The sequence below is a fragment of the Cupressus sempervirens genome, chromosome 3 (assembly GCF_028749045.1).
Source record: "Cupressus sempervirens isolate cs-2001-9-10 chromosome 3, ASM2874904v1, whole genome shotgun sequence".
NCBI classification, from domain to species: domain Eukaryota; kingdom Viridiplantae; phylum Streptophyta; class Pinopsida; order Cupressales; family Cupressaceae; genus Cupressus; species Cupressus sempervirens.
Window position 1 is genome coordinate 616,889,253 of NC_143120.1, and position 60,948 is coordinate 616,950,200.

Genomic DNA, 60,948 nt, shown 5'->3' on the forward strand with positions numbered 1-60,948 from the left:
CCTATATGTCTTCCTAGATTTACCCTTGATTTTTTTGTCCTAGCATAAGTAGCTTGATAATTAGTTGCTGTAATAAACAAATTTTTAGCTAAAGATGCTTGTGATATCATTTTCCCACTTAAACTAGACAAGTTGACATGTAGAAGCATGGAAGATGCTATGTGTATAAGTTCTGATTTGGTTAAATTTAGTTTTGGCTCCTATCAAGCTAGGTCATATTTTGACAACAAAAGAATTATCCATAGCTTATTTGACACTCATGCAAGGACTATACATTTCCCCACTGTGGAGGATTTTTGGGAAGATTGTACAGATGAGTTAGAGGTGAAAAGGAGGGAGTTATCTAGGTTCACCATTACACAAATTCATCTTTTTCAATTGAATTTGGGTATAGATATCATAGACATAGAGGAAGACAAAACAAACATCCCAGCTTCCCAAGAAATTGAACCAATAAATTTTGCTATAGACTGGAATTCTAAAGAAGAAGATAATATTCTTGAAAGAACAAGAAATGTGATTGAAAAGAACAAGTCTTGGTTGAGAATGAAAAGGGATATATGTGCTAATGATCAAGTTGACCTTGTTTCTAATGTTGGTCTTACAATTCTAGGTAGTAAAATGTCCTAAAGGATCTTTGGGAAGAAGATCCATAATCCCCCTCTTGTACAGAAAGCTCATTCTAGCAAGAAAACTAAAATGTTAGTATACTAAGGCTTCACCAAGTGATTCAGGTAGATGGAAAATTGGATAAAGACCTAGGTGATGAGCTCATTGATAACAACTAGAGAGTTTAAATGACTGTGGGATCATCTTCTCTGAGAATGCAGGTTGTAGAAACTCTGGAAAAGGGTACTGGTTCATAGTAGGATGCTACCACTCCTAATTGGCTTGTGGCTTCAATGAACAGGAAGAGGAGTTTGGTTCTAGTTTCTTTCCCAATTGATGACATCATGAGAAAATATACCAACGAGGCTTCCAAGGCTAAAAGGACTAAAAGCACAACCAGGATAACCCTTGATAGTGCAACAGGGAGAAGTATAGCTGAGGTAGCCACCTAAAACCAAAAAGGGGGAGTTGATAAATTGAATCTGAGCAATTTTCAAATTACACACACATATTTGGGGGTGATGAATCGTAAAATGAAAGAAAACTGGGTAGAGATGTTTACAAAGAAAATTGTGCTACAATCATAGAAAGATGGGATTGAAAACAAAAATTGAAGGCTAAGAAAAATGCAATGGCTGAGTATATAAATTCATTGAAAAGTTAGAGTTCAGTCCCCATTAATCAATCACAACTAGCCTTTGATTCTAGTGCTCCTAAAAATCAACAATTGTTAGAAGATTTAAAGAAAGGGAAAATGATGACATCTACAATGTTCAGTTGGATCAACCTGGTAACAAGTCAAGTCGCTAAACTCATGGAAAATTTCCATGAAATTGTTTCTCTGGCTAGAATCACACTTAATAAAATCTCATGTTCAGTCCAAGACTTGAAAAAAATAAGTCAAAAAACTCTCAACCATGGTGACCCAATTAGTGGAAGTGGAAGATTTTGGACCAAAAAAGTTCCTCAAGGAGAACCCGTTGCAACATGTGGATGTAGGTCTGATTTAAATCCTGAGGAAGAATATAGCCTAGAGGGTATCCAATTACACTTTTGCAATCTCAACAATGCAATTATGTGAAAAAGAATACAAAACATTACTTGATCATGTAAGAATGGACTTTCAATCCATCAACTTGGCCTTTCCCAACCCTCTTAAAGAGGGAGGATTTGATGTGGAGATCATGGTCAAACAACACAAAGAACACATGAAGTCTGTAAAAGACAAAATTGATCTAACATCACTCGACTTCTCCAACATGGCCAAAAGAAAAGTGATGTCAGGAATGTGTACTCTATGACTCCCCAGTTACCTAGATACCATGAACAAGATGGAACTGGACAAGGATATCTGGAAGAATTGTCTGCTGAGCATCAAGAACCCAAACACAACTGCCATGACCGAATTCATGAATGCATTCAAAATGTGGAAGCTGGCACATGGACAAGCTAATGCTAAAGATGAGGAGGAAGAGGAAACACTTGACCAATCGGTGGATGATTAGTTTTTTCTATTAAATTTCTTTCATAACTTTTAGTTTACGGTTCATAAAAGTTAAACTCTGTGTTTGTGCACCCTTTATGTTGGTTTTCATAACTACTTTTAACTATCTGAGAATCAAGTTTTTAGGTAGATTCTCAGGTAGCTCTCTATTTAAGTTTAAAACTCAGTAGTGTTAATGGTTTGAAAATTTTGATGGTTATCATACTATGACCACTTTATCTAAATTTTATAGCTATGCAAGTTTTTTAGGTTTTCCAGTATCGTATTTGAACAATAGTGTTCTTTTGAAAGGAAATGTTTGAATGTTTGAAGATGTTATGCTTTGAATTTTCTCATTATTTGTTAGTATTGAATAAATATTGGATTTTTGAATTTCCTTTGATGCTAGATAATCCTTTTCATGTTAAAAGAATATTAATTTTTGAATTTCTTTCTATAAGTGATTGATAGAGAAATTGTGTTCTCTCCTTTGTATGTATTCAAGTTTATTTTATTGTCGTTTATCAGATTATCCCCCTATCTAAGAATAGAAGGGAAGACTTAATACGTTTAGTTTAAAAGTAATTCTCATTTGAAAGGTAGTTTTAATAAAAGATCTAATAAGGAAGTTGAACCTTACCAAAATTTAGAGAGGAATTGAAGAAGTTAAAATTCCTGAACTATTGGAAAATTGCATTTGTCTTGTAGACTTGGGCATAGAAGTTTTATTCATTTCTTTTTATTTAAAGACAAATCTAATCACCAATAGAATCTTTAAGTTTATATTTTACCTTTCCAATCTAAGAATTCAAATATTTGAATTTATTAATTTTACCTTTCAGATTTACTTGAAGTTTCTCTTTCTAAGATTTTCCTTCCTCAACTACCATATCCAACTAAAGTCTTGTGACTTTGAGTTCATATTTGAGTGCCTGATTTTATTTCTTGATTTTTGCAACCAAATCTTATTCACTATCTAATTTAGGTTCCTTAAGCTGATCAATTAACACTTTTCTTTTAATATTTGAAATGTCAATATGATCCTTGAGCTTCTTAATGTAATCTTGTGCATCTCCAAGGTTAATCTTTAATCTTTCTTTTACTTCATTATCAATGTCCAAATCTTCAAGAGTTATTTCAAAGCTTCCTTTCAAATCATCTAAATCCATTAGGACCTTCCACAAGTTATAAAAATTCTTTGTAGTTACTAAGCTTTGATACCAATTAATAGAAATAGGCAATTCTAGGATAGAGAGGGGTGAATCAATATTGCAATAGTTTTAATCCAACTATATATTTCAAAACTTATCCATATGCATCCAAAAATAAATAAACTGAAAAGTAAAGCATGAATTTTTTTTATAACACCATGATATGTTTTGAAGGAAACCCTAGCAAAGGGAAAACCCCAGTGGGGATGGTACCCATAGAAATATTTTGATACAAAAATTCTCTCTTAGGAGTTTAGACCCTATTAAGAGTCATAATGTACATAGTATATTAATCATTGTGAGAGGACTAGACCTTTTTAGAGGTCTCAATTCTTTTGGGAGTTGTATTACAATGGGAGCTCATTACTCTACAATTATATTAGATATATAAAATAAGTAATAGATATAATACCAAAATGATTGTACTTACATCTACAATATCTGATAAGTTATTTTAATATCTCACATCTGATTTTGTCTTGACAACAAAAGTTCACATCTAGCCATCAAAAAAGCGTCATAGAATTATCCATAAAATTTTCATATCATAAACATATCAATATAATACTCCACATGTGTAAATTGTCTTCTTTATATATCCTTTCAATTATATTATCCAGTTGGCCTTAATGATGAAACATATAACACTTCTCTAGAACCAACTATCAAAAATTTCTAATTGAGGGTTAGCATCAAGGATGTTTTCCCTACATTTCCAAGTAATTGAATTGACGAGGAAATTTGATTGCTTAGGAAAAAAAAATTTGATCTCTTTCTCTTATCTCGTACTCTATGATACAAGTTGTCCTTCTAAGTCTTCAACCAAAATATGTGCTAATCGACATATCAACTAACTTGAGCATATTAACAACATATAAAAACTTGATTCTACTATTATGCAAAATTGTATCGATGAATAATACATATCCTAAAAAAAAATTTTGTCAAAAAAATATGATTGCAGACAATTTTCGTGAACTGTACATAGGAAATTTCCACACTAAACCAAAACCAAAAATGAATATAAGTCCAAGTGACTTGACCATCAGATTGTATTTCCATTAATAAAAATATTAATGCATTCATATTTGGTTACTTGAAAATTGTCCTTTCACCAAGTGGAATCACCTATTTGCTGGAATAATCCAAGGCCAAGTGATTGGTAAAGAAGTATTGACAACATCGAAGGGAAGACATTACCAATCTAGTGTATCATCTAGCAGCACATCACCAGCTGTAAGAGCCATATGTCCATGGACAGTAATGAAGATGCATATATCAACCTAAATTCATGAAAATGAAGAAAGACTCATGGAAGATGTGCTTGTTAGAAATAGGGATTACTTGGGGGGGGGGGTGAATCAATAATCTACAAACTTTACTCGTCAACTAAATATTATTTCTTACTTTAAACCATACATTAAAAAGTAATAAAGTAATATTGAACAGTAATAGTAACCATGCACAAAGATAACTCATAACACCATATTTTGTTAACTAGGGAATCCTTGGCCAAGGGAAAATCATGGTGGAGATGATACCCACTAGATAATATATTGATATATAAGTTCCTTGTTAGAGGATGGACCCTATTAAGAGTCAATGAGAAAATTCAGTATAAGGAGTCCCTATTAGGAGACTTTGAATCCTTGTTAGGAGATTCCAACCCTATTAGGAGTTGTACATAGTATAGTAGATGCAAGATGAGCACACTGCCCAAACATGCACTTCCAATTACAAGAAGAGCTCACTGCCCAAAAAAGTAATCATACTTTTGAAATATAGGTACTATAACTTCTTTCTCGATTAATCTCTAATCTTTAGCTTGATCTCAAATCACAAAATGGTTTTCACAAAATTTTGCATATATCATTTTTACAAAACTTGCATACAATTGCTCAACATGATAGCACATATAATCACACTTCTCATTGCAAGATGTCCTTTGCATAAATACCATTGCCTTTACAAAAATTGCTGCTAGGTTGGTTAAGACCATAATACACTTTTTCAACTTAGAGTAAACATTTAGGATGTCAGCCCTAATTGGACAAGTAATTATTTTGTAAACAAAATAATCCTTTCCTTCAATTCCACTGTCTTGTTTTACTAAAACACAAATATCTCTTTTGTGTACAGTCTATACTGACTTTTGAGGTTATACAAATCATCACCAACATATATACTATCTCCATCTAACTTTGCTAGTCATAATATGACATCAGCAACAAGTTATAAAAAACCAATATATTGCTATATACCAAATTCCATACTTAGACAATTTCCTGATTATCCAAAGTTAAGTATCTTTATTTTTGAGGTTTCCTGTAAGCATGTACATCATGTGTTGCCATAAATGAAAAAAATCACATATCCTCATTAGCCAATTATCAACAATCTCCCCCTTTGGCATTGATGACAACAAAATAGGGAAAATTGGCTAAGTAACAAAAACTACATTTATTATTTATGTTAAGTTTTTACATATGTTCCCCCTTACAATATACTTTACACTTTTATCTTCTCTTTACCTGACTTATAAATTTCACTTTGTATCTCTCCCCCTTTGACATCAATGAAAAAGGTCAAAATGTCAAAATATGTCCAAAAACTGTCCATCTACTGTAAAAAATGTTGTCCTTCTACCTTAAGCTGGTAGAATCTTCATACAATCATCAAAATTTGCCTTAATATTTTCCATACCTTTAGTCCATGTCTCCTTGGCTGATTCAAAAGAGGTGAGAATTACACATAAAGCATATGATGCAATCTCAACTATATTAGGTCTGAGTACAAAAAGTTAGATATGTGTCCTTGGCCTTGTAACATTCCTCCAATTGTTTCTCAACAAAAGGTATTTTCAAAGCAATAGACTCTCTGAACTCTAATATCCTCTCCAAAATATATTCCTTCTAAAGTTCCAATTTCCTAATATCATTGTGAATTTTGGCCACTTGTCCTTCAAAATCATCAACTTTACAAGATGAATGCCATAACTAGCTAGATAGAGCCTCTAGCTCACTCATCTTTCCTCCTATCTAACTGTCAATGTCCTTAGTTTATATGATAGAGTACACTTAATGTATAATATCTTACCATCCTGTTGACACTTCCAAAGTTCCTTGATACAAGTATCAAGACTTACCAAATCATTCTTAGTATTTTGGCAAACGTTGCTAAACAAGTTAGCATCATGTGAAATCTATGCCTTTGTTTCTGCAACACTTAACAAATTGGTAAATTCTTCATCAAATGAATTTAGCACTGCCTATGCCCTTTGTTCTAGATTTGCTTATGTGTGCTACACTACTAGAGTATTGTATAGTCTATCAGTTTGTAGGCTCTTCATTGTTCTATTCTTCTAAATAAACTTTGATAAGGATGGGATCAAATCAGTTTGATCATCATCATCAGTTGCTAAGTTGGAAAGTGAAAACTGTGGAGTAGGTGAATTAGAAGGTTTAGTGTCATCCTCCCTTTGCTTCTTGGCCGCCTCTTTTACTCTTCTCTCTTCTTGTTCTTTCTTTTCTTTTTCTTTTCTTTCATTTTCTCTCTTCTCTTCCTCTTCCAAGTTCTTCCTCTTGTCTTCCTCTATTTTCTTTCTTGTTTCTTCTTCTACTATTATTTTCTTTTCCTCCTCTTCCTTTCTTTTTCTTCTATTGTTGGTGCCTTCTTCTCAATAAGTCTATCATAGACTTTCTGGTTTACTATGCCCTTAATATCGTGCAATTTCAGATTATTTTCTATAATGTATCTCACAGTAGAGATATCAATTTGATCTTTTTCAAAATTGTTAGACAAGTCATAATTTTTTTTCATCTGAACAAAGTTTCCATTAATAGCAATAGCTAAGTTAATCTTTTCTATCTTCAGCTTCTAGGGTTGCCAAGCTTTTCCTACTAATTTCTTTGTTACTTTCTCTTCTTGTTTGACTTCTTCTTCTTCTTCATCACTAGATTTGAAAATTGTCAACAATGTCTTTTTCCTCTTGCCTAGTCCAGTGGCTTGTTGCTTGACCCTTTTTGACTTTGTGGTCACCACTTCCACTAATCTCTTATATTTTCTCATAGATTCACTAGGTTGCACATTTGACACTATTGCATAGAGAATGCTCTATTTCGAAGTTGTCTTTGCAACAGATACTGACAAAGATTGTATATTTAGTATGCCTTGTTTCATGGTTTTCTTGACTGCCTCAGACTCACTCTCAATCATAAAAAACTTTGATAAAGCTTTCTTCATAATTGACTCTATCTTCTTGTGAGATTCCTTTTCCAAGGATGCCTAATGAGCTTACTAGGTAATCTCATCATATGTTCCAAATCTGTATTCTACTTTGTCCTTCTCAGATTTCAACAATAAATCAATATAACCAACTTCTATATCATCATTCAATTCATAACCCAAGGGATCAAGAAATGTTTTCTGAGGTTCTACTACTTGAATATAAGTATAATTTGTATCAACCAAAATACAAATGTCTTCTTTAAATCTATCTACAATTGCAGGTGCAATTCTGAATCTCTGTCTCATTTCATTCTAAAATGTCTTCATTATTAGGTTTCCACTATCCAATATCTTGTCTTCAAGACGTCTTCTGCATACTTTCATGGTATTCTTCATTGTACATCTATCACTACTCATTATCTCTGTGACTAATAAATCTGAAAATATTTTAAGCACATGAAAGAATATGTGATTAATTAGTGATTGAAATCTAAACACACTATTCTTAGTCCTCTTGATCTTTTCTAGGTTCTCAAGTAATTATATTCTTAGAATTTTACTGAGATTAACTTGTTCCTTCTCTACACATATCGTATATGCTGCATAGATGAATCTAATTGATAATTCATCAATCTTTGAGCTTGCATATACATAGTAGGCAATGATTCTACTCAAAAATCTTACATCATCTTTCTTAATGGTGTTGATCACCATGGTATTTCCATTATACACTACTTTGGTATAACTCTCAATTTTCTTCTTGACCATTTTCTCACCTATAGGTACACTGCCTTGTTTACTAAGACTAGTTACCTCATAATGAGATCGACAAAAATATCAATTACACTATCTTGCATCCATAGTTTCCCATTATGTATCCTACTTAATATGATCTATGTCCAATTCATAGTAGAAATGATAATTGAACAGGTTTAGTTACTTTAAATGTTCAAATCTAGGCTTCACAGTCATGTCGTGATTGAAAACTAATTCCATATCCTTGTTCATGTATTCACTCCCAATAGATTCAAATTTACTATTAAGATAACTTCCTACATCTTTCAGATATACTACATTGTTTGGAGTAATGGATAATGTTGAGTTAGGGTTTTCTTTAGTAGGTTTCATAGAAACAACCTTGAACTTAGGTCTATCCCCATTCTCAATATTGTGCACTACTGACATATCCATGATTCTATCAAATATAAACTTTTACTGAATAAATTTGAGGGAAAATGATAGAATACCTCTTTCTAAAAATAGGATTTCCCTCAAAATCACCTCGACAAGTTGCTTCTGAGTGCTCTTTGCTTCAGATGTATCCACAATGAAGTGAAAATCAATTATGTACTCCCTTTATTCTATCAACTTGAACTTGCATTAATTTTGTACTTTACAAACATGAAAAAGTTGTTAATTACATTCTGTAATCAAATAATTGTTGGAATATTCAAATAGGAAGAATGCTTTTGAGAGGAAGGGGGGGGGTGAATTAGAAGTACTATATTTTAACCATTAAAACTTTTTAACTGAAAGTAGATCAAACAATTATGAGAAACACATAAGCATCACCACATAACACTTGAGATTTTGGTAACCCAGAAACCCTCCAGAAATAAGAAGGTAAAACTGGGGTGGGGGTGATACCCACAAAATTACTGTAGTAATAATATTTAACCAATTTTGATGGCCTACCCTGTTAAAGGCCTGCCCTCTTAAAGGCTTTACATTGTATCAATAGTGACCTGGTTAAAGGATTTACAAACACTTTACATGAAGTGTCACCTTGTTAAAGGATTTAATCACCTATTTAAAGGATCTACAAAATAGCTGTTAAGCTAACCTATCACCATAGGGTTTTCATTCTAATACAATTGCTAGAGAGTATTAGATACAATAAACCTGATAGCTTACAATCCTTCATTTTCTGAATACAGGCACTTGATCTGCTTTCTCTAATCTTGATCCTCTGAGATTTGATACTCTTTACTCTGAAATAGTGTTCGTTCCACACCCTTGTACATCCACTTCTCTTTCTAACGAGAGTTCATCTTCCTTATAAAGACATTTGAAGACTTAGGGTTAGGTATGGATCTACGATCCATATTGAATCTTTGCTTCCCGCTCATTCCTTGCACTTTTCTTATTGGTCGCATGCCTTCTCCATTTTTTCTTATTGGCTGCATGTAGATTGCATAGGAAATACAAAATATTCGATCTTATCATTTAATCCTTCGAGATTCATCATATGTTGGCCATGAAAATGATTTACATATGAATCAATGAAGTTACAAACTCATATGTACATTCTGTGTTACTCGGCACTTGCTGATTCCAGATGCTCGGCACTAATATCAAACTGGCTTACTCGACTCCTATTGCATTTCTGTATTTCTTGGCATCATTTGTGACTTGGCACTTAAATATCACTCAACACTTGTATCATGCTCGGCACCTAAAGTCATTCAGCACTTGAACTTCACTCGGCACCTAAAGTCCTTCCTGACTCGGCTCATGTTGTGGCTCGGCATATATGGTGCACTCGGCTCCAATATAGAAAGTGGTTAAGTGTATTGGCACTCAAGTGTCAAAAACCATTATGAGGTTAACAATAATTACTCAAGATCATCTATCCGATCTTCATATGCCACCGAGGTTTACTATAGCTTCCTTTCATCATGAAAATACTCCTCAAGACTTTGCTTCATGAAATTCTCTGCAAAAACATAGTATTCATCTTCTCTCATGAAATTAACTTGTTCTATAATACCAATAACTCTTAATTCCTTCATAACTTGTTTAGATAAGCTCCAAATTATGATGTGAGATTAGGTACCATCTAAATTTAACTCAATACATCTTTTCCCATCTTCTCTTCCTCTAATTCAATCTCTGAATGAGGTTCTCAAATTTTGGTGTTGTAAACAAGCTTAATTCAACTTAATTGAGTCAAACTCAATAACTAACTTCGATCTACCTATCTCATCATTATCTAGCTTTTCTTTTGAGATATATAATCATTTTACAAATGCCTCATTGAGCTCTTCTCAAGTTCACCGACTAAATTTCTTTGTTCCTCATTGTCTTTGTTTGTTTCAAAGTTCCTTTCATAGTTTCTTCTATCATTCTTTCCACTATTTCTTATGTTTCCATAGTTTCTTCCATTGTTCCTTCTATCCTTGAAGTTTCTGTCCATTCTACAATACTTTTCTATATGTCCGAAGTTGTTGAATAACTAATATACTTGTGCTCTGCTTCTAGGATTCTGTTAATCATCAGGTGAATGAAAATTTTGAGCAATGTATCCTAAGTTGTTACACCTATAACACACGATCTGTCTTCTATCTTCATAAGGTCTTCCTTCTCTCAACTTCCTTTCATTAGATCCGCTTTTATCTATAGGGCTAGTATTTCTAGACATTCTACTATTCCTTCTATCATTATCATACTTAGGTTTCCTACAATCAATTGATTTATGACCCATACCATGAAAATTATGACAATAAAAGTCCTTAACATGATTAAATGACTTATTTGTACAATCTCTTTTCATATTGCCTATTTCATTACATGAAAAACACTTACCTCTAAATTCATACCTAGTTTCCTTAGGAGATTCCACTTGCTTTGGTTCATCCAAAATTTCAATTTCCTTGTCTTGTCCAACTTCTTCAGGTTTATCAGAAGATTGACTAGATTCAATCTTATCATTAGATTTTTCTTTTTCTTTTGGATCTGATCTAATCTTAGGTTTCTTTATAGACATGTTAATTAGATAAGCAAAACCAGTCTTATCATAACTAGGTCTCTATATTGACATTGAATCATCAAGATTTTCTCTGCTAGAATAAAGCTTCTCAAGCTACTGCTTGCACTAAGTTAATTCACCTTTCACAATAGTATTGTACTTATGAAGTTCTTCATGATATTCTTTCAATATTTCAAATTTAGATGTTTTATTTGCCAAACTTTCTCTAAGATCTGCATTCTTAGTCTTCAAATCAAATTCAACTTTTCTAGGATCATTTCTTAAAGTCAACTTTAGATTCATAATCTTTAATTCATTCTTCAAAATCTTGTACTCTATCTTTAGCTTTGAATAATCATCATCACTAGTTCCAGATTTAGTAGATTTAGGCTTGGATTTGAGATGTTCAATCTTTTCCTTTAATTGTCCAATGTATGCTTCAGACTCTTCATATCTTCCTTCAGCTTATCTCTTTCTTCAGTAAGGAGATCAATTTTTTTAAAGAGCCTCTTCAAGGATTTTCATCAATTGTTCCATATCCATAGGGATTTTACTCAAGCTATTAAGCCTCTTCAAAGTAATTGTGCTCTGCTACCAATTGTTAGAAATATGGATTACTGGGGGGTTGGGGGGTGAATCAGTAATCTACAAACTTTAGTCACAAATTGGATATTATTTCTTACTTTAAACCATACATAAAAAATAATAAATTAATGCTAAATAGTAATAGTAACCATGCATAAAGATAACTCATAACACCATATTTTGTTAACTAGGGAAACCCTAGCCAAGGGAAAACCTTGGTGAGGATGATACCCACTAGATAATATACTGATATAAAGTTCCTTGTTAGAGGATGGACCCTGTTAGGAGTGAATGAAAAAATTTAGTATAAGGAGTCCCTATTAGGAGAATCCAACCCTTTTAGGAGTTGTACTATAGTAGATCTATACAAGATGAGTGCACTGCCCAAACATGCACTTCCACTTACAAGAAGAGCTTAGTTCGCAAACAAGTAATCAAACTTCTGAAATATAGGTATTGTAACTTCTTTCTCGATTGATCTTTGATCTTTAGCTCAATCTCAAATCACAAAATAGCTTTCACAAAACTTCACATATATCACTTTTACAAAACTTTGCATATTATTGCTCAACATGATAACACATATAGTCACACTTCTCATCGCAAGATGTCCTTTGCATAAATGCCATGCCTTTACAAAAATTTTTGCTAGGTTGGCTAAGACCATAATACACTTTTCCAAGTTAGAGTAAACATCTAGGGTGTTGACCCTAATTGGACAAGTAATTATTTTGTAAACAAAACAAAACTTTCCTTCAATTTTGTCATCTTGTTTTGCTAAAACATGAATATCTCTTTTCTATACAATCTGTACTAACTTCTAAGGTTATACACATCATCACCAATATGTATACTATCTCCATCTAACTTCACTAGTTATAAAATGACATCAACATGAGAAACAAAAGAAGCAATAAAAATAGACATTAGCACAAGGGAAAACTCTAATGTTACTACAGACCAAGGGCTTCCAAAAAGAAATCCACATTTTCCACTACATAATGGTCACAAACCATAATAATGGAGGTCTTGACACAAGAAAGAGGATGAGATTTCCCCTTGGGAGGTGTTGGTGTCCAAATTAGCAGATTAGGTTTCCTATGGAATGATGATCCAATTATGGGAATTCCTAATAGCAATTTTCTAACTAACATGTCCCACTCTAAATGAATGTGAACCTTTGTCTTTTGGCTATGTAGAACCAAGGTTGGTAGGCCTATACCTCACACGCTAGAGGCTTTTTAGAGTGGATAACTTGGGGGACTTGATTTTCTTAAGGGATTTTAAAAGTTGATAAATATTTGTGGTTGTAATATATAAATATATAACATTAGATTTTTTGACCTTTGTTACTTGGATGTATGTCCATTTTGCAATCAACATGAAGACTCAAATCAATAATCAATAGACCGGTGCCTTAACCCATGTATTCTTTATCATTTTTCTATCAATCATTCACAATGTTTAAAGTAACCCTCAGAGACAAGCAATATATCCCTTTGAGATAAATTATTATCACCTTAATGATGTATGAACTATTAAATGCTTAAGTAAATTTTAATATTTAGTCTTATTAAATTTAACTCTATTAAAGAGCCCAACAATACAACAATGCAGATTGACCAATCAATACAATATTACTATTCTCCAAACACTAAAATCGCTTATTGCATTTAATCAATTGGACAGTCAATTAAAGAAAACTTAAAATTTGATTTGAGGAAACAAAATCAATAAGACATAAATGATATCACCAAAAGATCAATTCAGCACATGAATCCTTGTATTGAATGTGAAATGCTTTCACTTCAAATACATGTGTTGTTGGTGTATACAATAACACAATCCAAAGTGAACAATAGGAAAAGCTTTCTATAAAATGTGTATGAAAATATGTATTGCAATAACTATGATATGAATTTATGATGATCTTGGTATCCTTTATAGAAATAACTATGATATGAATTTATGATGATCTTGGTATCCTTTATAGAAATTCAAAGGATTCATACAAGCTTTCAATCATCATTATGCTTCCTAACAAAACTCTAAATGCAACTGAACACCTATTATTACAATACAAAGCTTTTAATAAAATATTTAATCTGGAATATGTTTCTATTGAAAAGTTGCATCCCTTTGAAAGAGTAATTAAGTCTTCAATGCCTCTTCGATCTCCCTTTTGATTCTCTTGACAAGTGCTTTAATAATCTCGATGAATAAACCTTGCATGCACAAAATAATTTAACAAGAGACTTTAATAAAGTAAATAAATTAGAGTCTTATATTTGATTTAGGTTTTCTAAAAGCTCTCTCCCGTAGATAAGAACTTTATCCGAATATCATATTAAAAACATTTAACCTTCAAATATTTCTATGGAGAATATTCTTGTAATATTGACTTTCTAATTTTAGGGTAAAAGTACATAAGTTTGAAAATGAAAATATTACCCTAAATTGAATTTCAAAGTACTGTATTTAATATCAATTGGGACATCATCTATATTCCATATGCATTTCATTCTTCAAAAAGTTAAGGTAGAAGTAAATAAAATACCCACCCTTTTACAAAGAGATGTAAATATATTACATTAATAAAACAACTCTTTATTCAACATATACTTTATAAAGATTTATCTTTATAAAGTAAAAGCATATGAAAGGGCAATCCTAAAATTATAAAACTCACCTCAAAAAATATTTTTAATAATCATCATAAAATAAACAAAAACAAAAACATCTTCTTATAATTTCATGATAAAAATATTTTCACTCTTAGGGTAAGTTTAATTTTCTCCAAAAAACAAATATTACCCTATAAAGGAATTTCACTATCTCAAATAACGCATAAGAAATATTAATTGTCCATTTTATTTACAAAAAAAATTGTAATTATAACTTTAATTTGTAACAACCATTCTCAAGGAATATAATAGAACAATTGGTTAGGGTAGAATGCATAGTTAGGATAGGAAAGAGGATAGGGTTGAGAGGTTGAGTGTTCAACTCCCTCTCCCCATCCTTTTTTGTAAAAAAGAAAAATTATTTTCAAAAGGGAACATTTAATCAATCAAATATGTATCTAAATAATATTTGACATTTTCAAAAGAATGGACATTTTCCCCTTTAAATGAAATTTGCCCTAATAAAAGCTTTCATATGCATGATAAGACAAAACATTAATTTTTAATTTTTAATTTTTTTAATTTTAAAATATAAGAATATAATTTCTAATGAAATAATCAAGCTTTCTAGCATAAAAAAGTACTTCCCTTTCAAATTTGACACCTGCAAATTCAAGTGTCAACAGTGATTGTAATTAGGGATGTGTGTCCATGCCTAGGCATATCGAGAATCCAACATTCTCTGGAGATAGAAGAGCACATAAAAAAGCATAAAAATAGATTTAAAACATGTAAAATACTAATCTATTTAAGAAAACTTAAAAACATAATATAAGGAGAAAAAAATACTTCCCTAAATAAAATTATTTACCTTCCTCATATTTCCTTGGTCTTGCAAAGAACAAAATCTTGGACCCCACTCTACTTCTCATCGACATAGCAACCATTACCAAGAAAGATAGAAACATGTTATAGTGATCCCCAGTGATGTAACTATCCTTTTGCTATAACACATATCAAAATGCAAAAGCTTATCACTCATTGGTATGTCTCCATTTCTCCAATTGTGATCAATCCATCACTATAGCATATAGTGTTCCCCTTTTAAGATTTATTTTATCTTATCACTACAAAATATAGTGATCACCTCCTCCATTTCTCATCACTATATATTTATTTCCTAATTACGATCTACTATTGTGTTAGGTTCAAGGTTTCCAAATGATGAACATTACATCTGGGTTGCAAAAAAGATTCAAAAATCACATAGTACCCAATGATGCTAGAGCATTCATTGTGTTTCAATCATTGCCTCCATCCTAATTAGAGATTTTTTTTTGACCTTCATACACACACTTGAAAGCTCAGAACCAAGAGATATAATCTAAATGTTGTAAATATAGGACCTCATTTGATGCTATATATGTTCATTTTGTGGGAAATGATAATGTACTGGTGTTTTTTTCTATTACAACATGAAGCATGCCACCTTGAGTAATGATGAAAGACATTTATTGTATAATCCCATCATGAAAAAATGCGTAGTGATTGTGAATGAAAGAGTTGCATGTTATCGTACACTAGTACATTTGAGACCATTTTTCGACCATTATTGGTCAAAATTTTGACCCAATTTTTTACCAAACTTCGACCAAATTCGACCAACCCATTGGTCAGAATTTTTTTGGTCAAAACTTTGACTAACCTTCTAGTTGGTCAAAATTTTGACCAATACGTTGGTCGAAAAACCCCCATAGCCATGGTGCAAGTTCCGCCAGGAATTGGTCAAAATTTCGACCAATGAAGGTAGAAAATTTTGACCAATAAAGGTAGAAATTTCGACCAATGAAGAGAAACATTTCGACCAATAAAGGTAGAAATTTTGACCAATGAAGAGAAACATTTCGACCAATAAAGGTAGAAATTTTGACCAATGAAGGTCAAAACTTTCAACCAATAAAGGTAGAAAATTTAAACCAATGAAGGTCAAAAAATTTGACCAATGAAGGTAGAAATTTTGACTAATGAAGGTCACAAATTTTGACCAATGAAGGTAGAAATTTTTACCAACAGGTAGCTGTAAATTTTTTTTTAGGCATTCTATAAAACAGTCACATGCCTTGCGTATGATATGACATTTTGCATGCATCCTGCACTCTCCTTTCCAGCTGATGATGGATTACGGAGAGTGATCTGAAACCATGATGCTAAAAAACACACACAATCAAATCCAAAACGAACTTGCATTATAAATGGATTGTGGAAATTTGATATTGTTAATTTTGCATGCATGTCTACCAGGACAAATATATGTTTAAGTTGTGATTGTCCTGGTAGACATGCATGCAATTTTACCAATATCAGATTTCCACAATCCATTTGTAGTGCAAGTTCATTTTGGATTTGATTGTGTTTTTTTTAGCATCATGGTTTCAAATCACTCTACATAATCCATCATTAGCCGGATGAGAGAGAGTGCAGGATGCATGCAAAATGTCATATCATACGCAAGGCATGTGAACTGTTTTATAGAATGCCTGAAAAACACTGACAGTAACTAATATGAAAAATATATAATTAGTTATATGATTGAGACAAATCATGTACCAGTGAGTTGGTCAAAATTTTGACCAGAAAATTTTTTACCAATGGGTTGGTCAAATTGGGTCAAAAATTTGATCAATGAAGGTCGAAAAATGAACCCAAATGCACTGGTGCAAGTATGCTCACCAAGTTGACTCTTTGAGTTTGGTCATCAAGTCACCCCACCAAAGTGCCTCATCAAGGTCAATCTTTAGGTCCGCTCATCGAGCTTGCTCACCAAGTCAACTCGCCATGTCACGTCTCTAAGTGGCCTCACTAAGTCAGCTCGCCAACTTGCCCCACCAAGTTGCCACTTTAATCCCACTCACCATGTTAGATCACCAGGCCGACTCCCCAAGTCAGCTTGCCAAGCTGACAATTGAAGTATGCTCACCAAGTCGACTCTCTAAGTTCACTCACCAAGTCTGCCCCCTAGGCCAACTCTCCAGGTTAGCTCACCAAGTCACCCCCACCCAGTCACCTCAACGAGTTGACTCATTAAGTTAGCTCACGAAGTTGACTCACCCAGTGGTTTTACCACCTTGCCCCATAGATTTGCTTCTCTAAGCTTGCTCACCATGTAAACTCACTTGGTCAGCATGCCAAGTTGACACTTTAAGTTTTCTCATCAAGTCACCCAACCAAAGCGCCTCATCAAGGTCAATCTTTAAGTACACTTAGTAGGTCAGCTCACCAAGTCACTTCGCGAAGTCACCTCACCAAGTGGTCTCAATAAGTCAGCTCACCAACTTGCACCACCAAGTTGCCACTTTAAGTTGACTCGCCATATCAGCTTGCCAGGCTGACTCCCATAGTCAGCTCGCCAAGCTGACAATTCAAGTACGCTCACCAAGTCAACTCTTTAAGTTCGCTCACCAAGTCCGCCCCTAGGTCAACTCTCCAAGTCAACCCACCAAGCCCATCCCCTAGGTCAACTCTCCAGGTCAGCTCGCCAAGTCACTCCCACCTAGTCACCTCAATGTGACTTATCTTGGAACTACTCCAACTAAGAATCATTAGCATTGTACAAGGATGGGTGACAAGCATTTTGGTAATTATTTATGTCTTGTTAGATAAAGATGTAATCATGTTTAGCAAACAAAAATCCAAAACTAGTAGCATACATTGCAAAAACCAAAAATTTCACGTGACAGGAATAAAAGGATCACTAATTTTAGTATCCCAATGTTTTTAAGTTCCATTCCATTAGAAGTGAGCTATTTGTGCATATTAAACAACTTTTCCCTGCCTCAGAGAATCGTTTCAATATTATGATACATGTAAACACTATATCCATTACGACACATATTTGAGGGAAATGAGAATAATTTAAGATACAAGATAGATAAACAGTCATTACCAAAACTCTATATTAAATTGATTTTGTACGAGAAACCATGCTATTAATTCACTCCCTAATATGTCCAGTTGTTGTACCCAACAAAGGAGCTAGCTATTAGCGCATCACAAATTGTAGTTTCCCAATCATGTGTAAAAAGGAATGAGATGATTGGAGGTATGAGAATAAGATAATACCATTGCAATACAATTTTAATAGGTTTTGTGAGACATGAAGTGAAGATATCAACTGGAAATTCAGGACTCTGAGGAAGAATCTCATCTACTCCACAAGCTACAAGTAATATACAATCCTTCATTGCGACTGCAGAAGAAATACCAGAACCCAAATCTTGATGTTGCACATCAACCAAAGACAGTGTCAAGAAATATATTATATATACTCAAACAAATAATTAACTTATAAAGGGGCATATGTATTTGTTTGGATTAATCATAGAAGATTCCATGCGCTTCACAATTTATTGAGTAAAACTTATCTCCAAAAAAGCATTCACAATCATATCACGTAAATTTTTCTAAAGTCTGAAGGATACAATGTTGAAGCATCTTCAAAAAGATCATCCGGAGGACATGATATGCTCAGGCTGAAGGAGCTTTGAGATTCATTACCATAGTCGGGAATGGGCTCATATTCAATCTTCTGAAGATTGAAGATGAGCTCATTCCTGAGTGTAGTAATGAATCTATAACCTTGACACCCATCTCTTTGTAGGCTTCAGAATACTGATGACACAATTCATTTTTCCATACTATTGGAGCAAAAATACTACTGTAGAATCCAAAAAATTTAGGCCAAACAAGTAGATTACAGAATCATGAAATTGTGAACCATTATACACACACAAGAAGAACAGTACCTTGAAACACTACTGCATGATCTTATTGCAACTTTAATATCTCATTCCATCATTCTCTCGAAGAGAAAAGATTCAAAATAAACTGCAAGAGAATGACCCACCTGTACTAGAAGACTTTTCAATACACTAAATAATGAAGAGAAGGTGGGCATCTTGTAAAGGAGCACATGCAAGACTCAGTTCTTTTTGGGTTGTGTGCAGTGGGCAGCATGTGAATGTCTAAATCTCACTGAACATATCACATGATTGATTCTTCAACTATAAAGATAATATCTATGTAAACTTCTAAATACATATATATAATTGAGTTTCTATCTGACAGTATTATTTAATGGATTTAGTGAAACTTCCTAACGTCACTGTGGCGTACTATCTCCTACTATGCCACAAACTAAACCCTCCTTTAGGAATCTAAAAAAATTAAGTACAAAGGAAACCAAATAAGAGTTATAAGGGACAACGATTGCACCTAAACATTACTTCTAGAATGCTAATAAAAATCTAACAAATATCTAGGACCAAATCAGAGACTTGAGAACAACAAGCAAACTCTTCTCTTGATTGCTGTGTTACTTGAAATCAGTACAAGAAACTTAAGGGCGCAGTAAAAATGAAGGTTAACTAATGCAAATTGATATTGGTACCTTATGTTTTCGAGCTTTCAAATGCAATATAAGTCTATCTAACAAGCCAAATTTTCCACATTGCTGAACCAACTGAGCCACCGGTGGGTAATCAACTGAAGAGAAAGCTCAATGTTAGACATAACACTAAATCAATTTGTCCCACTAGTAATTAGTTTCAAAAAAACCAAGCTTAATTACTAATTAAAACATTACTTGATTGATCAAACTGTGATTCCAACAGATCAGGATGATTGCAGTTCTTTCTCAGTTGAATCATCAAATTGTTTAGCTTTGTTCTGATACCTGTTCTTGAAACAGATGAAGGAAGTCATACCAAGCTTTTACTATTCAAGAAAATAAGACTGGCTAAATGGTTGATAGTACAATTTAATAAAGGAACACAACTTATGCAGGAGCTCTACAAAATAACTCTTTAAAATTAGAGAGCACATTACCCTACCTCTCTCTGCCTTACTCTGTAGGTAGGCCTCAAGTGTTTTATTGACTAAATGCTCTTGTATCTGTTTTTGATGTTCCGTCATATTTGCATACAAGATTATTTCTTTTTTCTTTGGGAGGTTCTGTTCCACCTCTTCCTTCAGTCTTCTGAGGAGAAATGGCTGAAGAATCAAATGAAGCTTTGAAATTACCTGAAAAGGAAACTATTGTCAATCTCAAGTCCAACAATAGAAAACAAACATAAAATTAACTGCTTGAATTTTTGTGCTTGTCTAAATTTTGTCTTTATGGGTTTTTTGATGCCATCACGATGCTATTTAGCTTTTTGTGGCCCACATTTAATATCATGTGATATGTAACCCCTTTTCGTAGTCCCCATTTTGGTGAACTTGACGTAAAAATGCCAAGAATCTAATGAATATGCAAGATTTATTTATGTTTGTAAGGGTAAATACACTTGATTTGGTTTTTGCACAATTATAGAATCACTTACTACCCAAAGTTGTTCACTAGCAGCTATGCAATTGATTATTTTTTCTCTCATATTTATTTATGTCTAACCTAACCAATGTGTGCATGCACTTTACAATCTACATCTAAATTAATTAGACATTTTAAATAAGTTAGAACTCAACTAATTTAACTAGGTGTTAAAAATGAACAACAATTTGTACTTTTAAGCCTAATAAGGATTATGAATAAAAAAATAACTCTCAAATAGTCTAATTAAGAGAAATAATGAGCTTTTCAATTATCACTTAGACCTAAAGAAGGGGTTCAATTGAACAATTGTAAGAAAATATATTTATTCTCAGTCAATTATATGTTGAAAAAAATGCACTCATGTAGAGAACAAATAATCGAGAGGAAATAATTCATAGTAAAATTCTATTTAATAAAATGTTCTCTGTCAATCGCAAAGGAACGAATGTAAACATTCTTTCTTAAAAAGACTGAACAATGATATGGATGTGGTTGATGGAAACAAAATATTTACACTATCATGATAAAATTAAAATAACAAATTAGAATAGTAAAACTGGTAATGTAAGCACTAGTGTCACCCCTCATAGGTATAACATGAAGTTAGTTTCTAGGAAGCATTCTCTGTGTCAGTAGATGCAGTCTCTTTGTACTTGTAACAGCTAGCAAAGGTCATGAACATGCCCAAATTGAGTAAACTCAAAGAAGCAAGAAGCCAATAAAAGTAATCTAAATGAGATCTATTCAAGTTGTTTGCAAACCAGCAATGCTCATGCTTTCCACAAGTAGCCTTCTCAATGATCAAAATGAGGAAACTACTGAGGAGACTACCAACTCGTAAAACACTCAAATAAATAGCAATACCCAAGCTTTTCATTGTGTCTGGAATCTGATCATAAAAGTATTCTTGCATTCCTACCATTGTAAACACATCAGCCATGCCAAAAAGAACATATTGTGGAAGTAGCCAAAAAACACTTATTGGGATTGTTGCTGAGGGAACGTCTATGAGTCCACTATCCCTTGTTGCATTGATTCTCTTAATTTCTACCCCTGCAGTAACAATCATTGAAATGGCAAAAATGAACATACCATTTCCTATCCTTTGGAGAAATGTTATACCCCTCTCATTCCCTGACAATCTTCTTGCAATTGGAACAAAGATACGGTCATAGACAGGGAGCAATAGGATTATAGATATGTTCATGAAACATTGCATACTTGCTGAAGGGATCACAAAATGTCAACCAATTTTTCTATCCATTGTGCTGCCTTGTTTTTTGAAGAATGTTGAGGATTGTGCAAAGACAATGCCATACATTAAACATGCCATCCAAATGGGTAATATGCCCAGGAGGAGTTTTACCTCTTCGACCTATTGTACTGTGCAAAGTCTCCAATTGCGTGTTGTTTTGCACTCAAAGTCTAGTTCATCTTCAATTGTTGCTTTGTCAAGAAACCTGAAAAAATAAGACTATGAGTTTCATCAAAAAGGAATCTCCCAAGCATATAGGCCCAAAACAAACACAGTTGAGAACTCCAAGCATTTGAACTAGCATTATTCCCAAATGTTGTTACTGAACTAGAATTTGAAATTGCATCCAACATCCCTTTTGTTTTGCATGCCTATAATGGAAACTTGGCAGACATTTCAAAATTCCCCTCAACCTCATATTAAACCACGACCAATTTGGTCCATTCCCAGTTTGAAAACACAAAACTTATCATCTAAGTCTATCAGATTTTCACAATACATATTAAATGTTTTCTTTCTTTTCTGGGATCATGGGACAGTTTTTAGCATCAACCAAGTAGAGTGAGAAGAAACCAAGTAGAGTGAGAAGAAAAAAAAAATCAATCTTAAAATGTGATGTTTTGAGTCCGGAGCAAGACTCTAACATATACTTGCATAGTGAGGGTTTGAGACTCCTGAGGGAGTCTGATAGAGTCACCAAGATTAGCCCCTGCCATGTTGCATTGCATGAAGTGTTACTTGGGCATGCTAAAACATTGGAAAATGAAAACTTATTTAGCTACTTTGAAAGCAAATGGACATCTGATTCAGTTTCCAAAAAGTGCATATTCAGTTTCTTTATTCACAAAAACTCTTAAATCTGTAGATAATATTGGTTAAGGAATTTTATTCCAAATTACTCTACCCATTAATTGTACTATTAAGGAAAAGGATTTTGTGAAGGAAAAGAATACTAACAAGTAGGTAGATGAGAGAAGAAACAAGGATTGTCCAGTACTGACCCAAATATGAATCAGCAACAAAAGCACCCAAAAAAGGCAAAATGTATTGTACCCCTGACCATATGTTCACATTGCATGCAGCAGTTGCAGTGCTTTCATTCAAAACACTTGTGAGATAAATCAACAAATTTGAAGACATGTCGACATGAGAAAACCTCTCTGCAATCTCCACCCTTGTTATTAACAAATAAATTTAATGGTTGAAAATTGCCTCTGAATGGATAGACTCCTCAAAACCAAAGGAGAAAAGGGTTGGTCATGTTTAAAAATACTTGTCCACTTCTCTCCACATGGAGAAAATGTAGCTGAAAAGAACCTTCAAGGCTTCAACAGCAAAGGAAAACTCAACTAATCCAGATGGAGAAAACATAACTGAAAAAAATCTTCTGTAAAACTTATAAAACCACTTCTGATAGCAACTGTAAGCAATGCAATACAATAGGAAACACCAAGAGCAATTTTAACAAACACTTACACTAAAGACCTTTCCACCTCACACTGTTTGCTCCCCTTAAAGAGAACACTATTATTTAGCCTTTAGATACTTTAAATTTATTACATTGAATGCAAACTTGAGATTTGAGAGGGTAGTGAAAACATGACATCATTTAATCCTTGGCACAACTGGCATATGCATATTTCTAAATATCTGATGAAGCACATCGTATGGTAAGAGGAGCATGTCCCAGAGTATGGGATTTTGAATTCGGGTAAGCAACTATTATTTGATGGTCTATCCAAGCATAGATTCTTGACAATGAGGAATTATATCTGCATCCTTACAGAAGGTAATGGAAGGTTAGCTTTCTTCAATAAGGAAGATGGATCATGGAGCTACTGGGGAGTGGATGATAGTAGAAAGAACATCACAACTACTGTTAATGCGCATCTCTGTGATCCATCATTGATTAATCTCAAATCAATGACTAATGTCTTAGGGGCGAGGTGAGGTGCTAGAACTTGATGACAAGGATTATAAATCCTTTCCTCCTAAATGTAATGGATTATACATCCTTTCCTCCTACTACCAGATGACTAAAGGTGCTTGTGTGCTAATTGTAACCCCTTTTCTTGTAGTTATTTGCAAAATATATGTGGAAAAATGAAATTTCTGAAATGAAAACTCACAGTAATACAATCAAATTTCTAAATGAAATGTAACCATAAATACTGGTAGAAGCCTTCAATTACTTAACACAAATATATAATTGGATTGTCGTTGAATTAAATCCTACATTGGTCAAAATTAAATAACAAGGATAACATATAGAGCATCAAATGTCCCAAAATTCTCTATCAATAGGACAAGTGGCTAGACAGTGAAAATCTCAACATGGGACGATTATACCATTCACTACTCCCCTACTAACAAAATGTCAAAAAGTCTTTAAATGACTATGTGCCATGCAGGTCCCTTTATCCTTAATACCAACATACATGAGCAAGATATGTCTTAGTTCAATGACTAGTTGAACTTTGTATATACACTCAAAGACTTAGGTCTACATTTAAACAAGAAATTCAAAAGCCTTCTGAACAAATCAATCTTATCTCAATTTAGATTATGAAAATGAAAGCACAACTTTTACTTCTTTACAATGACTGATACATATCAGATCTATCCATTCAGAATGGAAGGCAAATAAGCCTTTTCAACAAGGTAATATCAAATAATTTCTAAGTATTCAAACAAGAAAATGAACTACCTTACTCTATGATTTGAAACAGTGAATATCAAATGAGCCATATAGAAAAATCAATGAAAATGTTCTAAGTGGTCAAGCAAACTGTCAAAACTGCATAAAGATCAATGGTATGTAATAACCCCAACTGGGTATGGCTTCAATAATCACCAATTTCCTTTCCAATTCAGTTGTTTAACATTTCATCAAACACTTTGACAATGACTAACCCTCACTGTTATGCAGTTTCTTATGGGATTTTTAAGTGATTCTTCTAGTCTGAATTTTAGATAATATGTTGGAAAGAAATGATAGTACTAAAACTTCATCAAACTAAGCCAATTCTAAATATGAGAATCAAATTTGTAATGCTGAATGTACCAATGAAACTCATAAAATTGAAATGTGAATAACTGATATCAGGAACAGTGTAATAATCCCTACTTGCTCTGATCAAGGAGATCAAGTTTGGGCTAGAAGTATTTTGTCAAATAGTTAGCATGTAACCCAGGTCTTAAGCTTGGATACTACTGTAAGAAATCACTCATGGGAACATAGTAACGAGACCAAAGGAATGTGCAAACAATATGAAAACTCAAGAGATAACAGTTCTAAATTTTTATTATTCTCCACTACAGCAAAGCTCGTACAGCATTTAATCTATCCGAAACCATGAAGGAGCAATCATTGACTGTATCCCAAGAAACTAATCTATGTTTACATTACTAACACAAGTTACCAACACAAACAAATGATAAAGAGAACCTGGTATAAATCGCAGATAATAGAGGAACTATGCTGCTGTTTATGGCATGTCTTTAATGATCTCACCAAGTTAGCTCTCCAGGTCATCTCACCAAGTTGACTCACCATCTCATCTCACCAAGTTGGGCAGCAGTAGTCGTGGATCATTTTAGACCTACCACATGCGAAGTGTCCATTTTATGTTAGTTTGAGCTTCACTTGGTTTCAAGAATGCTATAATATTCTCTACTTAACAAGGCCAACCACGTGAAGGTAGAAGCTCATCTGGCCTCACCCCCCTCCCTCTAACATCAATCTAAAGTACCCATTATCATCTAATTACATACTTCATTTATTCATTCATCCATTTATGAACTATAACATTCAATCAATACAATCACATAACATTCATTAATATGATATAAAATTCATTAATACACAATACTAATCAAGACTTCATTAAGACATAACAATATTCATTAACATAAAATAAAAATAAGTATTAATACGCATCATTCATACATAATTACTTAAAAACAAAGTTCTTTCATTATCCAACAAGGTTTATCAAAGAAGATTTTTAAAACATCATTTCTTCTTTTTGTTTTTTTGAGCTCTCTTAAGAAAAGCGATCATAGGAGCATCCATATCTGCATCATTCTCCTCCTCTTCTGGCACGCGTAATGTCAAATTACGATGGCTCCTTGTCTTTGGAGGAGTAGGAGGTTGTTGCACTAAAGGGGGCTCTGTTGCAAGAACAAGTGAATGGGATAAATTGGCATACTCTTTTTCTTTTTTTAACTGTTACTACTCTATAATTAAGTGCTAGTAAAACATAACATGCATTTTTCTTACCTGACAATGCAACATCATGTACATTAACATTTTGATCCGCTGCCACGTCAACATGTTGAACACTTGGAACATGTTCCACTCCTTCGGCATGATGTTCAACATGCTATGAAATATTCAAAAAAAGGATACACGTCAAATTGCAATTGAAGATGTTAAATTGTATTCATAATTGCATAGTTAATTTCCAATAGCAAATTAATACCTCCACCACTATAATGCACATTATGGCCTTTGTCACGAGCAGGTTCTATGGTAGGATATGAAGGCTGCAATAAAATGTTATGCACATTGTTATGCAGTCAATTTACGTTCAAAACTAAAACCAAAAAAGAAAAGGATCAACTATTCAATTTCATTTACTTTTCATCTAACCAATTTACCTGTGAGATATCATTTGGTGAACTGGATTCTTGGGCAAGGCTTACAGATTCTTCACGGAGGCGTGTAGCCACAACTTTATAGCCTTCCTTCAAGGAAAGTTTTCTATCTTCATCTGTGACCTCCACATTGAATTCTGTGCCCTATATTTTTTGCTTAATATCATCAGTTTTGTATGTATGGTTTCACTAGACAAAATTGTTTGCAACATTATATTTTAAAAAATTATTTCATATCATTGCTCCTACTTACAACTCGAGACTGGAGATTCATATAGCCACCAGAGCCAAGTTTGTGTTGGCCAAACTTTTCTAGTCTCGCTTTTGTAGCCACGAATGTGTCCTGCAATCTATGAACAATTTCAAACATCTTAGATTATATATTTACAAATATAAATAATTAGTGCATGATTACAATGTACTTAATACTATCATGACATACCTCTTTTTTCCCTGTGTTGCTTCATTATCTCTATCTTCACATAGCCTTTTCTCCTTTGCATCTTCTACTATTTCATTCCACTCCATTGGTGGAATCATAGCAGGACGGTCGTACTTTGGGTTATCCTTAAGAGCCCTTCTATATTGATCCCTCACAGTCTTTATATGCTTTGCTGCTCTATTCAGAAGTAGGCCATTGTCAAAAATGTTTTTTCCAAATTTCTTGTCAAAAGATGCAATGAGCTGATTTTTTAATTCCACGGTTTGTAAATTCCACCTTTTTAAAAACAAATAGATTGTTAGATCAATAACTTTAATATATTACAATAAATGGAAGGAAAGAAAAATTATGTAGCAATGATATTAAACTACGTACCTTTTACGTATGGTGGGTCCAAATAGTCTCAATGTCATATGAAAAAGATGGTCAAAGAAAACATTATTACCTACAAAAACATCAAGGATTTATCAGTCCAAAATGAGTAGTATAAAAATAAATTAAATTTACACTTTAAATAAAAACAATTTTAAAGCACCTGGAAGCTTTCGTTCTTTTAACAGAAACATAGTTTTCTTATTCAGCAATAATGCCCCTTCATATGAACCAGTACTAATCACACGAACTGCTCCAGGAAATGGATCAGCTTCAGTAGTATTGCTCTCTGCTGGTCTATCAACTGAAACATCGTGACAATTAAAGCAGACACCAAATGAATTAAACCACACTTATGGATATAATCAAATTGAAGAAATTGACTAGCAAAATGTTTTTTCCTCGCATTCCATTAAGGATTGCATGTCCTAGACTGCATGTCTTGTTTTTAACAATAAGATTTTGTAATAGTTTATAGGGATTTTATGAGTGGTTAGTTCAGAAGAATTCATCTCTCATGAATGGAACATATAGCAATCATTGCATCTAAGCAGGGTCTTCACACGAATGCAAAATATGTATGCATGTATGTATGTATGCATGTGTTTGTGTGTATGCAGACTTCTATAGACATCATTTAAGCACTGATATGCTACTTCATTGTTCATCAACTTGTACAAATACATTACAAAATATAGCAAAATAAGGTTTTACCAATTCTAGTGGGCATAGATGAGGATGTTTGCATGCCCCTTGTTCCTGACGATGCACTAGGCAATAGTGGACCGGCAACTGAAGGAGGAGTCCACACTTCATCATGAGCTGAAGAATACAATATTGTTAGCAAAGAAATTTGCAATGGATAAAGATCAAATGGAATACTAGCTACAAATGTCCACAAAAAAAAAGTAAGTGTTATAATGTTGATGAAAACAAACAAAGTGCTACTTACATGAAGGTTGTGCGCAACGACCATCACCATGTTCACCATGTGATGTCACAAATGGCACAAATGTCTATACAAGTACACATAAAATTAGAGATCATGATCCATAAGATAGTATAAAATATTCATATCTATTGAACTTCTATTATTGCTTTAGTTGAATTATTGCTTACTTGCAAAGATTGGATTCTACGGCCCAATTCTGTTCTCAGTGCCTCTTTCTCTTCACTTCTGTCAGCCTTGATGATAATGTTAACAAGTTCATCAGTGTATCTTTGCTTGATTTTTTGGGTGATGAACAAAGGGTCAGTACTAAGGGAAATGTTATGTAGATATGAAGCCCGTATTTCATATCGCATTTGATCAGCAGTCATTCTAGCTTTTTCCTATCATTTGTGACATCAAATATCAATAAAATTTCATCAAAACAACTCCAAAGCCATAAAGAAAAGAACATAATAATACGACATTTGTTTCCATATTTACATTATAATTTACAATATTTAATGTTTACCTATACTGAAGGTGTCTGAGATGGTGCATCCATATCGCCCTGTGAAAAAAATTAGTAAGTCTTAGAAATTAGTAGCGAAATTAAAGTAATAGACTTACCAAAAAAAAATATTAATAATAAAGTAGATTGTATATGTAAATCATTTGTCTTAAGTTAAAAATTTAGTGTAACTAATGTGTATATTTAAAAAAATATTTGACATGTTCTACTTAATGTTTATATGTGCACATATGGTTTAGAAAAAAAAGTTTGGTCATACAAGACCCCATCATAGTTGACATTGATCCTAGTTGGACATTTCATTGATCATCATGATCTTCATCCATGTCATCATCATCATCATCATCATCACCATCATTGTACTTGTCACTTTGATCATCGTCGTCACCACCACCATCTTCATTGCCATCATCATCATCTTTATCACCATCATCATCATGACCATCATCGCCATGATCATCACCATGATCATGATTGTCATCAACATCATCATCATCATTATCACCATTATCATTAGAATGACCAAAATCATCACCATCTTCTTCATCTTCATCACTGGGTAATTGGTGTTCCTAATAATCATTTACTTCCTCTTCTACTTCTTCAATTTCTTCTTCTTTGATCACATTATACTTTACCGGCCTTCCTCTTGGGTCATGTCTAACAACAAATGACCAACCTGGTTTATGTGGAACACCAAAATAAAAAACTTGCTCGCATTAGCTTGGAAGAACATAGGGCTCATCTCCGACTGGCTCAAATGACCTTGTATTAATCATAGTAAATCCACTATCATGTTCAATAACAGTCCTATCAGGATCATTTCAATTCAGTCGTAACCTGAACCATTTGACAACAAATAGAACTATTTTGAATGAATTAAAGTCGCACTCAAGTATATCATCCAAAATGCCATAGTATCAATTTTCAAATTGTTGAGAATGTATGTCAGTTCTAGATGAAATATTGGTGACTGCAAAGACAACACTTATCCCGGAATCACACGTTTTCTTCGTTTCATCTAACTTTTTTGTGCAAAATTTATAGCCATGGTAGTACATAGCTTTATGGTGTTTGACCTGCAATTATTCAAACATGTCAATATTATTTGCATCGATCTGTGAGTTGATATTAAACTTATGTGTGATGATTAGTAATCTTATGCATACCTTTGTATCTCTTAAGCCATATATTAGATCAAGTACCATTTGTGTAACATTGGGATCTCCATTACGATGAGCTTCTTTAACCAATGATACAACACCATCCAATGTTAATGAGTGACCATTTTCTTGAGACTATTCAATCCATACTGTCATCCAATCAAGATTGTTTGCAATATACAAGTGTAGTGCATCCCACTCACGACCAACTATAAAGAAAACAATTACACTAGTTACAAACAACTTATATATATTGATGATGAATAATAATTATTAAACTTTAAAAAAAAAACTTATAATTACCTCTCAACCTCCTCATTCTACCTTTCCCCGTCAGGTACTCCCCTTCGAATTTGTCATTAGAGTTGGGATCCCAAATGCAATCTACATAGATATCTGCTGCAAACTTTGGAAGATATTCAGTAATGTACACCATGGTCTGGTATATCATATATCCCTCTATCATAGAACCCTCAGGACGTGCTCTCTGTCGAACCAAGCCCTTCATAAATTTCAAGTGCCTCTCAACCATCCACATTGATCTAGCTTGTACAGATCCACACAATTCAATCTCCTCAACTTGATGTATGAGGTAGTGTTCTTGAGCATTGAAAAAGGTTGGAGGTAAACACTTTTGCATTTCACACATAAGCAGTGGAATTTTTCTCTTCCAATATTTTATATCTTTTTTGTCAATTTTTTTAGATGATAACCACCTAAAAGAGATTCAACACGCAAAACAAGATAAATGAGATTTCAAATAAAAATTTACAATAGATTTAAGAGAAAAAGCTACAAATCTAAGAAAAAACACTTCTAACCTCGTGTATTTTCCAAGATCATATATAACTTGTTTAATACTGTTGTCAAACTGTTGTGGAAGGGATAGAGGTAGGATGAACTGCAATCATTAAAAATGATCATTTCAATATATTATTAAATAATGCAATAGGTAGTACATTCAATCTTACAAATATACTATAAATAGAGAACATGACTTACCTTGACGAAGGTATGCCAATCATGTGTTTTCAACCCTGGCCCAAAATCACCTTTCTTTGATAGAAGAGTGCTTATATTTGCAGCAAATCCTGTTGGAAATTTATTTTTTTTATGACTCCTTTTAATGCATCACTTTTTTGCTCCGTTAATAACCAAGGAAGGGCACTTGTATTTATGCAGTCTCCATTGCTATTTGATTCAATGGAAGCTTTTAGTGCATGATTGGATTCATAAATGTCGGTACAGATTTTGGCAATTTGTTCTCTATCACGCCTTCCATCCAACATTTTCCATAGTGTCTCTGTTACATTCTTTCCAATATGCATAGCATCAAACAAATGCGCAATTGGGAGATCCTTGTAGTACGGTAACCTACTAAATTGAGTAGGATAACTTTTCATTCCTCTAGGAAGTTGGTCATTAATGCCTTGATGACCTTCACAAACATCAATTACAACATTAGTAAATATAAGACAATATCAAAATACAAATTTTAAACTTCGAACGACAAATTGGATATTACCTCGACAATTTAGTCGATCATATTCCAACTTCCATAAATGAGGTGTCATTCTTCGTGGCTTTGATGATGTCTCTTCTTTTCCATTGAAAAGATGTTTTTCAACAATTCGATACCTATGATTATTGTGGAGAAAGTGTCTAAACTCATCAAACACCTGCTTTCTTAAAGTTTTTGAATGACGAGATTTCATCTTCGGACCACAAACTGGACATGCAAATTTTCCCTTTGTCTGAAGACCTAAAAGATCATGTAGAAGTGGATCATGTACAATTATCATGAGCAACTTAAACATTTGATAGTAATGTGTAAGAAATATAAAAGACCAAAAATATGTGATATTAACAATATAACATACCACAAAAATGAGTTAGCCCAGGGGCATCATGTATTGTCCATACAAGCATTGCATGGAATTGAAATTGTCGATGTCCTATCGGTCTAGAGATGTCATACATAGTGATGCCATTCCATAACTTCAACAAATCGTCAATTAGGGGCTCAATATACACGTTCATATCTTTAACTTGGTATTTACCTAGCAATTGAATGAACATAAACATTACATTATTATTATGACCATTTTCATGCACTATTTATAAATTAATTTAGATAACTATAAAATGAAAAAAATACCTGGCACAACCATTGACAACATTATGTGCTCCCTCTTTATGGACATCTAAGGAGGAATATTATTGTTAATAACAAAAATAGGCCACACTGAGTAAACAGATCTCATATCTCCATATGGATTGACACCGTCCGCTGCCAATGAAAGCTTCAGATTACGAGGTTCTTCTTTAAAATGTGACCATGTTTCTTCTATCTCTTTAAATGCAGAACCATCGGCAGGCATTCGCATAATGTCATCCTGACTTCTATTGCGTGCATGGTAATCCATAAATTGTGCCAAGCTAGTGCACCTGAATAACCGTTGAAGATGTGAAATAATGGGAATGTATCGAAGAACCTTGTGAGGCACTTTTTTTGTTATTTGATCTGACCGATATCTACTACTATGACAATTAGGGCATTCTGTTGCAAATTCATGTTGTTTATGATATAGAATGTGATCATTGGGACATGCATGTATTGTTTGATACTTCATTCCAATCTAATCCATAATGTTAGATAATTCTCGGTACGAACGAGGAAAAATGTTTGATGGCGGTGACAAAAACTCACTAGTCAACCTACAACAACAAATATGCATTGTTAATATAATGAATAGTAATTGTATGCTAACATTGAAGATGACAAAAATGACATACCTCAGCATACGTGACATTGCTACATTGGATATACCATTCATAACCTTTAAATTCACCAACAACACTATAGCTGAGAGCAGAGTTGTTTGGGAGCTTTCGTATAAGGGCTCGTGTGCCTTCTCAAGTAAAGGTATATCAAGACCATCTTCATCATCATTATCAGATTCGCTAGTACCATCATTGTGAGCCTCTTCATCACCTGCCCCAATACCATCTTCTTCAATCATGTCCTCTGGCACATTATCATCTTCTTCCATGAGAGTGTTATCCTCAGCTTGGATATTCACACCTCCATGTTCCTCCAATACGAAATCCACATTCAGCAATGGACGAAAATCATGGCCCCCTTCAACATGACCATGTTGCCTACAATGACTCTGGGCTGTTGTGATTAGAATTCTTCAAGTCTTTAACCCTTTACACTTTTTGCAAGGACAATAACATTTATTAGGTTTTCTTCAGAACTGAGCCCACAATGCAGCCATTGTCTCATTTTGTTCAGCGTTCATATTGTCAAGCGTGGTCTTTCTTCACAGGAAAATATATTTGCAAAGAAATTGGAAATTTTGTGATTAATGTTTATATCTGCACATATGGTTTTTCTTGATTATTGTTTTCAAATGTAACTAAAATGATCCTATAATTTCTAGAAGGCATAGATGTTTGCAAAATGTGGATTTATAGACAATGTATGTTAATTATTTCCATCTGAAAGAGTATGTTAATTAGAGAAGGATAACTTATCAACAAAATCAAAATGTTGAATACAAAATATCTACACAAGAAATATCCAGTAGTGTATCTACCAAAATTAGAATTGCTATAATCTGACACATTTAAACCTAGAATATACTGACTACAATTGCATTCAAAATAGTGAAATATTTCAATGCATCCTTGGCCTTTTGGTGAAGTTGAAAGTTGAAATCATCCATAACATAAAAAAGAAAACAATAAGTGATTTCCTTCTTATGATAAGTTTGAAGTACTCACATTTATTTTAGTTATCTCTAAAATCATTTATTTTCTGGAGATCTCCCTATGTTCAAATGATTTCATATGGAATGTGGGGATGCCGGCTGGCGGCCCTAAAATTCGATGGCATTAGATATTACAGGGCTCATATGATCAGCATTAAACATTTAAATGATTAAGCAATAAACGATTGAGCAAAGCCATTGGATTAAACTAAAATGTTTGTGTTTGTAATGAAGAAAAGAAACATGCACCCACATGCTTTGACTAATTATGTACCAACAAATGCTTTGGTAACTGAGCACTACCACATGTAATACAAAGGTGACATTATTTGTGATCTGCTTGGTTTGTTCAAGGGATTTCAAATAGAGATGAAATATATGCATACAATACCTAGGTTAGTTGTGGAGAAGTATACAGATATAAATTTCTTTATGGTTGAAACTAATTTGGCATGCATGGAGGTTACTGATTAAAGTGTAAATATTTAGTGATACAATAAATGCTACAAAAACTTTAAAATGTGGAATTGTACGAGTCAGTGCCAAGCAATTGATTTGATCCTCAAGACATTGCTGGAACTATTGAAAATTGTAGCCTGGTGATGAAATTTATGAGAAGAATTTACCATGAGTATCAAGAGGTATCAGTAAAAGATGCAATTGCATCCATTTCCTGTTTTAAAACAAGAGCATCAACAAAATTATCCAAGCCTTCACCTTGCATTATATCTTCAATAGGATGATGAGTTATCCCAACTCGGTGATCTGTTACACGCCCCTAAGGAAAATTATATGTTACAAATTCCAATCACACTTGACACTACTCCTGAGGATAAAGAGCACAATCGAAACAACTTCATGGCCAATGAGGTTATTAATTTAGAAATTTAAGAGATTATGACAAAGGCGACGCATGAGGCTGAATACATTGAAGATGATGTGTTGAACAATGAAAAGAAGGAGATATAACAGAGATAGAACCTTACTATTCCGGCAGAGGTTACACTGAAGCTACCAAACGCTGCTGGAACTCAAACAGTAAAACTAGCCTAGAGGACGTGTTAGACGCGTTTATATGGTGGCCACAAGCGTGGAATTGAATGATATATTCACAAGTCAAGTCAATGGCTTTTAATGACTCGAAGGTTCCACGTTGCTCAATTCATTTGTTTATCCACTTCCATCACGACATCCTAGATCATCATGTATTCTCCACAAAGCTGCAACAGTTGAATGGAATCTTAATGAAATTGACCATTCATTCACTCTATTCAACAATTTTGTAATGGACGCTCTGTGCAACTAAGCTTTGAATGGCCATGGTGATAGAAATGAGAACCATCATAATTCTATGGAGTTTCTTTGTAATTGTAATTTACAGGTGCTTGGGAGATGTGGGCACGGCTACTTTTTTATTCTCCTCCTTATGTTCGTAAGTTCTACTGCTCTCTCCGAAACTTTGAGTTTTTCAAATCAAAGATCTATAGATCTATTTGGATGATGAATCATCGAGTATGATTTGAATACTAATATTAAAAACTTTGGATCTACTATTTTGGATGTTGATTATACAATGTGATTTCAAATATAGATACTCAAAATCAAGCATCTAACTTTTTTTATAATGAATCATAGAATGTTGTTTGAAACCAGGTTATGAAAATTAGAGATCTTGGATCATAGAGTGTGATTTTGAAATGTCGATATCAAAATCAAGCGTCAAACTTTACTATAATGAATCATAGAACATGATTTGAAATTCATTATTTCATTTGAAGCGAGGTTCTAAAAATTAGAGATCTTAGATCATAGAGTGTGATTTTGAAATGATGATATCAAAAATTGAGAGCTTACATTCTGATAATAAATCCATAGTGTGGGATTTGAAATGTCATGGGATCTTGAAATGAGAATGATAGACTTAGATATTGTAAAGATTTGGTAAGTAATTTAATCACTAGATTCATATTGGAATGTTTTGTGAAACAAAAATTGTTGGCAGCCTCAGAATGCTATGGGAATGATGAAAAGCAGTTTCCAGCTGGAAATCTGTTTGCAGCAATGAGTGATGCAATTTGGGACAATGGAGCAGCTTGTGGGAGACAATACAGTGTCAGATGTCTCAGTGGTACAAATCAAATCTCACAAAATCCATGTTCAGACAACACCAATTCCATTGTTGTCAAGATACTCCATTACTGCTCTTCTAACTGCAATGGAACACTCCAACTCTTTGTTGATGCCTTCAGAGATATTGCGACTTCCACAACAAGGACAATCAATATTGAATATGATCAGTAAGTTTATATTTAACTTTTAATTTGGTCATTCTTCTTTAAAATAAGATGTGGGCCTATTTATTATTGACTAGTCTCCTCCCAATTCACCCAAATTAGAGTTGGGGGTTGGGTTATAGACATTTCAAACCTATAAAACAATAAAAGAAAACACTAATCTCCGACCTAGAATTCTCTCAAGTTGTTAAAATTGGTAGCTTTCAATGATTATTGACTTTGATTTGTTCTATTGAAGAGTATAATAGCATCAAGTTCTATTACACAAGTGTTAGGAAACTCTTCTGTTTAAGGTTGCCATGAATTGGGGAATTAAAGCTCAGAAACATTGTGTAAAGAGAATTATTGTATAAGCATCTTATTTATTCCATTTTATGTATCACACAACTTTTGTAATAACATTAATATTGATTGTAGCCCATTCCAACATTATCACATTCATTGTGATTGTCTATTGCAAATGTTCCTTATCATTATATGTGGAATAGTGTAAAATGATTGTTGATATATATTCGATTAATCTCAATTTCCTCTAAAAAAATTATTTTGGAAGATGAAATAATAAAAGAATGTAAAATCCCATAGGTGTGATAGTGGAATCAAATTTAAAATCCTACAAAGAGGGAGTGGAGATACAAATTCCCATCTCCAAAGAATTTGTCAAAACCAAACCCAATTGTGTGGAATTGATAATTTGTTCTTGGGAATTCCCAGTTCAAGAGATAAGTCATGGCCTTCTATAGAGAGTTTTCTTTGTTAGATCCAAAACAATTTGGGTAACATCGTCAAGTTTATGGTATTCCTGACTGTTTTAAGAAGGATGCAACTAGTAGAAATTATTGAGGGTTGCCATGGATGATGGATGGCACTGGAATTTATCTAAGAGATTGGGAACCAAATATCTAATAAAACATACAATTTTCAACCTCGATATGGATATCCGAATTGAAATTAGCCCCATCTAGATGCATGAAGTCAGCAATATAATACCACAGTGTAGTAAGGGGAACATTGATGTAGAGAAATCTCAAGGAAAAATAATGGAGATGCTTACAAAAATTTTCATGGGAGGGTAAACTTTATAATGTTACATCATTAGTCATAATCTTGACAATTAGTGACAATTAGTGATATAGTGAAAGGAATAATTGGACGATGGAACATAAAGTGACCTTTCAGATGAACGATCTATTCAAATGGATGGCCTTTGTCTAAATTGATAAGAAATGAATGGCCTATTGTAAATTGATAAGGAGCATGTAATGTCTTGACTTTTATACCACTCAATTACTGAATAATAAATGAAGGTAAACTATTTTTCCATTTCACAAATATGATAAGCACGTCACTGTTCATATTTGCACATAATGTATTGAAACTAAGCAACACTATGATCCAGCTATTGTGACACCTCTCTCAGGTAGTTGACAGAAATCAATCTATTAAGTTATAACTATTTTTTTCCTTAAAAGTTTATACAATGCTATGGTACACAATGCGGAAGCAATATGAAACATACACATTAAGCAATGCAAATATAGTTTTGATTACTGAAAGCTTCCTTACTGTTCCGGCGGAGGTTGCACTGAAGTTGTCAAACGCTGTTGGCACTGGCAGTAAAACACTGTTGGCACGTAATCTTCAAACCCTTCCTCTGCTGGCACCACAAAATGCAGTAAACGATAAATATTAACCGCAAATCCACAGCCTTTCTTCCGGTCGCACGGCAAGATTGAAATTAGGGCGCGGCAAAGAGCTTTTTTTGGATTTTGACATAGTGTATAAGTTCGTGTTGGCTGAAATTTTGACCAACACGGACTTCTAGTTAAAAAAATTATATACGTTGCCTTGCATAAAATGACCAATTTGACCCCATTCTATTAGATGTTTAAAAATTTTGGTCTAAAAATAAGATCAAATGTACTAATGGTAGGATGTGCAACACACATATAATATAACCAGAGTTGTCCTTCATATTGCCTTATCGCTACTCTTCCTGGCCTCTCCAAATCCTTATGTGATTCAATGACTTGGAGTAAATTGATAATAATACACAGTAGTATTGATATCATTTGAAGGGTCATTATTGTATCAAGTGTGGCTATCAGCGTTGTTGTTATCAGCTTGCTTCTTTTATTCATATTGGGCTTGCTTGAATGCTTCACAGGTGCGATCTCTGCTTGATTCTTGACCTGACATGAATGCTATATTATCACCATACATCCATGACTTATTGATGACTACCTAGAAAAATAATTTTCAAAGTTCCTTCTATTACTTGCGGTAACAGTATAATATATTTGGTATCTCTGGGAATTTTGGATTAGTTTCTCTGTTCTTATTTGTCGTAAAAAATTCAACAGGGCTCCATTCACTTGGTTTCCATCTTTATTTCATCGTGGTCACTCCTTAAAAACAACAACTTTTAAATAAATTTAAATTTAAGACATAGTTCTAAAATGATTTATAATTTAATTTTTAAAATTATTAAATTGTTGATTTAATGCCGGCATAGACATTGGCCCTTATATGCTTGTAGAATGAATCGATACTTCTTACATTTAATCTTTGTTATTCATGTACCTCTCCAATGCGTTGATAGTATCCATTCTTGCTAAAGAGGATAGTGCCCAAGATCCATAAATCTGATATGTTGTTTGCACCCATTTTTTTCCATCATGATGCCACCCTAAAGATGCAGTTTCCCATGAATATCATAGATGCAGTATTAAAATCTATGTTACCATGTCATCTTTAAAACTTATGCCAAGAGGACTATGGATGCATCAACTTCATGAGGGGATTTTTCTAGATTGTAGAATCCCTAATTTGCCATATCGCATGTTCCCTCTCAGAGCCACAGTGAATTGGAGAAATCATCCAATGTATTGATAAAATAAGAAATACATGGATTAGAGTATCATAAAATCATATATTTGATCATAAATGAAGCTTTATTTCAACTTTGCAATTATGTCTGAATAGATCATGTAATCACGATAAATCCTTAATCCAAAATATGATCTTTTAAAATACTTTGATGTGTAAAAGTGAATAAATTGCCTTTGTTTAATCTGTTACCAAAATGTATTTAGGAGTGAAATATGAGAAATATAGTTTAATAATCTTAGTACAACTCTAGATTCATTTGAAAATTCAAATTGTCAAAGAAAATATATTTTCAGATAAATCATCAAATGATTTTCCTATAAGGAATAATAGGTAAATGATATTATACTTATCTTAGAGAAGTGTGATGCCTTATTTGTGGGGATTCCATGAATGATTTTGATGAAACAACTTAATGCAAGAATCAAAATGGCTTCCAAAAAATGATCATATAAAATATTATCACATAGATTCGAACTTTGGAATGATCATATTAAAATGAAATTCAAACTAAAAGAAATAATGCATACCTAAGATGTCATTATGTTTCCTTACTCATACCTGGAAGCAGACCATGAAACCTAATCTAGTGTAGAATAAAACAGGGAGGCCCCAAGCCCCCCAAGAGGAAATGCCTGCTTTTTGCTCTATCAAAAACCTTATTTTGATCATGTAAAAGAAAAAATCTAAAAAAATAATTGTTAATATCTATCACTTCACTCATTAGATAATTTAGAGGGTTTAAACTCTTTTGTGAAGTAAAAGGCCTATATCTGAAAAACAATTTATTCAAAAAACTCAGCTTCTTATAATAAATCATCATATCATTCATTTGAATGTTCCCAAGAACTTTATAAAAATTATTATCGATGATAATGAACACTATCATTTCTATTCTTTCAAATCCTGGGAACAAATATTTCTTTTTGATATTAATTTTCTTTCCCATTTCACATAGTATATATGAGAAAACATCAAAGTTGAAAGTATCAAAAATATTTTCAAAAGAATTTTTAAGAATACTTACCTCAACTTGCTACTGATAACATATAACATTATTACAAGTTTGAAACAACTCCTACTCATATGATGAACTGGGCAAGCATCATTTTCTGAGAACATGTCATGAATTTCATTGACTTCAGCATTATCACTGAGCCTTATATCTTCATCATGATACTCATGGATTTGATTGCATAAGGATTCATCTTCATATAATGTGTTTAGGAACACAAAGAATTTAGACATATATCCATGAAAACTTTCTTATAAAACCTCTTCATGTTTATATGTTGAAAATATTTCCATTTCTTCTTCACTACATGATTCATGCAAATTATTATTTTCATCCAAAATCTCCTGAGTATATGTTGATCCATCAACTTGTTCATCATGTTGGATTGAGAAAAACTTGAACCATTTCTCTCAACATATTTTTTGTATTCCATATCTAGCAAGGTTGATATTTCTTCCATACTAAGGGAATCACCCTCCTCATTTTCATACTCACTATCATATATTTTCATACAAATATCTTTAGACGCATATTCTTTTTCATAATATCCAATATTTTTATCTCCATCGCAATCTGAAACTTCATCTGTCTCATTTATTAACCCAGGTATGTACCTCATCCATTAACCCAAAATCCTAGTTCACTATGGACACCAGTTTATCCACACTTGACTGAATGTAATGCAAGAAGTTCAAATCACCTTGTATTATCTGTATGCCCTTCTGTTTAAAATTTTCATGCCATTGCTAACATGCTCCCAAAAATAGATCCACCTGAATCATCACCTTTTCCTTCCTCTCTAATGCCATGAGAAGAGTATTTTATGGATGATCTAGTTCTATTGGGCTCACTATTCCATGTAGATAGCCTCTCATAATCTCATTTTTTTCTTAGCATTAGTAGCTTTGACTCATTTTTGTCCATCTTCTTGAACACTTCTTTTATGCTTGTAGTGATCAAAACTTTGGTAGTATCTACCGTGGGCTTCCCTAACAAGACCTCCTTGATTTGGTAATCACTAGGAGTCAAATCTTCCATATTATCATGTGGAGGAGGGATGGCTATGTGTGTAAGCAATTCCTAATCTTGGTTCTTCATGATGAAGGCCAATGGTTGTGCATCACTTGTAGGTGGCTCATGATTTTTGATGGCTCTTACTAGCTCATCCATTCCCCCCACAATAGTTACATTTAACTGCCTCATGTATTGAACCATTACCTCCCTCTTCAAACAAGTAGCTGTAGTGCCCATTGGAGACATATATTTGACTCAAGAGGGGGTTTGCACTGTAGGTCCCTTTCCCTTATCAGTCCTCTCTAGAGTTCTTTCTCATTGGGATAGATTACTAGTTTAAGTCTTTGTTTCTGCTTGGGCTAATATCCTAGCCTTGGTATCGTGAGGAGTTTGTTGAAGTTTCTCATGTATTTACCACTCCTTTATTACTTCATTAGATTGCATTTGTTGGGGCTCTTCATCTTCCTCTAGTGCTTTTTCTTCTACTTCAGTAGACGGAGGAAGTGGTGTTACAAATCCTTTGTCCATAAATGATAGATCTTGAGATGGTAGTGGGGATAGGCCTAGAGGTCCTTGAGGTAGAGGTGGTAATTGGTTCTAGTCCTCTCTTAAGGATTGACTCATTGGAGTATCTCGTATCTTCCCCCCTGCCATCTTGGTACCTACTGACATGAAATCAAAATTTGATAGATCAAAGACATCATCTGATGACCCTCCATATCTGTGATCCACTATTGCTTCTCATCCTTGGAAGTTGTAACCTAAGTAATTTCTTTTGGATTAGATGGTGGCGTTAAAGTGGAGGTCCTTCTTCTTTCCTCTTCCAAGGCCTTGGCTAATCGAGTCCTATGACTCAAGGGAACATTATCAAGTTACTCCTCCTCTTCTTCTTCAACCTTAGGAATAGTTTCAGGCACATGTGGATGAGTATCCTTTTTCTTCAATTTTCTCCTATGTGACCCTACCATAGTAGACTCAATCCTAGCCTTCTTAGATGTTGAGTCTGAGGCTTCTTGCTCTTTACCTACTATTGGTACCCTCTATTCTTCCTCTTACTCTGTCTCCTACTCCTCTCCTAATGGAGGCACTTTCTTAGTCTCTAGGACTTGGGCTGCCTACTCATCTTGAGGCTCTGCTTGTTCAGGACCTTGTTGCAGTTGTTGATGTGGCTGGGCTTGACCTTTTTTTTTCTACCCTTTTTCACTCTCTTTCTTTTGTTCTTTCCCTTATCCTCCCTAAAGTACTCAAACTCCCTCTCATGTTGATATATTATTTTTGGCCTCATTGGGGATTGAGTAGGGAAGGTTGGTACTATGACTTTTGCACCTTTGCCCCTAACTGGGCATGCTATGACTTGAAGAGGAATATCCCAATGAATTGGATCAAGTTTGAATGGTTTCTTGATCTATTCCCTTATCAACTGGACAATATGTTCGGCTCTATTGTTGATGTCCACATTCTCATCCCTACTAATTTCTACATTCATTATGGGTTTTCCATATGTCTTATCCCTTTCGTATAGTGGATCTAAGACATCTTTTGTGTCTTTCTCAACAACCTTCAATGGGATCTTCATCTTAAGTGCCTTTTCTACTAAATATAGAGTCATCTTACAATAGTCTCTAATTTAGATATCATAGTCATCTATGGAATTAATCCAGTGATCCTCTAGTATGTCTTCATGTACAAACTACTTCTCTTCTAGATGTTGCACCCTTCCAATATTATCAAAGTATGGGCAAGGTGAGTTGTACTCTTCTAAGGGTATCTAATCCCATTCTAAATCAAAGGTCATTATATCCTACTTTTTCTTGACGTCAAAGGCATCCATGGTGATTGACCACACCCATTATTCTTGTGTTGTTTCCTCACTCTGTCATATGCAGATGTGAGTTGCCTGATGATCTCCAACAAAATGAGCCTATTAAAAGGATATCTTGGGAGCTTCTTTAGGTTCACTTGTGTGCCTACTAACCTTAGGTATGTGAATGATTTGAATTGGATGTAGTAGGCGCTAATCTCTATGATTCTAGCTGCTACCTCTATTGATATCCATTTAGCATAATCACCCCCTATAAATAAGATGATTGTGAATATAAAAATGTCATTCACTATCCTATATTATTTTCTTTGATCTAAAAGATTCTTCTTTACCAGCTAAGGGTATACCACATAGGGCCATGCATTTTAATCTTGCATGCTACCCCTATTGTAAAGTGCTAGGTAGTTCATTGTCCTAGGCACCAGTAAGTACACCATGTACAATGTCATGTAAAATCTTGGATCAACTTTTACATCTACTAGCTACCCATGTAGATTATCACTAAGGGTAGTAGTCCAATCCATTAGCATCGTGGCCATCCTAATGGTCTCTATGAAGTGCACCATCTAGATATTAAGATGTCCAGCCACTAGTAATCCCATCACTCTTCTCAAGAGCACTATGAAATATCCAATATCATCCTTCATATAACCTTAAGTCATGTCTACCTTTCTAACTCTGTAGCCCACTAGTGTTCTATCTATTAGGAAGGACGATTGAATAGGTCATCTTTACATATTGATCAACCCTTGGGAGATGAAACAACTTCTCAATATTTTGTGGTCTAAGGTCCAGAACTATCTCCCCTGTGACAAACTTGACAACCTTTTCTTTAGGCACATAATGTTCTGTCAATCATAATTAACTCATAATATTGTATAGAAGTTGGATGTGATGCTACATTTACTAGCCCTGACCTAGTCATAGTTGATAACATTGCAAATATTTCTTTAGACTTGCTACATACAGTGAGGAATGCATTCTAATCAATATGTCTAAGCTTGGTGTCTCTGATTTCTGCATGTCCATCTTGAAAATAGGATTTTTTTGGTGTTCCTTGGTATTTAAAGACAACATGCTTACAAGAAATCTTTTCTACCATTGAGGATGATGATGATGCTATTATATATACACACAAGAAATATATTAGTTTAGAGAGCTAAAATATCACCTAAAAAAAACCCTAATTATCAAAAAACCTAACCCAAATGATCAAAATAGTAAAAAACTAGCTGAATCCCCCTAATAGCAATGGAATGTAAAATAGTGCACCTTGCACACCTTCATAGGTGTGCTAGGTTCGCTTAATGACCCCTAGTTGGTCAATTTATGTGTAGTTTCACACCTATGCATGTGTGTACCTTGATGAGGTGTGCACATGCGCATGTGCATTACTACACATCTACATGTGGTAGTGCCAAAAAAGGTTGTGGGGGGGTGGGGGGGGAGAACTAAGTTTCTTTCAATATTTTCAAAAAGGGTGCACATGTGCACACCCTTTTGTTTGCATTAAGTTGTTTATGAAAGGTGTGCATATGTGTACCTTAGGGAGGTACACACATATGCACCTTTCCTTGGGTATTTTGAAGCATTTCTTTAGTTTGGGATTTATGACTAAAAGGTGTGCACATCTGCACCTTGGATAGGTGCACATGTCCGCACCTTTCTTAGATGTTTTAGGTCTTTGTTTTGGATTGTGTGAACAAAGGTGCGTACATGCACACCTTTGGGTGTCTTAAATCTTTTTTTTTTTGTGTTGTGCAGGTTTATTGTGCACCTTTGTGGGTGTGGATGTGTGGTGAAACCAAGAGCATTGAGAACAATGAGGAGAGGGGAGGGGGTCCTAGGCTTATATAGGCCTAGGCCTGGTGTGCATACCCTTTGGAGGTGCACATGTGCACATCTCCAAAGCGAATGGGTGCACACTTATGCCTTTAATGCACCCGTGCACCTTGGATAGGTGCACATGTGTGCTAAGTGTGCTAGTGCACATCCATGCATTAAATACTTAAAAAGATCTCCCAAAATTCTCCAACTCTGACACCCAGTTCTCTCAATTAGAGAAAGAGGTTAAACCCAAACTCCAAGGGGGAGTTCCAAACTGACCCAGACCCCAGATTAGGGGTCTAAGGGAAATTTTTTATTAGGGAGTCCCCATTTCTAGGAGAAATGGGGCATGCATTATGAAACCACAATAAATAGCTCTAACAAAAAGGAAGAAATGACAAAGGTATTTCTTCACCAACAAGCATTCATCTGACATGTGTCAAATAACAACTAAATCCTAAACACTTCAAATAGATTTCAAGCTCCTTGATAGTCAAAACTTTAGAATCTCAAATTTTCAAGCTCAATGTGTGTGCAATGTATTAATTTCCTTTGACATTTCAAGATGCAACCTATCATGAGTCTGTAACAGCTCAAAAATAATCCTCATAGATCATGTGTATCAATCACTGCCTAACTAGATGAGAGAATCCTTTCAAAGGGCTCTTGACAGGTAATCATATTTGTATTTCAGATCCTAAGCAATATTTTGAATCCTGCTTCATGGAGCTTCGCATGTTTCCATTTTATTCTTCCATGAAGAAATTTGTATAAGCATTGGATATCCATTTTGGAGGGCATGTCCCTATTGTTAAATTATCTTTCTCAGACCTTTTGGAACTTTCATTCTTAACACCATCTTTTCTTTTTGTTTTCTTTTTGTACCCTAACCATGCTTAGACTATGTGGCCAAGGCATTGGTGTCATTTCTAATATTCTTTCCTTAGTTTGATAACCTCTACATTCCTCTTTTAAGAACTTTTGGAAACTCTCATGCCAAGTAGTGACCTTAGCAATTCCTTGAAAAGACCTTTTGTCTAAACTAACAAGTTTCAAACTATCCCTTGTTGTTGTCAACCTTAATTTGAAAACACCAAGATAGTCAATTTTTAAATTTTCCAAGTGTTGAGAACTATTGATTTGCAATTCTTATTTCAAGACTGTATGTCCTTTACGACTGAAACTAATATCTATTCTCCAATTGGTATAAGATACGAAATCATCTCAATGCTTTGACAAAGAAATACCTCTTCCTAAAATTCAAAACCATAAGAAGTGATTTAAGAAATGCGTCAAGAATGAATCTCGATTGCACCTAATCCCCAAACTAACACAACTTTGATAACAAATACACAACTAAAATTAAACACACAACTGAAAGCAAACACTTGCAAAAAATAAACATACTTGCTAAAATGGAATTTTTTTTTCTCCTTTAGGCCTCAAAGTAATGTTTTAGGAATTGGCCATTGACAAGCAATGGGACCAATTCCCCTTGTAAGGAACTCAGCCTAAAAGTATTTTCTCTCAAAATCTCCACAATTTGATAAGCACCAATCCACAAGCCTGAAACTTTGTGTGACTTCCTGACTTTTCTTTCACCTTATCCCATAGGAGAACAAGGTCAAATATTCTAAAATATTTTATTGTGGCCTACTTGCCAAATCATTATTTTATTAAAACTTGATGTTTCACCATATGCTCCAAGGTTGTTGTTCTTTTCTCATCCAATTCCAAGAGATTCATTAATCTAATATGAACTCTATCTGTGTTCTCAATATATCCATTCATAAATTTTAATACAAGAATCTTGAGATTAAATGGGAGGATTGGCTCTTGTTTGTAGACGAGTAAATAGGGGGATGTCCCCAAAGTATTTTTTATCCTAACTCTGTCCATCCATAATGCATATTTCAGTTGAGGGTGCCAATCTTTTGGATTTTCCTATAGAAATTTCTTTATCACTGTGATCAAGTTCTAATTGGTAGATTCAGCTACACCATTCCCTTCGAGGTAGTAATTTGAAGAGAACTTGATTATAACCTAATTATCTAGTGCCCATTGAATAAGGAAAATGTATGCAAATCATGATTCATTACCACATACTAGGATGAACAACATACCAAACCTTGTGATAATGTGTTCTTCCAAAAAATTTGTAACCACCTTTGCCATGCAATCTCTATAAATTTTAGATTTTTTCCAACGCATGCAATAGTTTGTAGCTATGAGGATGAACATATGTCCTATAGATGATGGTGGGTTTACTAGACCAATAAAGTCCAACCCCCACTTAGAAAAAGGGTATATCTCAAACACTAGTCGTAGTGGCATAGCTAGATGCCTTTCTCTATTTGCACTTGTTTGACAAATATGGTAAGAACATACATGTTCAATTGTATCTTTAAAGATGGTAGGCCAAAAAATAACCTAATCTCAAAATCATATGCGCTATAGCTTTTGCTGATCCATGTCCCATGCCATATCTACCATGAAACTATTCCAAAACTTCTTTCACTTCTTCACGCCCCAAACATTTCAAATAGATTCCCTTGTAGTTCCTTTTGTAATTTTTTCTATCTTGCAACATGTAGGATTCACATTTCATCTTGAGTCCTCTATGCTAGGAAATATTCATCTTATTGGGGTATTGGTTTTGCAAAAGATAGTAAAAATATCTTGATACCAAACATCAGTGATTATTTCTTGATCAATATCCACTTGAGACACCATGGCCTTTTGTTGAGTATCAGTGTTGATTTTGTCATAAAATCTGATTTCATTATCCTTACTAATCTCATTATTAGCTATCATCTTGGTTAATCCTTGTCTTCTTACCAACTTCATTGGTTGAATCTCCAAATCAAACTCTTGTAATATAGCCATCCATTTTCCTTATCTTTTGCCTCGTTCATTCTACATCACCAATGTCTTAATGATGGCACAATTACATATGTCTTGCTCCTTGGTATGTAATGGAAAAATTTATTGATTGCTTTTATCAATGCGAAAGACTATTTTCCAAGATTAGAATAGTTCCACTCAATATTATTTAGCGAAAAAATCATGAAAGTGATTGATCTCTCATCCTCTTTGTCTTTCTTTTGAGTAAGAATCCTAGTGCATGAATTTTCTGACGCAAATGAGTAGATTTTGAATAGTAAATTATAATCTGGACTTACAAGAATTGGGGCTGTAGATATTGCCACTTTGATGTCTTCAAAACATTTCTTTATTTCAGGAACCCTTTTAGTCTTTGCTCCTTTCTTGAGCAAATAATTAAGAGGACATACTATATCAGCAAATCTAGTAATGAACTTATGTATAGAATGACCAAGAAGCTTTCCTTTGGTGATCGTGAATGAACACTTTTTTGGATTCAGTGATATACCATACCTTTGACATTGGTTGAACACTTGCTTCAAGTCTACAATATGAGTACTCCTTTCTTTTGAAAAGATAGTAAGGTCATCCATGCAAATGACTATGCACATATTTATCAACTCTTTGAATGTTTCATCCATTTCTCTTTGGAATGTGGCTTCTGCATTAATCAATTCAAAAAGCATCCTTCAATATGTAAAGGTTCCCCATTGTGTTGTAAATGTAGTCTTCAACCTATCTTCTTCATATACCATCACTTGATTGTATCTAGAATATCTGTCTAGAAAAGACACCATTTTAGACCCATTCACAATTTTTAACACTTCATCAATTGAGGGTAATGGGTAATTATCCTTTTAGGAAGCCAAGTTCAAATTTCAAAAATCCATGTGAAGGCAAACTTCTCCAGTCGTTTTCCTTACTAGGACTAAGTTAGCAACCCATGTAGAATTTTAGATTGGGAAGATAATTTTAGCATCAAGTAACTTATGTACTTCTTTCATTATCAAATGCTCAATTATTAGATTCACTGGTCTTTTCCTCTAATGAAAGGGTTTGGCATCTAGCTTGAACAAAATGTCATGAGTGATGATCTTAGGATCATAGGTCTTGAGTTCTTCATAATTCCATGCTATGACATCATTGTACTTTGTAAGCATTTGAAGCATACTTTCTCATTCTTGAGAGTTACAAGTTTTTTTGGTTCTGACCATCTTTGGATCTTCTTCTTCTTTGCCTAAATTATATGAATCACATTCTTCAACCCCCTCTTCTTCAACATATCTTTTACTATGTCTTGGTTCATCTCGATCGAAGATGTGTTCTAACTCTACCATCCCCTTGGGAATAGTATTGGTCTTCAAATTTATAATTCCATCTTCATCCTATAGCTCATCTTTTTCAGGTTTGTCATTAGGAGTATCATCAATATCTTGTCCCTTGAAAAGGCCATTGCACATGATAAATTTGAGAACATTTTGGTCATCTTGAAAGACTTGGAAGTTTGTAATATTGTTTGGAATAGATGGGGTAGAAACCAATTCAACTAAAAATCTCTTTAGCTTTGTCCTTTTAATGGGTTGCAATGCACTTGCTAAAATGGCAAGGGCATAGGATACCATATTCTTTTTCCTTGGGATGGACCTTATGTTCAAGGCCTCCAACAAGTCCCAAAATCTTTTTCAGTATGCAAGTAGTCTCCTGTCATTGCACAAGTAGATTGATTTCTCCTGTCTAATGACTAACTGAGGGTTTCCTTCAATTATGAGAGCTTTGACATCCTTTTCCAATGCGAAGAGGACTTTGTGAATCAAGGCTTCATACTCTACAACATCATTAATACATATAAACTATAAACAATATGTTTCATAAAAAGACTTCCCTTTGGGATTAATTAGCTCAATATCTACACCGATCCTAATTTTCATTTAGAGTCATCAAACCTGACTGTCCAAATTGGTTATTCTTTGGGCTTTCTAATCTTGTTCTTGTTTGTATGTAGCTTTTCCTTGACTTAACTTTTACAATATTTTTTCTTTGGGACCCATTGCAATCTTTCATGGGGTGGACTTGGTGAGTTGCCAAAGTTTATCTTAGATATAGGGGCCGTCTAACTTTGAATATCCTCAATCAATTCAATGATCTTATCAATCTAGGATTTTGGATGAATGACCACTGAGGTCTAACCTTGGACCTTTATGAAACATCTCCTCATTTGGACTTTGATCATTCTAGGTAGAGGATTGGATAAGCCTCCATTATCTAAAGAAGTGTCACTATATGACACATTAGAATCTTCCTTTTCTTCTTCATAAATCTCAACCAATTCATATGTGCTTGTAGAACTTGAACTTTCCTTTTATACCTTATTTGGTATTTGGTCATTTTTCAATTGCATTATCTAAGTGAGTACCCTAGCAATTGCTTCCTAAGAATGTGAGCATTCATATTCTGAATGACTCACTTTGTGTAACCTACTGAATCCTTGCAGAAGAAAAATATTTGGGTTTTCTTCCTCTCCCAAGCATTGTAAGTTTGCAACCATATTCTCTACAAACTAAGTAACAAGTTCTTCTTTGGGAGTAGGAATCACAGATTCTTTATTCAAATGGTTGGATTTCTTGGCTACACCTATGTCAAGAGACATCACTTTGTAGGAGCCTAGCCCAGCTTTTAAAAATGCTACCTCATTTGGTGCATTATATTCTGTGATCATTGTCTTCAGCTTTGGCTCAACATCAATCTTGATTTGGTTATTCAGTCCCTTCAAAGGTAGCCATAATTGAGTAAAATCAATTGAAAATCATCCTTTCAAGCACCTTGTCCATTATCTACTTAGCAATAATTTGTAAGTTTTAGGGATTCCACTACATGTATATCTATAATGTCTTGAATTCAGGGGTCTATAGTCAACTATATTCTAACATCTTTCAATAACCCAATAACTTTCACTTCTGTCTTGTCAAGTTGTATCACTATCTGATTCAAGGGTTGAGGAGTGACTCCCAACCTTTGAGCTATCAAAAGTGGCATGAGGTTGCAAGAATCTCCTAAATCTATAAGACAATTATACAGGTTCTTTCTGAAAATTCTAAGACTAAGAAAGAAAGGAGGCACTTCAACCTTATCTTTATATATAGTAGGCATTTCCTCAGAAGTATTGACTTATTGTGATGTTATCTTTTGAGGGACAATATTCACATTTGGCATTGCCTTGTCATGATCCAGAGTCCTAAGCACTACTTCTCTTTGATTAGGATAATTTTGCATCATATCAAACATGGAAATATTAGCCTTGGTTCTCTTTAGATCTTCCACTACATTGTACTTTTCTATTGTACCTTTGTTAATTATTTTTAGGTCTTTGTTTAGGATTTTGTGAAAAAAGGTGCGCAAATGCACACCTTTGGGTGTCTTAGCACTTTATTGTTTTGTGTTGTGCAAGTTTAGCACACACCTTTGGGGGTGTGGATGTGTGGTCAAACTAGGAGCACTAAGAACAATGAGGAGAGGGGAGGGGGTCTTGGGCTTATAGAGGCTTGGGCCTTTAACACACCTGTACACCTTGGATAGGTGTGCATGTGTGCTAAGTGTGCTAGTGTGCATCCATGCACTAAATACTTAAAAAATCCTCCCAAAATTTTCCAACTATGACACTCAGTTCTCTCAATTAGAGAAAGAGGTTAAACTCAAACTCCAAGGGGGAGTTCCAAATTGACCCAAGCCCCAAACTAGGGTTCTAGGAGACAAAAATTTATTAGGGGGTCCCCATTTCTAGGAGAAATGGTGTGTGCATTATGAAACCACAATAATTCCCAATTCATAAATTTTTTTTGCAAATTCCTTGGATGAAGGCATGATGCCTAAAGGTGCTTCTAGAAAATATTGATCATCCTTATAAACAAATGTGCTGAGGATTCTCCTTCATACCTTTCCAATTTGAAAAATGCATCCAAAAGGTGTTTGTGTGCTACCTCCGTGGAGTAATACAGATATGCTTCCAGATCACAGTATAATTTAAATCATTTCCTTCTGAGTCTTCTCCCTTAGTAGAGCATCCAATTGGAATTTTTTAAAATAGACTTGCCACTTCTTTTACAAAGGAATATATCAATTTTATGATCTTCTAAGTTCTACCTCTAGCAAAGTGTACAAACTCTTCAATCTATATTTATGATCTTCTAAAACCTAATATTTTATAGGTTACTTCACAATCCCTAATTGTGTAGACAACTCCTTAGTAGAGTCACCAATTTGTTGGTATCCAAATTAGTAGATTAGGTTTCCTATGGAATGATGATCCAATTATGGGAATTCCTAATAGCAATTTTCCAACTGATAGGTTCCACTATAAATGAATGCGAACCTCTATCTTTTGGCTCTGTAGAACCAAGGTTTGTAGGCCTATACCTCACACCCTAGAGGCTTTTTAGATCAAATAACTTGGGGAACTTGAGTGTTTTAAGGGATTTTAAAAATTGATAAATGTTTGTGGTTGTTATATATTAATTTATAATAGATTTTTCCACCTTTGTTACTTGGCTGTATGTCCTTTCTGTAATCAACGTGAAGACTCAAATCAATAATCAATAGATTAGTGCCTTAATCGATGGGTTCCTAATAATTTTTCTATCAATCACTCACAATATTTAAAGTAGCCCTCAGAGACAAACAATAAATCCCCTTGAGATAAATTTTTATCACCTTAATGATGTATGATGTGTTAAATGCTTAAGTAAATTTCAATATTTGGTCTCATTGAATCTAACTCCCCTAAAGAGCCCAATAAGACAATAATGCAAATTGACCAATCAATGCAATATTACTTTTTCCAAACACTAAAATCACTTATTGCATTCAATCAATTGGACAGTCAATTAAAGAAAACTTAAAATTTGATTCGAGGAAACAAAATAAATGAGACAGAAATGATATCACCAAAAGATCGATCGAACACATGAATCCTTGCATTGAATTTGGAATGCTTTTACCATAAATACATGTGTTGTTGGTGCATACAAATAACACAATCTAAAGTGAACAACATGACTAACTTTCTATAAAATGTATATAAAAATATATCTGGGAATAATTATGATATAAGTTTATGATGATCTTGGTATCCTTTATAGAAATTCAAAGGATGCATACAATCTTCAAATCATCATGATGCTTCCTAACAAAACCTTAAATGCAACTGAACACCTATTATTACAATACATTTTTTTAAATAAAATATTCAAACTAGAATCTATTTCTATTAAAAATTTGCATTTCTTTGAAAGAGTAATTAATTCTTCAATGCCTCTTCTATCTCCCTTTTGATTCTCCTGACAAGTGCTTTAATAATCTCGATGAACAAACCCTACACGTACAAAATAATTTAATGAGAGAATTTAATAAAGTAAATAAATTAGAGTCTTATATTTGATTTAGGTTTTCCAAAAGCTCTCTCACGTACATAAGCACTTTATCAGAATACCATATTAAAAAATTTAACCTTCAAATATTGCTATGGAGAATATTCTTGTAATTTTGATTTTCTAATTTTAGGGTAAAAATACATAATTTTGAAAATGAAAACATAACCCTAAATTGAATTTGAATGTATTTTATTTAATATCAAGCGGGACATCATATATATTCCATATGTATTTCATTTTTCACAAACTTAAGGTAAATAAAAACAAAAACATCCTCTTATAATTTGATGATAAAAATATTTTCACTCTTAGGGTAAGTTTAATTTTCTTGAAAAGAACAAATATTACCCTACAAAAGGGTTTCACTATCTCAAATAACCTATAAGAAAGATTAATTGTCCCTTTATTTACAAAAATATTGTAATTATAACTTTCATTTTAAACAACCACTCTCAAGGAATTTAATGTAACAAATGGTTAGGGTCAAATGGGTAGTTAAGATAGGAAAGAGGATAGAGTTTAGAGGTTGAGTGTTCAACTCCTTCTCCCCATCCTTTTTCCTAAAAAATATTTATTTTCAAAAAGAGAACAATTAATCAATCAGATAGGCATCTAAATAATATTTGACATTTTCAAAAGAATGGATATTTTTCCTCTTCTAATGAATTTTACCCTAATAAGAGATTTCATATGCATGACAAGGGTAAACATTATTTATAATTTATAATTTATTAATTTTAAAATATAAGAATATAATTTCTAATGAAATAATCAAGCTTTCTAGCATAAAAAAGTATTTCCCTTTCAAATTTGACACCTGCAAATTTAGGTCTCAATAGGGGGATAAGCAAAAATAATTCTAGAAAAATGAACAAATATTTGTTTATCAACATTAAAAATAGGCTTTCTTTTTAAGAGAGGGGACTGATGTGTGTAAATAATGTTCCATTTTCTATCACATTTCATCATATTTTTGCATTCTATTTTCGTTCTATTTTCATATCATTTAACTATTTTATGATTTATTTGATTTAACATATATAAGTTATGTTTAATATAGTTTTCAGGTTAAATTATGAAAATAAATTATTGATTATCTTTATTAATGAGCATTTTTTTTCTTTGAAATATATATATATATATATATATATATATATATATATATATATATATATATATATATATATATATATATTATTTATTTATTTATTTTTAATTTTTTTTTTTTTTTTTTTGCAATATGCTTTCTATCACCTTGTATGCAAGAACTGTATTGGAATTTATCTAGAATATTATTTCTTCCAACAACATTGACCAAGGAATATGCCTAGGAAAATATATGATGATAATATATTTGTTGTAATCTTGAAAGAAACCAAGATTCAAAATTTTCCTATAATTAAATTTTGTAGCCCTTTGTGAGAAGATGAGGAGAAATCTAAAAATCCTGAGATATGGGTTTTGAGCCTTCATATGTGGTTTAATTATTTATTTTTGTTGTCATGCCCTAAAATTTACTAGCAAAATGCAACAAATTTCTTTTTTGAATCTACTAAGTTAATACATGCTACACTAATTAGGTTAAGGAAAGAGGACATAGGATTAAAGTGAGTTCTGAATACATATCATTAAGATACAGGGTTGACATCTCCACATATTTTTTGGGTTCGAACCCCTAAGTCCTGACGCTACAAAAACCCTTAGTTCCTACTGAATGAGTTGACCTATTGAACATTAGGTATGATATCTAGTTCAAGATACCTTTGGGGGTGGGTTTCCAAGATCCTAAGTTGGCTATGCGGCTATCCATTATTACACTATACTAGTTCAATATTTTTGAAGAGTCTAATACTGCGTTTAAGGGTTAAATGGTCGTGACATACTAATCCATAATCTAGATATAATTATGTCTCTTTTGAGCATATTAAACATTTATCATTAACCTGTTTATAACATCTAACTCGTTTACTATTATAAACCGACTTGAGTTATAATATTTTAAATCATGCTTATATATGTCTGCTTTTACAAGATGATCTTAGTTCTCTACATTTCTAGGCCAATTCCATTCCATTTTATTTGATTATTATTTGTTATATTGTGTCTTTAGGTATACTGATTTTGATGAGTTCTTTTATATCGTCATTTCATTAATGCTAAATTGAACTAGACTCACTTAATACTCCTATCATTTAAAATCGATTTCATCACATTTCTAACAATGATGGATGCACACCATACCCAAATTCTTATTGCCACTGTATCAAAACAAATCAATTTCCACGTTTATCTTCTACCCTTACATATATCTTACCTCTATGTAATTTAGTTTCCTTATGACTTCTAAAGTTTTTCTATAACCCCAAGTTACTTAATAAATTCTCATAATCCAAATTAATTTAATACATTTCCCTTAATTCTATGTAAGTGACATTCGCATGATTATTAATTCTATTTAATTCCTAACATAATATAAATCTCTTAAAATCGTTACTAACAAATGATTATAATCTAATTATATTAGACAAGCCCAAACAAAAACTAATTCTAAAATTAGTACATAGTTCCTTAAATTTCTTTCCACTACATTTAAAATACCAAAAAAAAAAAAACAACCCATTTCCTATGCTGACTTATCCCCAAATTATCAACTCCAAAATGGGCACCAAATCCTCTTTTCTTAAAACTAACCTCCATTTTGCATTCTCAACGTGGCCTACCTCCTTCCTAGGTCCACGTGACACGGGGGAGAGCTAGAGGGTACTTTTGCTACCCTACGTTTCCCTAGGTTCATGTGTTGGGGAAATGAAACTAAATAAAATAAGCCTTTGCAATATTTTAATTGTTTGAAACATAACTCAAATAACCACCAAATCCTCTCTCCTCCCCAAACACATGTACTACTACCGAGGCAAGATTTTATTGGGGAAGGTGTTACTACAAAAATCTGCATACAATTACTTGCTAGGCGTGGGAGTTTTTTTTTATGGGAAGAGTCTTATTCTTTGTAAAAAAACATAATTTTCTGTCCCCTCTTACATATGATTAGTGTTCTCTTTTCTTTTTTTGTATTTGGTCTTCTTTTTATTTTAAAAAATAATAATGTTGGGTCCACTACATGGCCATTAGGATACATATCTAGAAATAGTCTTTTTGCTTATTATTATTATTTTGTTTTTAAAAAGGTAAAAGGTGAAATAGGATATGTTAGCTTCCATAGGGGTATATTAGACTAGTGTTAGATGTCTAAGAAATTGTCTAAATGATTTTGACATGTCCTCGTTTCTATACAAGTATATTTTATGCAGATTTGGGGTTATGGGACTAGAAATTTGTTTTTGTCTTAACAAGAATTTTGAAGATTACACACTCTATAATCTTTTGGTCTACAATTTGTACACATTTTTTAAAATATATTATTAATCCTTCAAGCCCATGATTCTAGGAATCTTCCTTTGATTAAAATATTACTCTGTATTTTAGGAGAGGATTTTATCTTCCTCTCCATACGTTTTCCAGAGAGTGGAATGTATGCCTACAACAAGTTATATTCTAAAACTTATATATTATTTGTCATCCACTTATTTCCTTTACTTCTATAGTCTAAGACATTCATGATATTTATTATAATGGTATATTAAGGATTACTAAACATGTTATGATAGCCTAAATTAATGAACTTGTAGATTCATTTGGACAATAATCTCCATACAAATACACATGTAGAATACATGACACAACTCTTATATGAAACAAATTGATTATTTTTATCTATGAATTTAGGAGATTGGAAACCATTTGCTCAAGCCCAATAATGCATTCTCTTGAAAGGACCGATTTGAATATTCATGTATATCTATTGTTCAATGGAGCTGAATAGTAGGATAATACAAAAGAGTAAATCTACCTATCATTATAACCTTTGCTATGATATCAATTTTAATCTGAAAACTTATGCAAACAACTCAAGAACCTTCAAGTATTTTGAAATTTCCATTGATATCCATAACATGACTATAAGCCAAATGCAATTCTGTTATCTCAAAATGCCTATTCTACTATGATGCTTTACTCTTTTCACATCAATACACTCATATTCAAGACATTGAAACAAAAATATCATTACAATGAATTCCTCTTCCATGATACTCTCACAATACGCAAAAGTTGGTGGAAACAATGTTTCACAAATATGCACAAGGAATACTTTCCACAATACAAAGATACTCATAACCCTTCCAATGGAAAAATGAAATGAGACAATAACATTACTCATATAACACATTTAGATACACATAACAAGGTGTAGTTGGTCTTCTATCCAACTCAAACACAATAAAGCCTCCTTCTCCTATGCTTGCGAAAAGACATCAAGAACTCCAAGTCACCAAGATCATCCACTAAGAACTTGCATATGAGAGATAAAAATGATGAACCATGGAGGCTCACCTCCCAACCTAGGCTTCTATGAAGCCACCCCCGAGCAGGGGAACAAGAACCAAATAGCTTACACACATACTTCACCAAACTCTACATGAAAACACAACACAAAACACAATCAACACCCTCCCATGGCTTGCAAAATGATTCTCTATTGGAATCATAAAACGTTGGGTGAAGGTGGGCTCTTCAAAGAGGAGATATTATAACAACATAAATAACAAATTGCCAATGCATTTTGCCTCTCAAGGCCACCATAAACATAAACAACATATTGCCATTGTATTAGCCTCTCAAGGCCTTCAACAAATCATCTCCTCCTCATTCACCAAAACCTCCTTGTACCTCCCAAAGAAACAAGATTCATGGCCTTAATGGAGCCCATACTCCATGATATTAACAATCGTCATCATGAGGTATTTTTTCTCAACTGCAATGTCAAGCCCAACTTATGCCCTTCACCCAAGGCTTCTCTTCCCTCCCAAGGGTGAGTGAAGCCTTCACACCCATAAAACACATTCTACCTTAAAACAAAAGAGAAGAAAACAAGAAAAGAGAAAAACCAAGGGAAAAACCTCCAAATCCACATGACACATTCATCTCTCCACAACACAATGTCCAAGTTTCACAACACAAGCTTTACAATGCAACCATAATCCATTGATGACTCTTCACACTTGTAGATTTTCTCATCCATGCTAAAGGAAATAAAAGAAAAAGAAACTAGTTTTGAGGCACCAACCTTGTTCCAAGCTAGGGTAAGGATAGTTGTAGTAGAGCTCCCTTTAGCTCCCTCCAAAACTTAGTTGTCTCTAAAATTAGAGAGTGGGTGAACACCCCCCTAACTTGTCACCCCTCCACTAAAAAGACCCTCTACTACCCTTTTTTTAGTAAGAACATCAAGCCTCCCTATCTTAAATTGTTGCTCCTCCAAAATAAGAAGGTTGACCAAGTGGGATGGTGAGGGTACTCTCATGGGAAGACTCAAAATTTCGAATTGGTTCAAGAGGGCTTGGTTTAAGGGGTCTCCTAAGCTAGGTAATCACTAAAATAGTTGAATTTAGGCCCCTAATAAATTATACTACCATTAGGGTGGCTTATTCTCAATAAAAAGACACTCTAGGATCTCATTTAGGCTCCCTAAAATCCCTCACAAGTTTGAATCCGAAAATCAACATGATATTGACCCATCCTAACACTTTCTCCCAGGTGGGTGTACTTATTAATTGAAGAAAATGAAAGAACTAAGATTAAGTGACCTTGTGGCCAACACCCTAGGTGACATGTCATCAACACATAGACAAATGCAAGTGTCAAGTCACACATTAAAATACATTACACTTCACCATGACATGTCCTTAATGCATCCAAATTATGATTAAACATTTCCTCATGCAAATAAATTTGCATTACAAAAATAAAACACTTTCACAACGAGGCTTTTGAATCTTCCAAAGATTTGCCTTGGTTAAAGTATGTTCACATAGGATTGGAACTTGTTTCCCCCAAAAAATTTCCATGGTTCCACTTCCTGCACATTCAACTCGAGCATCAGTAGTCCAATGAGGTTATATAAATAAATATCATAAATGCCTATAATTTCAAATGCTACGTAATCTTATTAACATAATTCAAATAAATGTCCTTTCCTAATCATTTCAAGTAAATCATTCAAAATGTTAAAATATCAGGATCTGCATATCAAAATCAAATCAACATTTGTCTATGTATCATAAATCATCATAATCGAATTAACATTTACCTGCATACCACATTAAATCCTAAATCATAATTATCAAATTAACATTTATCCACATTTAAATCATAAGCCATCGTAATCAAATTATCATTTATCTACATGTTATAGATCATCGTAATCATCATATTATAATCTAGTTTTATCATGTCATAAAGTTGCATTCATATGTGTTTCATCATTCCATTCACAATATCAGGTTCGTAGTGCATATCGTAGAAGTAGAACACTACTATAAGTGTCAAAATCAATAGATAAAGTAAGCCATTGTCCTACTAGATCTTGAATAATGTCACATATCCAAATATTGAATATAAATATTGAATCACAAGCATTTCTGCAATTTAGCCTCTATCAAAGCAATAGAAAAGGTCTAGTATATGAACAAAATCATTAATTATATCATTTAGGCCTTAATGTGCAAACATAAATGTGGATCATCAAAATGTAGAAATTAAAATAACATAACCCTATAGTCTTGAAAGTATATCAAAATACCAAATTACAAGTACCACAATGTAATAATGTTATCTATACTATGGCGGATTGGGTGAGGCCTCACATTTGTATTATTTCATATTAGTATTTCAATATGATTTGATTATTTATGCTATGTATCATTTCCTATTAGCATTTCAAGTATTGTAAGCTCTCCTATTTGTATTCATAATTTATCATTGTTCTTAATGTTTAATCGTTGAGAACTATGGTATTTCTTTATAGTTTTTATAATTTTTGTAGCTTATATTTAATTTGAATTGAATTCTAAGTTTTAGAACTAATTGTGTGGTATGTGTTTGTTTCAAAGATTGCTTATATCTAAAGTCCATGTCACTTGAATAGAGTAGAGAAGATCCTATCACCAAGTAGTGATAATTCTCGTCACCAGTTCTATTTTGGCTTGCAATAGATATCCTTTGAAGTTGATGAAAGATCAACCCCACAACTCCCAAGAATCACCTACATGCAAACATCTGTCATAGAAAGGGAGAAGAAAAAGCTATGGAGGCTAGAATTCTTAGATCCACAGATGAGACATTCTTGATGAGAAAAAAAGAGATTGTGATTATAATAAGTGAATGAATAAATTAAAAAGAGATCAATCCTTATAAAAAGATATCACAACCCTAATATGAATGTAAACTAGGTCGCATGATAATAATTAATAAAAGAATTAATTATTATATGCCTAAAGTTTAGCTTAAGTAAACTAGAGATAATAAGTGGCTTAATAATTAAATCAATATGAATTAATTAATTAATAAATACTTTATTACTCTAACAAATTTGATGAAAGATCAACCCCACAACTCCCAAGAATCACCTGCATGCAAACACCTGTCACAAAAAGAGAGAAGCATTTGAGCTCTGGAGGCTAGAATTCCCAGATCCATAGATGAGATATTCTTGATGAGAAAAAAAAGAGATTGCTATTATCAAAAGTGAATGAATAAATTACAAAGATATCAATCATTATAAAAGTAGATCAAAACCCTAATAGGAATCTAACCTAGGTTGCATGATAGTAATTAATAAAAGAATTAATTATTATATGCCTAAAATTTAGATTAAGTAAACTAGAGATAATAAGTGACTTAATA

The 60,948-nt window shown here is 33.4% G+C and overlaps 2 pseudogenes; one reads left to right on the forward strand and one right to left on the reverse strand.

Moving 5' to 3' along the window:
• Positions 1-21,418: 21,418 nt before the first annotated feature.
• On the reverse strand, positions 21,419-23,483 carry LOC149568180 (protein NRT1/ PTR FAMILY 5.10-like; annotated as a pseudogene).
• Positions 23,484-35,297: 11,814 nt separating this feature from the next.
• LOC149568181 (EG45-like domain containing protein) lies at positions 35,298-36,285 on the forward strand (annotated as a pseudogene).
• Positions 36,286-60,948: the final 24,663 nt, after the last annotated feature.